Genomic DNA, 72,089 nt, shown 5'->3' with positions numbered 1-72,089 from the left:
TAAGATAATATAATATATATAATGTTATGTTAAATTTGAAAACATAGTTTTAAACATTTGTTGATAAGACAAACAAAGGTTTAGCTTCTTCATACCTCAATCTTTGTAAATGCTGTACTATGAAGATTTACGCCATAAGAGGACTGTTTCTGCTTAACGTGAGAGACGCTGATGTGGTCTCCCACGTTGAAGTTGTTAGCAGCTGCCTCCCTCCAGAGGCAGATTGTCATCGTAAAACCATCCTGAAATCACAAACATGACAGAATTAAAGATTCATTAATTAATTAAATAATAACAAGTCCAGTAACTAGAAAAAAAGGCTCACAGCCTCATACATTCTGTACCAGCAATGTCAAATTTGTCACATTAGTTTAACCATTTTCAATATAAAACTTAAATTCCACCATTACCTCCTTCAGCTGCAGATTTTTAAGGGGAACGTGTTGTTTTCCCGACAGCACCTTCTTTACAGCAGAAAACTGAAAAGTAAATTGAAATTTAATGTCAGTAATAGTCAGTGTAGTTATCTGTGATAGGTTTTTATTTCTTCAGTAATCTGTTTAGATTATGTTATGGTTGTTGTTAAGTATTCTGCACATGTCATTTATCTTATCAGAAGCAGTTTTATCTGTATCGGTTATTAGGATGTTTTTCATATACTGTGATTATGAAACAGGTTGTAGGAAATCCTTCTATAAACAATACATTTTGCAACTTAGTTTAAGTGACAGCAACATAAATGAAAAGTTTGCCAGTTTCAGGTATACAAAATCTATTTGTTTTCCATTATGCCCAATTCAGGGTACTTTCTGACCATTTCTGTTGTATCTGCTTTTATTTTTATTATAAAGGATATATTTAGATGAAGACTTTTGTGTGAATTTGTATACAGAAGTGTATAAAATAATTATTCTGTTTGTTTTTATTATCAAGTAGAGACTGTTCATTAAAATCTTGCCCTTACAACACAAATGTACGTAGGCACAATGCAAATTGGCTGCAAAAAATACCAGAAATGGTCTGAGGAAAATATTTTTTAAAAATTGTGCTTAACAATCTTAACAGAATTTAGTCTCTGCTTGACAGCAAAAACCCAAATTATTTTAACTGTAAAAACTACCAGCAATAATGGGTTATTTGGAAACCTAAATCCATATAAATTCTTATGGAACCACAAATACTTACCTCCACCACCTCCCCTTGAACTGTCATCAGTCCCTCATTTGTCGAGCTCATCTTGAGTGCGGTGAGAGGAGCAAGAGGATCCAGAAGATCCTCTGCTTCTTTTACAAGACCTTCCCTCACACTTAGGGTCGGTGCCTTAAAAAATTGTGTCCTGGCTGTGACAGTGATGTTGTAAGGGGGGCCTGTGCCCCTGAGTTCGTGGCCTCTCATAACATATGACCCCCCCTCCTGGACCTTAGAGGCATATTCTTCAAACATTGTGATCTTTGTCACAGTTTGGCCATCGGTGATTGCTGCAATGGTGTTCTTCTTTGTTATCAGGGGTGTTGGCGTTCCATCCTTGAAGTTCCAGCTAATGACTTTTAGCTGGTCACAGGACTTTAAAATTTTCATGTGCAGTGGGGGCGGCCGGAAATACGGCATGTCAGGGCGGTTGTTCAGAAGCTTTGTCAAAGCCATTCTGAAAAAAAAAGCAACACAAAAAATATTAAGGGGTTAATACATTTCTGTTATAGCAAGGGTCATATAATATGGTAACACGTGTAGCTTTTGTCTTTTTACTTTCTGATGTCAAACAAAACTCATAAATACCTTTCTGAGGTTCCTGCTTAAAAGTGACAGGCCAAAAACACAGGCCTGTCTAAAAGTATTTTTTTGATATTATACAATGTTGGTTTTAAAATAAAGCTAACAGTTCTAAGACTTCTATGAATTAATCTGAATATTACAGCAGAGACAAGTTGGTGAAAGTAACTTAGGACTGAACTCAAACTCAATGTTTTTTTCTCACCAAATTGTTATTCATTTATTTTTTGTATTTTCTAGCATATAATCTCCTTTGAAAATACTGACAATAAACAAGAAATCATCATATGAAGATTATCTATGCAAAGATTGATGCTGCTGAAGTGAAACAGTGAAATTACAGTTCTATTCACAATTCATAATTTGGTCTGTGGCTTTGAATTTCTAAAGAGCAGAGATGATTTAACTTTATTGAAATGCCTAAATTGTTTGTTGTTTCAGTATACTTTAACCCCCCCATTAGATACTCACAGCTCAAACTTAACATCTTAAAGTTTATAAAACTGTTATAGATCTTGAAGATTTGTCAAATTCGTTAAGATCTTAATATTTCATACAAAAAATTAGGACTGAAATTATTTTTCATTAATACATTTAGATCTTTTTTCAATTAAATACCCATGAGACAATAAGTTCATCAACTATGACACCCACGAATACATTACTGTCAATAGTAAATGTGAATTTATCGATAATGAATTTCTCTGCAATAGAAACGTAACATAGGAAAAAGAAAGAAAAGTCAGATTAAATTTTGGTACTTTGACAGTCTTTATATTGACAGCAAGTTAAATGGCAAGATCTTGTGTCTTGCCCTATATTGTATTATACATATTATAAAGGTAGTAAAAGAAAAAAACCCTCAAAATCCAATACTTACGTTATCCGAAGTTGTTAAGAACAGTAGTCCCTCGAAGTCTCTTAGAAAAATCAAGAAACATCAAATAAGGTTCCCGCCGGTCTTTAAATTGCAACTTGTGACGTAATCTGTTGTCACCCGCCCTGATTGGCTAACTACGATTGTGTTTCGTGATTGGACTGCCTTGTGTTGATTTTATGTTATCACTGTTTTTTTTTTTTTTTTGTTTGTTATTGTTTAACTCGTCTAATTTTAATCATGGAATTATCATTACTATTTTATAAGTCTCAAACGTAAAATTTGAGATTTATAAAATCAGTTATAGGGCTTTGGAGTTGACGTCACGCCGCAATGCATTGTGGGAGCATGCCACCATTTTATCAGGCCATGAATCAAAACAAACACACTCGTTTGGAAGGAAGATACAAACCGTACTTAAAAGCAGCTCAAAACAAAAAGAACTTTATAGACTCAGATTGTGTCGGATGCGAAGAGACGGTACCTGCAAAAAATAGCGTGCATTGGAAACGTGGACCCGTATGAAAAAACGGCAGTGGAGCAGAAACCCCGAAGCCTGATATATTTCCGTACCTGTGGAGTCAGCGCATACACAGCGAACCAGTTTTGCAATTATAAATGTCTGGAGGCGCATATCCGATTAACCAATGGTTGGTTACAAGATTTGGCTATTTTTAGACTCCACGTTGTGAATACGTCGTCATTCAAACAAAGGTAAGTCAGCTTGAGTACTGCCAGTAAAATGTGTTTGATTTCCCTCCGAACATTCAGATTAGTGCAGCATAAATTCATTCATGAGGGGAAATTACAGTGAGAACATGTTGAGGCTCTGTTAGAATAGAATAGAATAATCCTTTAATTGTCCCACAAATTTGGAAATTTGGTTGTAACAGCAGCCAAAAAGACAAATATACAAACAAACAGTACACAGGACACGGAACAGAAACCTACACAATTTTTCTTACATATTTACATTAAGGACAATGGTTACTATAAACAGAGAGTACTGTACAGTTATTAAATTAAATTAAAATAATTACAGGTAAGAGGCAAACCAGGTTGTAGTGCGAATTGGTTAATTAACTAACTTATTGCAGTTACAGCATCTATGTTTGTTGGGAGTTTGAGTGCCATCATCTAGCCCTCTTTGTACCTGGTGGATGTCACAGGCCTCTGCCTCTGAATTATTGTATAGCCATTGTGTGTAAGACTGCCTCTCTATGTGCTTTAGTGCAGACAGAGCAGAGGTTCGGGACCCTGTTGTCTTTATTTCTGATCGGTGTTGGTGTGTAGCTGGCAATGTGTTGTCTGGGCTTACACTGTGCGATTTTTTTTTTTATTATTATTATTATTTTTTGCCCATTTTGAGCCGATTTTTGAGTCGTGCGACCGTTTTGGCGATGGCCCGATTTTGGCCTTCATCGTGCGTCGTGTAGTATACGTGGGGTAACGAGAAGCGATTAACACCTCACGACCAGCTCCCGATCATCCATCGCTTGGTCCTGAGGATTTCAAACCTGTTTGTAAAACTTTGGAAAGCTCATCCGAGCCTTTTCGATGTGGCCTCACAAAATTATCACGACCACAACAACCGTGAAAATAGTTGGATAGACATTGCTGCTCAATCACAGCTGCCTGATCAATGTTTTTCATTAGCAATTTAGCAAAGTTGATGGCGGTGGTGTGCGTGTCTGTGTGAGTGAAAGACAGAGGGAGAGCGAGCGACAGAATTTCTGTTATAACCTTCATTTTATGGACGCACAGTGTGAGCACTCAGGTCGCATCAGAGCATCGGGCCGTATAGTGTGAGACCTGCATCGTGACCTACGAACTTATAACCCCTGCGAGTCAATCGTACAGTTTGAGCAGGAGCTGAATCGCGCGACTGACAAAATCGCAGTGTGAGCCTTGCTCTTTCAATCAGAAATGAAGCTGCAGGTTGTCTCTTGACACCTACACCGAGACAGAGCAACAGTGGGACAAACCCAAACAGCACTGAGATTCATATTCAGGCCTGACCCTTTAATGTTCTTTTCTAACCTGCAATAAATAATATGTTATATGCTTGTTTGAGAAGTATTTAAAAAAAAAATGTTATTGCTTTTTTTCAGGGGTTGGAACCAGGGCCAGATATTAAAATAGTCATCACCAGACCAAGGCTCAATCGAGTCATGGAAGGAGGAATCAGGTGAGATAGTAAGCTGCTGTTATATACAATATTAGTGTACAACAGTCAGGTAACATGCTCCAAGCACAATAGAAAGTGCAATGTTTAAATATAATTAATATAATTATATATACATCCTATAGCAGCTATTCACAAAAGTAAAGACAAACAAACATAAACAGTAAAACTTGTAAACAGACCAAAAACTGTCAGATGTTGACAATCCAGTTAAAAGTGATGAATAAAGTGCTCTAACTTTAAGTGCTCAGGTGAAAAACTATTGTGTGTGGGGTAGTTTTTAAGTGTATATATTGTTGTTGTTATTATTATTGATATTATTATTATTGTCATTATTGCACAGATGACTTTAACAGTACCTCATTTTACCCTCATATTATTATGTGCTATGTGAAATTTCAGCTAACAGAAATAAACTGTACAACAACTTGGCTGGTGACCCACTTCACATCTCCTTGCTAAACACTGGAGAATCATGCAAAGACTTTGATGTAACAGATTGACCTCTAACAGCAACCATGGGCATCAGTGATGAGAAAACCTGTGTTGAGACAGCATTGGTGAGTGTGCTTTCTTACCAGCAGCCCAAATTAGCCACAACATCTGTAAACATTTCCCAAGATTCTCCTCTTTACCTGCCACTGCTACTCTACACTGTGAGTACAGGCTGGACCCCACAGAGTGTGTGCATGTCTGCAGTGAGGATGAACTCTTCCACCTTGAAAGCACAGACGACATGGCAAATAAGATTGAGACAGCAACAGGAGAACAGGCAGCTGACCAGGAGTGGCATCAGCTCCACAGGCCAAGATTACATCTTCATGTTTAAGAGGTTTGTTATATGAGGGGTGAAACTGTGCAGAGAGAATCCTCAAAGGAACAAGACAGACTGCAGACGTGAGCACAGGGACAGACATGGAGTTTAACGCAGCTGGAGAAAACTGCAAATTGAAAAACTTTAACTATAGGCCTCATGGCCTCGTTGTCCACCCTGACACTCCCTGGCTTGGTTCCTCACCAGATGGGTTGATCTTTGATCCATCTGCACAGCCACCGTTTGGACTGCTTGAGATAAAGTGTCTTTATGTGAGGAATTATGTTCACTTCAGATACCTTCAACTAAGAATGGCACCTTGTCTCTCTGTAAAAGTCACTTGTATCGACTATGTTGACACAAAGTTAACAGCAGCATCAGAGAGAGCGTGGACTGGTGTTACTTTCATGTTCACACACTGATGCACTTCTCTCTTAAAAATAATTTGATTTCTATTGTGTGGTCTTAAAAGAGTACAGGTGATTTAAAGATGCCAAGTTAAATGTTCAGTATGTTGGTCACACCACACACATGCACTCTACAGTTTCTTCTTCTCATCTAATGCAATCTTAATGGTAAATCAACAGGGTGCTTGGTTGCATAATTAGCTGTGCATATGTTGAAATAAATGTAGGTTTTCTTTATTCTTGGCAGGAAAAACATATATCCAAGTGTAAATCAGTGCAATTCATAAATGTGATTATGTAAACATTACTAAAATAGCCAAAGCATAGTTTCAATATTTACATTTGAGGGGCTACAATCACTAAAATCTGAATTTTATTAAAACCATTTTTTACATTTCCTTGTTAAATATTGTTGTTTGTTATCAATAATTAGAGCTCTAATCATTTACATCATATATATAATCTACCTGAACCAATATAAAAAAAAAATAGTGCAGTTACAAGCACTGGTCTGAGCGGTGCAGCTTTTTAAAACATTTTGTTGAATTCAATCAGTGGAATGAATACAAGACTACAGCTGCTACAGAGGTCTCGTAGCTTTAGTATATGAGGTGCCCTATCTACCAGATGAGCAATCTAAATGCCAAGTGAACTGTGCAACTTCACTGACAGTGACATCTTTAGCCAAAGTTTTAACCAGGGGTTTGTTTTGATAATACTTAGGAAGCAGACGTGTGCACTGCCAGCACCGTTCAGAGGGATATTGGTGTCAAATATTTTGATCGCCTTGATGCTTCTAATTGCTCTCTCCACATGTATCATTAGACATGAAATCTTCTAAGTGAATAGTGTGTGGTAATAAATCCTATCATTCGATTCAGGGTAGTGTGGGATTTGTACTGATGAAAACATTTTATCCCGGTATTCAGACATGGGTGTCAGAACACTGAAAATACACTTGGAATCATGGTTCCAATCATCTCAGGAGAAATGCATATCCCAATTGCATTGAGTAAGGTGCACCAATTTCATTATGATTTTTTTTTTAAGAAAATAAATGTGTTGACATGGTTTTTCTGCCAATTTTTAGTAATGTAGTATTTATGCTTAATCATACTATTTCTATATATTACTGCCAGGTCCCCAGGCAGCCAATCCTCTGTGAGGACTGAGACATTCAAATTTACAAATCAGAGCCTGCACGGCTTCCCAGCCAGCCAATCATATCTGAGGTCTGCCGTTTCTTCTCTTGTCATATCTCCGCGACGGTTGTACAAAGAGCAATGAAAATCGCAGTCAAAGTACACCAAAGTCCGCTGATTCACCCAGTACAAGAATTATGCTTCTAGTCCACCTAGTTTTTGAGTTACACGATGTTTTGTAACTCCAAAAAACTGCGTTTTTTGCCTCTCACCGCGATCTAATTCTGACTGCTCATCACCCTGTTTTTCCAGGCGTTTGCTCTCTTTCCCAGTGGCGCAGTTGGTAGTGACACGGGTCTGCAAGCCAAAGGTCGTGGGTTCAATCCCACATTGGTCAACATGTTTTTTTCCCTACAAATTAATACACTATCACAGACCAGTAATTCATATTCATCATTTATTACAATTCTGCAAACTTTTATCATTTTACCAGCTTTTCTAATATGGACCTCACATTCTTGTTAACACTCCATGGCACAAATACTGTTCCCTTTAGGCTCTGTGTATGTGTGTGTGTATCAATATTTCTCCCATTTTAAAGTATTACTCCTCCATAATTGTATTTCTGTTAAATCAAAGTACTTTTACTACATCTTAGTACTTCTGCTCAATCATAGTATTTCTGCTAAATCATAGTATTTTTGCCAAATCATGGTTTTTGTGCCAAATCATAACATTTGTGTTATGTTATAGTATTACTACTAAGTGGAGGAATTTCTGTCATGTTACAGTATATGTGCTGATTACAGTATTTCTGCTAAATCATATTATTTCTACTATATTATATTTTTCTTTCTAAATATAGCATTTCTGCTATATAATTGTATTTCTGCTATGTTATAATATTTGTGCTAAACCAGAGTATTTGTGCTGAAACATAGTATTTCTGCCAAATGATAGTATTTCTGTCAAATTATAGTATTTGTGCTAAAACATAGTATTAATTTAAAATTACAATATTCATAGTTGCATCACAGTGTCTCTGGTAAATCACAGTATTTCTGCTATGTTGTACTATTTTTCTAAATCATAGTGTTTCTGTAATGTTTAAGTATTTTTGGCTAAATATATTCTTTCTGTTATCTTATACTATTTCTCCTAAATTCTTGTATATTTGAGAAGTTATCATGTTTCTGGTAAGTTACAATATTTCTGCCAAGTTCTGCTATGCTATTGTATTTCTGCCAAGTATTATGTTTCCTCTAAGATATTGCAGTTCTGCTAAGTTATTACTTTTTAGCAAAGTTCCTTTGCTTCTGCAAAGTTTTTACAATTTCTGCAACTTTTCAGCTTTTTCAGCTAGTTTTTGCAGACAGCTTCAGCTTTAAAGCATCCACACTGCATTTTCGCAGGAAATGCAAATTTTTCTAGTTGTGTGGATGCTTTAAGGCATCCACACTATTGTTTTCCTGTTTCTCTTTATTCTTTATTATTGTGTGGATGCTTTAAGGCATCCACACTATTGTTTTCCTGTTTCTCTTTATTCTTTATTATTATTATTCTAGTTGCGTTCCGTACGTTTTTTGCCGTTGAACTACTTCCACAATTTTTGTGCTATTTTCACCATTCAAATTTTAAACTATTCTGCTATTTCTGCTAATGTGTGCTATATCTTTTGGTATTTTTAACTATTATACTTTTTAAAATATTAAGCTTTTTTCCTTTAATTTGTCCCATTGAAATGAATGGGAAACTTCCGCAATTCTGCTAAAATTTGCTTGTTTTTGAAACTTAACTACTTCCTCATATTTTCACTTAGAACAACCATTCAAACTTTAAAATGTTCTCAAATTATTGGGCTATTCAGGTATAAATCAGCTTTTTCAAATCTTTTACCGTTTTATTTTTATACCCCTTAAAGTGTTGAGTTGCAAAATTGTGATTTTTCACAAAATACATGGGTTGTTATGGTTGCTATGCAGTTGGTTCTAAGTGAGGCACTGAAGGTTTCGCAGTCTTCTCTTCATGTCCGAACAACTTCTTGCTACTTGCTCAATTTTCACTCAACTTCCACAAATTATACATCAAAACGTAGGTATTTTTGCTGGCTTTCAGAAAATGTCATTATCATTGTTGTGGGATTTATAGAATTTTGGCAAATCTCCTCAGACCAACACAAAGTCTCAAAACTCTCCATAGAAAGTCAATGGAGAGTTTGTTCAAAATCACCGCTTGATTTCTGTAATGAGAGGCATATTCGAATCGTCATATCTCCCTAACGAAGCGACGTTAAGACATGAGGCTTGTCCCAGTATATCTTCAGACACTCCTGACGCTCACAATTCAAGAATTATTTTCTCACCTATTACCGTTCTGAGATGAGTTAGACTTGTTTGAGGGTAGGAAATTCGTCCTTCGCTCAGATTTCTTCAGATTTCAAACTCTGGAAATGAGCCACTTTTTTCTCTCGTCATATCTTTTTGATAGATTTCCACAAAGACCTGAAAATTTCCATGGTTGTTCACCAAAGCCTGCTGTCTCTTACGGTGAAAGAATGATATCGATACTCCAAATAGATTTAGAGTTAGAAAGCGTTGTTTGAGGGCAAGTCAAGGCAGTTTTTGCTTCGCCTCTACTCAGTTATGGTGCATTAGAAGTCAAATATCTTTAATAATTCATATTTTAATGATAAATTGTCAACACTTGAAGATTCCCCCATCTCTTCTGAACAAAACGGTGTAAGAATGACCATTCTAGCCCCTACGGTTAGGAAATTATGGCCATTTGTTTGAGGTTAGTCCTCACTATGAGAAATAGACTGCAAAAATCCTGCCTCTCTGCTGCGTGTGTAAAAACGGCTGCACCTGTTTTGGCGGGAAAAAGTACACAGCCTCTCTGATTGGTGGATTCAAATTTTGCAGCTCCCAGGCTGCTTGACTGACCTAAAAACTTGCTTCTCTCTCTTTCTGTGTATATGTGTGTTATAGTATTTCTGCTAAATTATAGTATTTCTGCTTTTTATAGTATTTCTGCTTAATATAGTATTTCTGCTAAATTATAGTATTTCTGCTAAATTATAGTATTTCTGCTAAATTATAGTATTTCTGCTTTTTATAGGATTTGTGCTTAATATACGATTTGTGCTTAATATAGGATTTCTGCTAAATTATAGGATTTCTACTTTTCATAGGACTTCTGCTAGATTATAGTATTTCTGCTTTTTATAGGATTTGTGCTTAATATAGTATTTGTGCTTAATATAGTATTTCTGCTAAATTATAGTATTTCTACTTTTTATAGGACTTCTGCTAAATTATAGTATTTCTGCTTTTTATAGGATTTGTGCTTAATATAGTATTTGTGCTAATGATAGTATTTCTGCTTTTTATAGTATTTCTGCTAAATTATAGTATTTCTGCTTTTTATAGTATTTCTGCTTTTTATAGTATTTCTGCTTTTTATAGGATTTGTGCTTAATATAGTATTTCTGCTACATTATAGTATTTCTGCTTTCTATAGGATTTCTGCTTTTTATAGGATTTCTGCTTTTTATAGAATTTGTGCTTAATATAGTATTTCTGCTAAATTGTAGTATTTCTGCTTTTTATAGTATTTCTGCTAAATTATAGTATTTCTGCTTTTTATAATATTTGAGCTTAATATAGTATTTCTGCTAAATTATAGTATTTGTTCTTAATATATTATTTCTGCAAAATTACAGTATTTCTGCTAAATTATAGTACTTTTGCTTTTTATACTATTTCTGCTTAATATAGTTTTTCTGCTAAATTATAGTATTTCTGCTTTTTATAGTATTTCTGCTAAATTATAGTATATCTGCTTAATATAGTATTTCTGCTTTTTATACTATTTCTGCTTAATATAGTATTTGTGCTTAATATAGTATTTCTGCTAAATTAAAGTATTTCTGCTTTTTATAGTATTTCTGCTAAATTATAGTATTTGTGCTTAATATAGTATTTGGGCTTAATATAGTATTTCTGCTAAATTATAGTATTTCTGCTTTTTATAGGATTTCTGCTTTTTATAGGATTTGTGCTTAATATAGTATTTCTGCTAAATTATAGTATTTCTGCTAAATTATAGTATTTCTGCTTTTTATAGGATTTGTGCTTAATATAGTATTTCTGCTAAATTATAGTATTTCTGCTAAATTATAGTATTTCTGCTTTTTATAGTATTTCTGCTTTTTATAGTATTTCTGCTTTTAATAGTATTTGTGCTTTTTATAGTATTTCTGCTTAATATAGTATTTCTGCTTTTTATAGGATTTGTGCTTAATATATGTCAGGGTTCTGGGTCTGAGCAACCCAGGATACCTGAGCAGTTATGGACTAGTTATATCTTATGTATTTTTGGTGTTACTTCCCCTTTTGCTCTATGCTTGTACATATGTGGAGACACTTGTTAAATTCCCCTGGCTGGTGGACTCCCTCAATCCAGTTGTCCTGGACTTCCTGCTTTCCACCCTCCACCTCCACTCTCCTCCTCAGGCTGCTCACCGGCCCGGACCGCTGGTGGATTCACAGCCTGAGATGCCGGCCCCGACGTCTACACGGAAACGACGTTCGCGCCGCCGGCTTTCCTCACCGCAGCCTAATCCACGAACTTCTCAAGAGTCGGCTGTGGTGAGTAGTACGGACAATTTTCCATTTCCCTCCCCATCTGTGTTTGTGTCTGCAGTGGACGAGCCGACAGCGCAGGTAACATCACCTCGGTCAGAGGTCTCCACACCACTCGCTGCTTCAACATCTGCAGCTGTGGCACCGCCGTCATCTCATCCGCCTGCAGTCACCCTTCTGCCATCTTCTTCACCGGCTGCTACGTCGCCACCCGGACCTGCCCTGCCCGAGCAGGAGCTTGGCGAGCCGGAGGAGCTCGCACTGCCCGAGCAGGAGCTCGGCGAGCAGGAGGAGCTCGCACTGCCCGAGCAGGAGCTCGGCGAGCCGGTGGAGCTCGCACTGCCCGAGCAGAAGCTCGGCGAGCCAGTGGAGCTCGCATGCCCGAGCAGTTGCTCGGCGAGCCGGTGGAGCCAGCGCCGCTGCCGGAGGAGCTCAGCGAGCCGGTGGAGCCAGCGCTGCTGCCGGAGGAGCTCAGCGAGCCGGTGGAGCCAGCGCCGCTGCCCGGCGAGCAGGAGAAGCCAGCGCCGCTGCCAAAGGAGCCCGCGCCGCTGCTCGGCGAGCAGGAGAAGCCAGCGCCGCTGCTCGGCGAGCAGGTGGAGCCCGCGCCGGAGCTCGGCGAGCAGGTGGAGCCCGCGCCGGAGCTCGGCGAGCGAGTGGAGCCCGCGCCGCAGCCGGGGGACCTCGGCGAGCGGGAGGAGCCCGCGCCGCAGCCGGGGGAGATCGGCGAGCGGGATGCGCCGCTGCGGGATGCGCGGTCTGACTTTGGGACTGTGAAAACACTGGGAGGGTTTGTTGTTTGTTGTTTTTGCTTGTTTTGGTTCTGGCTACTTAAGAGAGTCTTGGAGCTCCCACCGACGCGGCATCATTGCGTGAGACTCCACGTCAGTCATCCAGTTGTGCTTGGTTAGTGTGTGTGTATATGCCCGCGATTGTATGTGTCCTGACGGCTGCTTCTATTGTGTCCAGAGGAGAGGGGTGGAGTGCCAGACAGCAGCCAGCACGGGGAGTGCTGAGACACGGGAGCGGAGAGCACAAACAGTGGGAGAAGACACAACACGGGAGTCTGGGGAAAGCACGGGAATTTGTTGTTATTTCCACACACTGTAAATAAACGCACTGTTTATACACAGAGCACTGCGCCTGGGTCCTCCTTCCCCACACCCCCGTGACAATATAGTATTTGTGCTAAATTATAGTATTTCTGTAAAATTATAGTATTTCTGCTTTTTATAGTATTTCTGCTTAATCATACTATTTCTATATATTACTGCCAGGTCCCCAGGCAGCCAATCCTCTGTGAGGACTGAGACACTTAGCCCTGAAATTTACATATCAGGGCCTGCACGGCTTCCCAGCCAGCCAATCATATCTGAGGTCTGCCGTTTCTTCTCTCGTCATATCTCAGCAACGGTTGTACAAAGAGCAATAAAAATCGCAGTCAAAGTACACCAAAGTCCGCTGATTCACCCAGTACAAGAATTATGTTTCTAGTCCACCTAGTTTTTGAGTTACACGACGTTTTGTAACTCAGCGCGCCCTCTCACCGCGATCTAATTCTGACTGCTCATGACCCTGTCTTCCAGGCGCCCGCTCTCTTTCCCAGTGGCGCAGTTGGTAATGACACGGGTCTTTAACCAAAAGGTCGTGGGTTCAAGTCCCACATTGGTCAACATGTTTTTTTCCCTACAAATTAATACACTATCACAGACCAGTAATTCATATTCATCATTTATTACAATTCTGCAAACTTTTTTATGATTTTACCAGCTTTTCTAATATGGACCTCACATTCTTGTTAACACTCCATGGCACAAATACTGTTCCCTTTAGGCTCTGTGTATGTGTGTGTGTATCAATATTTCTCCCATTTTAAAGTATTACTCCTCCATAATTGTATTTCTGTTAAATCAAAGTACTTTTACTACATCTTAGTACTTAGTACTGGTAGTAGTACTGCTCAATCAGAGTATTTCTGCTAAATCATAGTATTTTTGCCAAATCATGGTTTTTGTGCCAAATCATAACATTTGTGTTATGTTATAGTATTACTACTAAGTGGAGGAATTTCTGTCATGTTACAGTATATGTGCTGATTACAGTATTTCTGCTAAATCATATTATTTCTACTATATTATATTTCTCTTTCTAAATATAGCATTTCTGCTATATAATTGTATTTCTGCTATGTTATAATATTTGTGCTAAACCAGAGTATTTGTGCTGAAACATAGTATTTCTGCCAAATGATAGTATTTCTGCTTTTTATAGTATTTGTGCTAAAACATAGTATTAATTTAAAATTACAATATTCATATTTGATCACAGTTTCTCTGGTAAATCACAGTATTTCTGCTATGTTGTACTATTTTTCTAAATCATAGTGTTTCTGTAATGTTTAAGTATTTTTGGCTAAATATATTCTTTCTGTTATCTTATACTATTTCTCCTAAATTCTTGTATATTTGAGAAGTTATCGTGTTTCTGGTAAGTTACAATATTTCTGCCAAGTTCTGCTATGCTATTGTATTTCTGCCAAGTATTATGTTTCCTCTAAGATATTGCAGTTCTGCTAAGTTATTACTTTTTAGCAAAGTTCCTTTGCTTCTGCAAAGTTTTTACAATTTCTGCAACTTTTCAGCTTTTTCAGCTAGTTTTTGCAGACAGCTTCAGCTTTAAAGCATCCACACTGCATTTTCGCAGGAAATGCAAATTTTTCTAGTTATTATTCTAGTTGCGTTCCGTACGTTTTTCGCCGTTGAACTACTTCCACAATTTTTGTGCTATTTTCACCATTCAAATTTTAAACTATTCTGCTATTTCTGCTAATGTGTGCTATATCTTTTGGTATTTTTACTATTATACTTTTTAAAATATTAAGCTTTTTTCCTTTAATTTGTCCCATTGAAATGAATGGGAAACTTCCGCAATTCTGCTAAAATTTGCTTGTTTTTGAAACTTAACTACTTCCTCATACTTTTCACTTAGAACAACCATTCAAACTTTAAAATGTTCTACAAATTATTGGGCTATTCAGGTATAATTCAGCTTTTTCAAATCTTTTACCGTTTTATTTTATACCCTCTTAAAGTGTTGAGTTGCAAAATTGTGATTTTTCACAAAATACATGGGTTGTTATGGTTGCTATGCAGTTGGTTCTAAGTGAGGCACTGAAGGTTTCGCAGTCTTCTCTTCATGTCCGAACAACTTCTTGCTACTTGCTCAATTTTCACTCAACTTCCACAAATTATACATCAAAACGTAGGTATTTTTGCTGGCTTTCAGAAAATGTCATTATCATTGTTGTGGGATTTATAGAATTTTGGCAAATCTCCTCAGACCAACACAAAGTCTGAAAACTCTCCATAGAAAGTCAATGGAGAGTTTGTTCAAAATCACCGCTTGATTTCTGTAATGAGAGGCATATTCGAATCGTCATATCTCCCTAACGAAGCGAAGTTCAAGACATGAGGCTTGTCCCAGTATATCTTCAGACACTCCTGACGCTCACAATTCAAGAATTATTTTCTCACCTATTACCAGTTCTGAGCATGAGTTAGACTTGTTTGAGGGTAGGAAATTCGTCCTTCGCTCAGATTTCTTCAGATTTCAAACTCTGGAAATGAGCCACTTTTTTCTCTCGTCATATCTTTTTGATAGATTTCCACAAAGACCTGAAAATTTCCATGGTTGTTCACCAAAGCCTGCTGTCTCTTACGGTGAAAGAATGATATCGATACTCCAAATAGATTTAGAGTTAGAAAGCGTTGTTTGAGGGCAAGTCAAGGCAGTTTTTGCTTCGCCTCTACTCAGTTATGGTGCATTAGAAGTCAAATATCTTTAATAATTCATATTTTAATGATAAATTGTCAACACTTGAAGATTCCCCCATCTCTGCTGAACAAAACGGTGTAAGAATGATCGTTCTAGCCCCTACGGTTAGGAAATTATGGTCATTTGTTTGAGTTTAGTCCTCACTATGAGAAATAGACTGCAAAAATCCTGCCTCTCTGCTGCGTGTGTAAAAACGGCTGCACCTGTTTTGGCGGGAAAAAAGTACACAGCCTCTCTGATTGGTGGATTCAAATTTAGCAGCTCCCAGGCTGCTTGACTGACCTAAAAACTGGCTTCTCTCTCTTTCTGTGTGTGTTATAGTATTTCTAAATGATAGTATTTCTGCTTTTTATAGTATTTCTGCTAAATGATAGTATTTCTGCTTTTTATAGGATTTGTGCTTAATATAGTAGTTCTGCTTTTTATAGTATTTGTGCTTAATATAGTATTTCTGCTTAATTATAGTATTTCTGCTACATTATACTATTTCTGCTTTTTATAGTGTTTCTGCTAAATTATAGTATTTCTGCTTTTTATAGTATTTCTGCTTTTTATACGAATTGTGCTTAATATAGGATTTGTGCTTAATATAGTATTTCTGCTAAATTATAGTATTTCTGCTTTTTAAGGTATTTCTGCTTTTTATAGTATTTCTGGTTAATATAGTATTTCTGCTAAATTATAGTATTTCTGCTACATTATACTATTTCTGCTTTTTATAGTGTTTCTGCTAAATTATAGTATTTCTGCTTTTTATAGTATTTCTGCTTTTTATACGAATTGTGCTTAATATAGGATTTGTGCTTAATATAGTATTTCTGCTAAATTATAGTATTTCTGCTTTTTATAGGATTTGTGCTTAATATATGTCAGGGTTCTGGGTCTGAGCAACCCAGGATCCCTGAGCAGTTATGGACTAGTTATATGTATTACTATATATTTTTGGTGTTGCTTCCCCGTTTGCTCTATGCTTGTACATATGTGGAGACACTTGTTAAATTCCCCTGGCTGGTGGACTCCCTCAATCCAGTTGTCCTGGACTTCCTGCTTTCCACCCTCCACCTCCACTCTCCTCCTCAGGCTGCTCACCGGCCCGGACCGCTGGTGGATTCACAGCCTGAGATGCCGGCCCCGACGTCTACACGGAAACGACGTTCGCTCCACCGGCTTTCCTCACCGCAGCCTAATCCACGAACTTCTCAAGAGTCGGCTGTGGTGAGTAGTACGGACAATTTTCCATTTCCCTCCCCATCTGGTTTTGTGTCTGCAGTGGACGAGCCGACAGCGCAGGTAACATCACCTCGGTCAGAGGTCTCCACACCACTCGCTGCTTCAACATCTGCAGCTGTGGCACCGCCGTCATCTCATCCGCCTGCAGTCACCCTTCTGCCATCTTCTTCACCGGCTGCTACGTCGCCACCCGGACCTGCCCTGCCCGAGCAGGAGCTTGGCGAGCCGGAGGAGCTCGCACTGCCCGAGCAGGAGCTCGGCGAGCAGGAGGAGCTCGCACTGCCCGAGCAGGAGCTCGGCGAGCCGGTGGAGCTCGCACTGCCCGAGCAGAAGCTCGGCGAGCCAGTGGAGCTCGCATGCCCGAGCAGTTGCTCGGCGAGCCGGTGGAGCCAGCGCCGCTGCCGGAGGAGCTCAGCGAGCCGGTGGAGCCAGCGCTGCTGCCGGAGGAGCTCAGCGAGCCGGTGGAGCCAGCGCCGCTGCCCGGCGAGCAGGAGAAGCCAGCGCCGCTGCCAAAGGAGCCCGCGCCGCTGCTCGGCGAGCAGGAGAAGCCAGCGCCGCTGCTCGGCGAGCAGGTGGAGCCCGCGCCGGAGCTCGGCGAGCAGGTGGAGCCCGCGCCGGAGCTCGGCGAGCGAGTGGAGCCCGCGCCGCAGCCGGGGGACCTCGGCGAGCGGGAGGAGCCCGCGCCGCAGCCGGGGGAGATCGGCGAGCGGGATGCGCCGCTGCGGGATGCGCGGTCTGACTTTGGGACTGTGACCTGGGAGGGTTTGTTGTTTGTTGTTTTTGCTTGTTTTGGTTCTGGCTACTTAAGAGAGTCTTGGAGCTCCCACCGACGCGGGATCATTGCGTGAGACTCCACGTCAGTCATCCAGTTGTGCTTGGTTAGTGTGTGTGTATATGCCCGCGATTGTATGTGTCCTGACGGCTGCTTCTATTGTGTCCAGAGGAGAGGGGTGGAGTGCCAGACAGCAGCCAGCACGGGGAGTGCTGAGACACGGGAGCGGAGAGCACAAACAGTGGGAGAAGACACAACACGGGAGTCTGGGGAAAGCACGGGAATTTGTTGTTATTTCCACACACTGTAAATAAACGCACTGTTTATACACAGAGCACTGCGCCTGGGTCCTCCTTCCCCACACCCCCGTGACAATATAGTATTTGTGCTAAATTATAGTATTTCTGTAAAATTATAGTATTTCTGCTTTTTATAGTATTTCTGCTTAATCATACTATTTCTATATATTACTGCCAGGTCCCCAGGCAGCCAATCCTCTGTGAGGACTGAGACACTTAGCCCTGAAATTTACATATCAGGGCCTGCACGGCTTCCCAGCCAGCCAATCATATCTGAGGTCTGCCGTTTCTTCTCTCGTCATATCTCAGCAACGGTTGTACAAAGAGCAATAAAAATCGCAGTCAAAGTACACCAAAGTCCGCTGATTGACCCAGTACAAGAATTATGTTTCTAGTCCACCTAGTTTTTGAGTTACACGACGTTTTGTAACTCAGCGCGCCTCTCACCGCGATCTAATTCTGACTGCTCATGACCCTGTCTTCCAGGCGCCCGCTCTCTTTCCCAGTGGCGCAGTTGGTAATGACACGGGTCTTTAACCAAAAGGTCGTGGGTTCAATCCCACATTGGTCAACATGTTTTTTTCCCTACAAATTAATACACTATCACAGACCAGTAATTCATATTCATCATTTATTACAATTCTGCAAACTTTTTTATGATTTTACCAGCTTTTCTAATATGGACCTCACATTCTTGTTAACACTCCATGGCACAAATACTGTTCCCTTTAGGCTCTGTGTATGTGTGTGTGTATCAATATTTCTCCCATTTTAAAGTATTACTCCTCCATAATTGTATTTCTGTTAAATCAAAGTACTTTTACTACATCTTAGTACTTAGTACTGGTAGTAGTACTGCTCAATCATAGTATTTCTGCTAAATCATAGTATTTTTGCCAAATCATGGTTTTTGTGCCAAATCATAACATTTGTGTTATGTTATAGTATTACTACTAAGTGGAGGAATTTCTGTCATGTTACAGTATATGTGCTGATTACAGTATTTCTGCTAAATCATATTATTTCTACTATATTATATTTCTCTTTCTAAATATAGCATTTCTGCTATATAATTGTATTTCTGCTATGTTATAATATTTGTGCTAAACCAGAGTATTTGTGCTGAAACATAGTATTTCTGCCAAATGATAGTATTTCTGTCAAATTATAGTATTTGTGCTAAAACATAGTATTAATTTAAAATTACAATATTCATATTTGATCACAGTTTCTCTGGTAAATCACAGTATTTCTGCTATGTTGTACTATTTTTCTAAATCATAGTGTTTCTGTAATGTTTAAGTATTTTTGGCTAAATATATTCTTTCTGTTATCTTATACTATTTCTCCTAAATTCTTGTATATTTGAGAAGTTATCGTGTTTCTGGTAAGTTACAATATTTCTGCCAAGTTCTGCTATGCTATTGTATTTCTGCCAAGTATTATGTTTCCTCTAAGATATTGCAGTTCTGCTAAGTTATTACTTTTTAGCAAAGTTCCTTTGCTTCTGCAAAGTTTTTACAATTTCTGCAACTTTTCAGCTTTTTCAGCTAGTTTTTGCAGACAGCTTCAGCTTTAAAGCATCCACACTGCATTTTCGCAGGAAATGCAAATTTTTCTAGTTTACATATGTTGTAGCGTTGGTCAGCTAGGTGTGGGGCATCAAATCAGTTTGCAACATTTCCTTGTAGGGCCACAAAATGTCTGCAGTGAACCTTTGTGCATTTTACAGTTTGAGATGTGGACTTTCTTTGTAAAATAACATCTAAAAATACAACAATTGCAACAATGTTTAAACTTGGGCTGGGCGGTCGACTCCATAGGCTAATGCTAGATGACTGATACTGTTACTGCCACCAATGACAGTCACCAGTCAGCAGACTGGGTGACCGAATAGATTCATGTATAACCATTAGAGTAGCACTTTCACTCTCCTCCACCACAAATGTAAGCACACTGCACACAGTGATGACTGATTTACTGTTTCCATGATTACTTAACACAAGTTGACAAATATCATCCAACAGCTAATATAATAATAATAATAATAAGTTATAACAATTACGTGTTCTTTATTGTATTGTAATTGTGCTCACTTATTAAGTCTTTTTTTTTTTTTTAATTCACTCCAACCAGCCAGCTACTGTATACATGGTGTTTTTCAGCCTGTCCATCTCTAAGTGCACTGTACCCCTGTTCTTCAAACAGTCTATTATTAAACAAAGAAGAGAAATGGCACTGGCCAAGTTACCTGCACCTCTCCACCCTCATCCCCAACAGTCTGAAGAAAGGTTTGATACTCTGCTCCTCCAGACCACATAGGCCAGATACTGAACTTCACATTGCCCCATCAAGGTGTGAGTTTGTTGGTAACAGCTAGAAAGCATTTAAGCAAAAAATAAAGCACTGTGACACTGTTACTCTCACAGCGGGGGGCTGTGCTACATGAACACAGCCCCACCATCCTTTTGTTAAGTATAATTTCTCTGGGGGAATTCAAAATTGTGAGTTTGGTGTCAGTTACATCTTTTTTGTAACCCACTGTATCTGGGGTAGTGCAGATGACTCATAATTATGGACATCTCAAACCTGTGGTCTCCATGTTATGAGCTCCCTCATTTCTCAGAGCTGCCTTCCTGTGTTCTCTCCCTTCAGGTACAGAGCTCTCACCTTCATCCTAACCTTCTTGCTCTACACCAGTTTCCACCTGTCCAGGAAACCAATTAGTATTGTCAAGGTAAGATATGGTATTCCAGAAACAGTACATGGCATCAATGATTGTACTAATAGGTGCTGCACTGTTGTGCGATGTTTGTACACTGCTCCAAAAAATTAAAAGAACACTTTGAAGAAATAGCAAATCTCAGATGTTTGTAGCAATTATTTATATGTCAAGACCTACGTATACATATACACACGGCCAAAATAAACTCATCATTCCAGTCTGTGCTCCATCACAGCTTGTTTACAGCCATCGCTGGTTACGACCAGCTGGTGTACATTGTCCTAATAAACACCCGCAGCCTTGGGCTCTGTCCAAATCTCCCCCAAAGAATAGAACAGGAGAAAGCTAAAAGAGGTAGCAAAGGAGCTTGATTTGTAATCCCAGTAAGAAAGAACACTGAACTGGAATGGATGCAGTCTGGACCCGGGACAAATTTGTGAAAGAACTCAATGCAGAAAATCAACGGAGGTGGGACAAAGACGGAGTAGACGCTGAGTGGTGTGCTCTACAGCAGCGGTCCCCAACCTTCTTGGCACCACCGACTGGTTTAATGTCAGACAATATATTCACGGACCGGCCTTTAAGGTGTTGCAGATAAATACAACAAAATAAAATGATACGACCGAGACACAAACGGTGGTATTCTGTAAATATAATAATAAGCGTGAATTCACTGTGTAATAACTTTATTAGCAGCGTCCTCCTGAAATGCACCAACAACATTGAGAGTAACATCCTCCTCTCTGCCCCTTAATGCGCTCTGGTCGCTATGGTAACGCATAAATATTTCTTTCTCTACTGTGACCATCATGGAGTCAGGGAGAAAAGGCTTCGTGAGAAGAAAGATCTTTCAGATTTTTTAGTGAAGGGCAGGAAAGACTATGCCAGTGGAACAGGGAAGACTATATTCAATTAAACAATCAAGCTGCCAGAGAAGTGAGCAGGATGGTTTCCACATCAGGAAAGTGATGCTAAACACACCTCAGAAGAGCAGTGTGTGGCTCCGTGTGTCCAAGAACCTCAGAAAACTGGAGACCTTTAACTGGCAGACTGAGTCTAGATAAACTGAAAAACTCTCAGCTGCTACTTTTTTTATTTTGAATCTTGAAACTGTTAGATGCTTGATTTGAGATATTCATTAACATTTTTGTTTTTGAAATTCTCACCTCTTAAACAGTTACCTAATCACAGTAAAGACCCCTGTTTCTTCTTCCTGTGTTTTCTGTGTGGCTTAATGGTTTTGTGCTTACAGAGTGAGCTTCATAAGAACTGCTCAGCTGTCAGTGAAGCAGCCATCATTGCATCCAGCAGCAGCCAGCAGCCCTCCCTGCTATCTCTCCACACAGATGTCGACTGCGGCTGGAAACCTTTTGGTCTGTGTTATCTTGAGATTTTTTCATCTTTTTCGAATGTTTATAATGTTAGAAGTTTACACTAAAGGCCACAGCATCATCAGCAGCAGGTTTCTTAATACTCATGCATGCAAAACATAGATGAATGTGTCGAGCAATTAGTAAAAACCTCGCAGATAAACAAAACCTGATGTGCTGTCCTGAATTAAACACCTGTTCCCCATATTTACAGATAAAAGCAATTACAAACAGCTGCTGGGAGCCATGGACTACTCCTTTCTGTGTGCTTACGCAATTGGAATGTACTTGAGGTAAGATGGCAAGGTGTGGAGGAGGAAATGATTTTACACAGTAAATGTGAACTGGTGATGAAGAGGGAAGGCCGCAGCTGGCCAGTGGATTTGAATAAGGCACCTTCTTGCTATGAGGCAGCAATACTAACCATCTGCCACCCACCGTTATTAGTCGGATTATTAAAAATTCTCTGGTCTGTTTGTGTCAATAATTCCTACATATTCCTCCATCATTATATGTGCTGTGGTTTCACTGAAGTCCAGCATGTTTTCCATTTTTCCATCGATCTAACAATTCCCAGTCTGTCCTTCCGCAGCCCCTTGACATATACCGCTGGAGTGAGTGAGTATGTTATGACCACTAATTTAGCAAGTTGCCAGAATAAAATGATAATTGTTGATTCGGTGTATTTATCCTCTTTATCCAACCCCAAAAACCACAACAGAACTTTTTTTTCTCAGTAACTCTCAAATATTTAAACTACTTTATGTGCTGAAATGTGTGATGGTTAATATGACGTCATCACTGTGCATCCATCTAGCGGCATTATCGGGGAGCGCCTGCCCATTCGTCTGAACCTCACAGTGGGCATGCTGGCCAGCGGTGTGTTCACTTGTCTATTTGGGCTTGGCTACATCTACAACATCCACAACCTGAGCTTCTATATATTTGTCCAGGTGAGGTGCAGGATGATCATTTTATAGGATGATATGTTCATTTACACCGCTCAAAAAATTAAAGTAACACGTTAACACACATCAGAGCTCAATAGTAAAGAAAAAGAACATCAGATATGTCTGTACTGATATAGACTGGGTATGAATAGGAATTAAAAGACTTCGTTTGATGAAAATGACAATTATAAACCTACAGAGGGATAAATTTAAAGAAACAATGAAAGTGAAAAAAGTGTAAAAATAACATGGCAGGCTAGTCCACATCAAGGCCTGCTCCTAATGAAGCAGTGGGTGATATCCTGGGGATCTCATCCCAGATATGGACCTCACTGTCAGCAGCACTGAGCTGCTGGACGGTGAGGTACAACCTCACATGACACTGACTTGGCTCAGAGACATTACTACGACTCCTACTTATACAAGGACTCTCCAGTACACATAGGAGTGTAAGTGGATATGCACACAAAAATGCACAATGACAAGTTTATGTAGCAATAAACTTGCCATTGTGTATGTTTATACAGAGGAAGTGCACATGTGACCCTGTAAGGAATGCATAACAACAAACTGTTCTGTACAGTGATTCACCTTCTTGTCATTTTGCAGTTGGCCAATGGCTTGGTTCAGACCACTGGTTGGCCTAGTGTGGTGACCTGTATCGGCAACTGGTTTGGAAAGGGAAGGTAATGTCTAAGAATTCCTGGCTGTATAATGCACACTGGCTGTTAGCAGAACAAAAGAAATAAAAAGTTGGACTTTATGACCGAACAAGATCCATCCATCTATTTTCTTCCACTTAGCCAGGGGAACTCAAATTAGCATGTCAGTGAAGAGATATAATCTCTCCAGCATGTCCTGGGTATACCCTGAGGCCTCTTCCCAGTATGACATGCCTGGAACCCCTAACTCAGCAGGCATCCCAGTCAGATGCCCAAACTACATCAACTTTTCATGTGGAGGAGAGCAGCTCTACTCTGAGCCCCTTGAACTGCTGCGCTCTTCACCCTGTCTCTAAGGGAGAAGCCAGCCACCCTTCAGCGAAAGCTCATTTCTTCTCGTCTGCACAGCTGAAAAGAGCAGAAATATCTGTCCACAGGAGTTAAATAGCAATTGATCTTTGAATACATGTCCTTACTTTAGTCATGTCTTAACTGCTTCAACTGTGGGGGCATACGGAGGGTAAAACTCTTTCCAAATATCCTAGGATTTCCTTACCTGGAAAGTTCAGCATGCATCAAAAAAACCCAAACAACTGCCCAAATACTTGTGGAGCAGACTGTATCTCTGTCAGCGTCAGCACTGTATGAACCGAAGGTCTCTGTTTCTGGGTCAGGCGTGGACTCATCATGGGACTGTGGAACTCTCACACTTCAGTGGGAAACATCTTGGGCTCTCTGATTGCCGGCTACTGGGTCTCCTCCAACTGGGGCATGTCCTTCATCGTACCAGGGCTCATCATCATGGGCGTGGTTTGCTTTCTCTTTCTCATTGAGCGTAAGTACAGCTTCATCATGTTTTTCTGATGAGTGTTATAAGGAGTTTCTTGTTTTTCTAAGCACACACATTCATTGCTCAAAGAATGCTTGCTATCAAATGAAATGAATGCATTTAGATTCAGTTAGCTGAGGCAGTCTGCTTCCTGTGATTGTCTTTTCAGTACGTTGGCTCTTTGAAGAATGGACTTTATAGCTGTAAATGGATTATGTTGTATTAACCTGATGGTACTGTTTTCATTCTTCAGATCCTAATGACCTAAAAACCATCTATACACAAAATTCATCTCTAGGCAAGACTGTAAGTACACAATTTTTGTTTGTTTTAATTTCTTATATTGAAGACTAGTTTGGTTCATTAAGCATGAATAATATTTCAGTGTAATATTAACTCATTCATTTTCATTTTCACTCATTCTCAGTCATTTATAATTAAATGTGGAAATGAAGGAAAAAGTATTTTATTTTTATTTGCATTTGAATTATCAATCAGCAGCCCTGTTTAGCTGTGAATGTCTCTCTTTGATTAGGTCCCAAGCAAGAGTTGGAATGGAGTGAACGGACACACAGAGGTGTATCTACAGTACAAGGACAACAAAAATCAGGTGTGTCTCACAGTTTAACTTAAAACTGAGATTATTTACTGTACTTACTGTAAGGCCACGCCTTATTCCATCACACATCACATGGTCATGATGGATAACCAATCCTACGCACGCACCACTGAACTAATCACCAAGTATGTTGTGTGTGTGGACTGCATGTACTGTATTTCCAAACATCTATCATCGATCAGACTAGAAGATTACAAGATTATAAGCTTGTAATCTTTTTGCTTTACTCTAGAACAAAATCAGCCTTCTGTTTATGTTCAAATAAAACTTTAAAAGTTTCTAAGTGGCACATTTCAGACTGTTGAACAATAAACTGTACAGGCCACATTTTGGAAGCAAGAAATGAATTTGTGCATCTAATAAGACCGATTGTCATGCAGCACCACAGAAACATGTTCTATTATGTCATTGTAATCCATTCAGGTCTGCTATTATTACAAGGATAGTATTCAAAACAGGAAGGTCAGTTCTTCAGAGATCTCTGCTGGTGGTCAGAGCTTTGGATGCTGGGTGAAATCACTGCTAGGCTGAATCCAAATGTCTGGACATGAGGAATGACTGGAGCGCTGAAGAATGCTTAGGGTGAACTTGTGTTTTAACCACTCTACTAAGGAGGCAGAAAGGGTCAGCATTAAAGGTGATGGGGGGTTGCAGTCAAGCACACTCTGACTGCAACAAGGAGCTCTGACTGATGACCATGATTTTTTTTTAGTATTAATGTAAGGAGATGTTTGAATTTAAATATAGTACTTATCCACATCTGTACAGTGTCATCAATGCGAGTCCTACCCTGCAGAGCACAGTGTGTCTGCACAGACTTAGTTTTAGAAAGCAAGTTTGCAAATAAGAGAAAAATCAGGACATTCGGATTCAGCCGCAGGGTTTCTATTTTTCTCCTTTTTTTCTCCTTGTTTGGAAGGTAGTTGGGCGAGGTTTTCCAGCTCCTGTTCTTTCAAAACTTATCAGTGGGAGTTTTATCCTCAGGTCCTTTACATGAATGCACTGCTGGCAAACCGTGCTCATCTACACCAAACTGCTGACATAATCGTACAGTTATACTTCACATACACACAACGTGTGTTGGTCTGTACCATCTGAAGGGGAGAAATATTCCTTGTTTATTTAATTAGAAAGGAGAATCTTTCAATAATTGGTCTTAAATTGCAGGTTGACTAAGTTCACTCTTTTCCATTTATTTATTTGTTTTTGTAATTTTATTTATGAAACAAAAGTCCAGTCTAAGTACTGTCAGTGCTGACCCCTCGGGGTCCCCTTTGTTCTTCAGCTGTCCGGTGGTCTGGGTATGGGTACAGATCTTTGCTCTGCTCTCTCCCTCAGAGCTACGACACAGAGCTCCTGTTGCCTAGAGAGAGCGAGCGCATCCCCATGCAGCCGGTTGTGGTGGTGAAGAGTGAGTCGGAGCCGTCTGCCATCAGCTTCATGGGAGTGCTACGGATACCCGTAAGTCACACATGCAAACCTGTGTCCATCACCTGCGTCACTCTGATGCTTTCACTGCAACAAATCTGACCAAGTCTCCTATCAGGCAAAAGTCTTTTGATGTTGTTTTAAGAGTGATGCTCTAAGTAAGAGCAGGATGTGTAAGATTGTTGTGTAAGTGCTTTAAGATAGAAAATCAATTCAGAAGAATCATCTTGTTTAGTTGCTCTGGTTTTTAGATCTTTTCTCTCAAAGTGAGAAAGAAACAACACTGAAAGGCTTATATTTGGACAGCTTTTGGAGTGATTAGCTTGCAGTTATCTGAGTTGCAAGCTGAGGCAGATCTAACGTAACTTATGAAGTAAGTCTGATTACTGTGTGCGTTTGTTTGTCTGCAGGGAGTGGTGGAGTTCTCTCTGTGTCTGCTGTTTGCTAAGCTGGTCAGCTATACTTTCCTCTTCTGGCTGCCGCTGTACATCACCAAAGCAGGTGAGGAGCACATAGAAACCCCTCAGGCACGACTTCATGCATAGATTTTGACTGTGGATTAAAAAAACAGATTACATTGACAGACGTCCAATATGTCTAAATTTATACGTTGGCTATCTGAAGCAGGACACTGAATTATGGATAAATTGGCAAAAGAAAATCTGCAAAAATATTGGCCAACTGAGAGACTGGAGTAGTGTTTACAGCAGTATTTATCCTGTCAAAAAACATGACATCAGTCAATAGAAACATTTGAACTTCTTTTATTGTCATTGTGCAGTGAAATTAGCTAACAAGACCACATAGGTGCAAGAAAGTGACAAGTTTAAAAACAACAATATAAAAAAAACCACTACTTACACAATGTATAAGTTACAAGAACATTGTGAGGGCGTAGATAAGGCATCATTTAATAAGTAAGGGTGAAGGAGCTCTAGTCATTAAGGATGGTGAAACCATAAGTTCAAAGTTTGGCTACTGTGCTGCAATTTAATACATACTAGATGTGTTGTTAAAAACAATAGGTAATACTGATAATGTCCTGTAGGTGTGAGAGCAGACAGTCAGCCAGGTCCTTACATAAACTGAACAGTTTTTATGAGCCTGGTTTGGTCAACAAAGGCCAGTTCACACTGGAAAAAGAGAAATCTATAGGACTGTGTGAAGATGGATTCATTTTGGTTTCTTTGGGTGCTGCATGAAACTTGTTTTTGTTACTCAACGACCAATGAGCTTATGAATGGGCAAGGCATTAAAGCCGTCCACAGCTGTTAAGACCTGTCCCAGAGTGTTGGTCAGTGAAACAAGATTAAGTTGTTCTGAATATGAATGCAAGCCCCCTTGACTTCTCATTGTTTGTGCAGTACAGCCAGCAGTGACAACAAAACGTTCTTTCAGTCCTTAAACATGTAAACTGTGGTAGACCTTGAGCTTCATGAGTTACTGTGACCTTCTGGTTTCATTTGTAATTAATCCACAGAAACATTGTCAGCATGTAATATAACACAGTTAAAGACTTTTCTATTGTCTGTTTGTAATGTAGTAACTGGGTTATGTAGATATAAAACCAGTATGTTAAACTGAAAGAGGCTGATACAGAGTGTGGCAGAGTTGGACAGGCTTCTCACAGATCACGGAGCAGATGTTTTGTCCTCAGGATATTCTACAGTGAGCAGTCCACTCATGTGTCAGACTGTCAGCAGACTGCTGAAGAAGGAGAACTGACATAATAGACTCTGTGTTTGTGTGTTTCAGCTCACCTGGATGCCAAAAAGGCTGGAGATCTGTCCACACTGTTTGATGTGGGAGGAATTGTGGGTATGTGCTGTTTGTGTGTGTCTGTGTTTAATGCTCGTCTGTCCCAGTGGACCTTCAGCCTCACTGTTTAGCAATGCTTGGGGACAAAATTGATGTCCCAAAGTTAGAGACTGTGTTTGTTTTTAATTATATTTTCATTGTTTTAACCCTTTAAATACCAGTTTGGGTACATGAGCGCCCTGCTTTTTAACAGAAAAAAAATAAAAACTTAAATATTTTTCATAAAATACATTTGAAGTAATATTTGATTGTTATTATAATTAGGCCTTTAGATGGTCCAAACATTGGCACCAACATTCATTTTGATCCATTATTATTTTTTGTGCAGGAGCACACTAAATGTCATATAGTGCCATATCAGGTTTATCATTTTTTTGCATACACCAAATGCTTATTACCTTGTTTTGTTCTAAAATAAAATAGAAATTGTCTAAATAACAATACAAGATCACATCAGAAAAACATTTATTTTAGAAGGATGAACATGAACATTTATGTTATTGGGAATCAGAGAAAGTTGTGTGTCCAGGGGGCGTTGTGAACAGCTCCAGCGGCCCACCAGCAGCACCTTTGCCCGCCACGAGCAGCACCATTGCCCGCTGCCAGGAGATGGGGTTTGGGTCTTGGTGTCAGTGTCCCTAGCGCGACACGTCTGACACCACATGAAAACAAATATTTTTTTTTTTTTTGTCGTAGCCCTCAAACTAAATGTAACGATACAAATTTTTCACTCTTTTTGCTTCTTGCGAAACAAAGACACTTCTTCGCGCAGCCTAAACCTGTGCCGTCTAATTTGGCAGGACATAGCACATGTGAATAGTAAGATTCAAGATTCTTTTTTTGTCAAATGCATAGTTCAACATGTTCAATTCAATTCAATTTTATTTATATAGCGCCAAATCACAACAAAAGTCGCCTCAAGGCGCTTCATAGATACAGAGAAAAACCCAACAATCATATGACCCCCTATGAGCAAGCACTTTGGCGACAGTGGGAAGGAAAAACTCCCTTTTAACAGGAAGAAACCTCCGGCAGAACCAGGCTCAGGGAGGGGCGGCCATCTGCTGCGACCGGTTGGGGTGAGAGAAGGAAGACAGGATAAAAGACATGCTGTGGAAGAGAGACAGAGGTTAATAACAGATATGATTCAACACAGAGAGGTCTGTTAATACATAGAGAGCGAGAAAGGTGACTGGAAAGGAAAAACTCAATGCATCATGGGAATCCCCCGGCAGCCTACATCTATTGCAGCATAACTAAGGGAGGATTCAGGGTCACCTGGTCCAGCCCTAACTATATGCTTTAGCAAAAAGAAAAGTTTTAAGCCTAATCTTAAAAGTAGAGATAGTGTCTGTCTCCCGAATCCAAACTGGAAGCTGGTTCCACAGAAGAGGGGCCTGAAAACTGAAGGCTCTCCCTCCCATTCTACTTTTAAATACTCTAGGAACAACAAGTAGGCCTGCAGAGCGGGAGCGAAGTGCTCTAATAGGGTAATATGGTACTACAAGGTCATTAAGATAAGATGGGGCCTGATTATTTAAGACCTTGTATGTGAGGAGCAGGATTTTGAATTCAATTCTGTATTTAACAGGAAGCCAATGAAGGGAAGCCAAAACAGGAGAAATATGCTCTCTCTTTCTAGTCCCTGTCAGTATTCTTGCTGCAGCATTTTGGATTAACTGAAGGCTTTTCAGTGAGTTTTTTGGACATCCTGATAATAATGAATTGCAGTAGTCCAGCCTGGAAGTAATAAATGCATGAACTAGTTTTTCAGCGTCACTCTGAGACAGGATATTTCTAATTTCAGAGATGTTGCGCAAATGGAAGAACGCAGTCTTACATATTTGTTTAATATGTGCGTTGAAGGACATATCCTGGTCAAAAATGACTCCAAGGTTCCTCACAGTGTTACTGGAGGCCAAGATAATGCCATCCAGAGTAAGAATCTGGTTAGATACCATATTTCTAAGCTTTTCAGCGCCGAGTACAATGACCTCAGTTTTATCTGAGTTAAGAAGCAGAAAGTTAGTGGCCATCCAAGTCTTTATGTCTTTAAGACATTCCTGCAGTTTAACTAATTGGTGTGTGTTATCTGGCTTCATGGACAGATAGAGCCGGGTGTCATCTGCATAGCAGTGAAAATGTATGCTATGTCTTCTAATGATGCTGCCTAGGGGAAGCATGTATAATGTAAACAGAATTGGTCCTAGCACTGAACCCTGTGGAACTCCATAATTAACCTCAGTGTGTGAAGAGGACTCTCCATTTACATGCACAAATTGGAGTCTATTAGATAGATATGATACAAACCACTGCAGTGCAATACCTGTAATACCTACAGCATGTTCTAATCGCTCTAATAGGATATTATGGTCAACAGTATCGAATGCTGCACTAAGGTCAAGAAGGACAAGCACAGAGATGAGTCCACTGTCAGAGGCCATAAGAAGATCATTTGTAACCTTCACTAAAGCTGTTTCTGTGCTGTGATGAACTCTGAAACTTGACTGAAACTCTTCAAATAAACCATTCCTCTGCAGATGATCTGTTAGCTGTTTGACAACTACTCTTTCAAGGATTTTTGATATGAAAGGAAGGTTGGAGATTGGCCTATAATTAGCTAAGACTGCTGGGTCTAGAGATGGCTTTTTGAGTAAAGGTTTAACTGCAGCCACCTTTAAGGCCTGTGGTACATAGCCGATTATTAGAGATAGGTTAATCATATATAAGATCGAAGAATTAATCAATGGCAGGACTTCTTTGAGCAGTTTTGTAGGAATGGGGTCTAAAAGACACGTTGATGGTTTGGAGGAAGTAATTATTGAAGTTAACTCAGAAAGATCGATTGGAGAAAAAGAGTCTAACTTAACATCAATGGTACTAAGAGTAGCTGTAGATAATATTACATCTGTGGGATGATTATTGGTAATTTTTTCTCTAATGATAAAAATTTTATTCGTGAAGAAGTTCATGAAGTCATTACTAGTTAACGTTAAAGGGATGGTTGGCTCAAAAGAGCTCTGACTTTTTGTCAGCCTGGCTACAGTGCTGAAGAGAAACCTGGGGTTGTTCTTATTTTCTTCAATCAGTGATGAGTAGTAAGCTGTTCTGGCTTTGCGGAGGGCTTTCTTATAAAGCAACAAACTATTTCTCCAGGCTAAATGATGATCCTCTAAATTTGTGACACGCCATTTCCTCTCCAGATTACGAGTCATCTGCTTTAGGGTACGTGTTTGAGAATTTTACCACGGGGTCAGGTACTTCTGATTAGAGACCTTAGTTTTCACTGGAGCTACAGTATCCAGAGTCGTACGTAGTGAGGAGGTGAAATTATTAACAAGATAATCGACCTCTGTTGGGGTAGCGTTCAGATAGCTGCTCTGCTCTATGTTGGTACAGGGCATTGACGATGATAACAGTGGCTGGATTATATTCTTAAACTTAGTTACAGCGCTTTCAGAAAGACATCTACAACATGTAGTGTACAACACGCAGTGAAATGTGTCAAAAAAGTTCCTTACGCTTCCCCCCGGATGGCGCTTCTCTGTTATGCGGCCACGTCGAGTAGCGGCCTGAGCGCGCTGCGCGCCCGCGCCGTGGGGACTACACGGCGTACGGGCAGCCGGTCGGGTGTCCAAGATTACACGCGCAGCCTTATCACCAACGTTTACGGTGTGTTCACACCGAACGCAATGGACGCGAACAAAAACGCCCCAAACGCCCCTAATTTGACGCGTGCACATTCACGCCTCAACGCGTGTCCAAGAAAAATCCATCGCGCGTCAAAATATCGGAAATGTGGGAGGAATGTGGGAGGAAGTTGTGCCAGACGGTATCTTTGCAAGATGGCAGCTGTCGAGCTAGTGCTTGAAGAGAGAGTCTCCCTTCTCTATGTACTGTGGAGAGCAGAGCAGCGGCGTAAAAGATGTCCTCGCGTACCTGGGTCCATCAGGTCCTCCAGAGGCGTGAGCAGTTTGGTGAGTTTCACCATTTGCTCCAGGAGCTGCGCCTGGATGACGGCCGATTCCAGCGATATCACCGTCTTTCACTCGGCCAGTTTGAGGACCTGCTTTCCCACGTCGGTCCCAGAATCGCCCGCCTAGACACCAATTACAGGCGCTCAATCCCACCTGCAGAGCACCTGTCCATCTGCCTGAGGTTAGTAAAAGTATTTAATACAGTAGTCCTTTATTGATACCTGTGCTAATATATGCTAAACCATCCATTTATACACTGCTAACATGGATGTGCTATGCTAACAGTGAATGCTCTCGGTGTTTACTGATAGCAAACTGTAGCATTAGGACCACTGTGATACTCACTCCTTTTTATTTAGACCTGGTTTAATTCTGGGATAGTTGAATATTTGTATATAATCCCCACAGACTGTTTTAGAATATATCTAATATATATCATGTAATTATCCTTATAATTACTAAATGTTTTATGTAAGATTTATGTTTTCTAATTTGTAATTTTGTAATTTCAATAATGTATTTTGTAACTGCAGTACACATAATACTCATTTTAAACAATTTTGTCCAGGTTCCTTGCCAGCAAACAACTCCTCCAGGGAGGCTGTCCTGGTGAGGGAGAAATTCATGGCTCACTTCTCGGCGGAGGGAGCTGTGTCTTGGCAACCAAAGGAGTAGCCTGTTTGAAGTCCAAGTGACTTCCCCACAACGGCTCTTTTAACGGCTCCACCCACAAACCTCTAAAGAGTGTTCCTGTCTTTTTAAATTTTTCTTAATAAATGGAGCTTTTTTCTACTCCAAAATAACTTAATAAACTAACCTCTTTTTACTCTCTTAAGTAACTTGTCTTCACTATGTTCCTATATACAGTGTGGTGCAAAAGTTTAGGCAACCTTATTAATAGTCATTATTTTCCTGTATGAATCGCTGTTACAATGAAAAATGTCACTTACATATATCATATAGGAGACACACACATTGATATACACTAAATATTTATTTCATTTCTCTTTTTTTGTGTTGCCAATTTATGCACCTGCTTGATTTAGTTTAAACAGTTATTGCACACTTTCTGTAAATCCAGTGAACTGCATTTCACTTCTCAAATATCACTGTGTCTCCTATATGATATATTTAACTGACAATTTTTATTGTGACAACCAATGATTTGTACAGGAAAATAATTACTTTTCACAATGTTGCCCAAACTTTTGCATCCCACTGTATTAGTATGTTTTGTCATTAGTATAATATGAAATAAATTCTACTTGTGTCAAGTCGGGTGCCAATATTTGCTGTGTAGTAGAACAGAGACATTTGTCATTGTAAATGTTTATTTGAAAAAATATATAAATTCAGTAACAAAAACATTAAACATAAATATATGAAATTTAACTATTTACAGAGAGACAGGAATAAAAAGGACCCAGCTTGGAGTGGAAGAGCCTCAGGGAGAAGGAGGAGAAAAATAAGAACATTGTTTCTGCCCCGGAGAGCTGCTGCCTCATCAGAAAACTACTGATCATTACGGTCCAATGTTTCCAAATTTAACACAGCTATGCTGTTTTCAAAAGCTAATTTATAAATTTGAAATTTCATGAATTCTCGTGTCTGAGGCGGCATGCTCTCCAGAACAGGAACAAGTCCGAGGAGGAAATGTTCTGTTGGAGATGGGCGTGGCCTCTTTAGGGACTCCAGGATGGCCAGCTCCACCGCCGATGGACCGTCCTGGGACCCGTCCCCCTCTGTGGGCCTGTAAAACACAGCACAAAACAACACAAAGTAATGAGAAGGCTGCTACTAGATTTTCATTTTCAAAATTGAAAAAAACATGATATAAACAGATTGGTTGTAGATATTTAGTAAAGGTGATCACAAGGGAATTCAAGCAAGTAAAAAGCTATCAGTGCTTGATGTTCATACCTGTGGGTGCAGCAGCAGGAGCTGAGGGACCAGGGACTGGGGAGCCAGGAGAAGAGACAGGGGAGGACTCTGCTGCATGATTACTTGACTCTATCAAGACAATAATAAATGTTAACAGGTTGAAGACAATAGTCATAGAGAATATTATATACTTTTATATACAGTGGTCTCTCATTTATTGCAGCACATGAGCAGTAGTCCCAGTTCTCACAAGTTGATTCTCAAAGTGCAAACTTTTGTCGATTTTAAAACGTAAAAGTATTATGCCGCGCTTTTTCTCTGTCTGGGGCGCCACTTTTGTGCGCCTTTTTTGCTCCCGGTGTTCCAGATCTACTGGCGTTTAGATCAACTGGCGTTGATCGAACAGATGTGTGGCAGTCTTGCGTTTCAGGAGCTGCTACCGACAAACCAGCAAAAAAATGCCAAATGTGTCACCTGTGACACTTGTGAGGTTATCTCAAACACACTCCGTCAGTCTGGATGCTGTTGAACAACAAAATGTTTAAAAATGTGGCGAGTTTACCTGGTGATATTGTCATGCGCGACGCGATCGCGAAAACAGCAAACAATTAACACCACGCAGGTGTTGTTCACAGGACAGCAAGAGTAAACGATCGGGAGACTCTTGTCGTCGTTATCGTTCCCCTCGCATGTTTTATTACTCCGGTTTCAGCGTTTTTGCTTCACAACTAAAGCGAGCAGTTTACTTTGTGCACTAACATGGACTCGAGTCAACCAGCGCCACCTCTGGCCAAGTGCCACAGCCTACAGCCAGATCAACCTGTGACACACATCTGCAGCACGTTTGAATTCGTTTCATGCACAACACATTTGTACCTTTCAATCGTGTCTGTTTGTGCGTCATGCAAATAAACCTTTGAAAAGAGTGAAATGACACTAATATTTCACTAGTGTTGTAACATCACATGTCGTTAGCGTAGTCTGTCTGTGTCTTTTCTCTGCGAACAAAGATTTTAGAGTTGGTTGTTATATACAGTCTGTATAAGTATGGTTAATCTAATAAACATTTGTAAGGAGATGGCAGTTACTGTGAATGTACAGCAGGTGATTAGTAATAAACAGTCAGACAATGACCCCAACAATCTCATCCAATCTTTCAGATTGAATGCACCTTCTGTGGAAAGTGGTACCACACAGTGTGTGTGGACTTCCCCTGTGCAGAAGGCGACTACAAATGTTGTGCATTCTAAATAAACAGAAAAAAATTATCCCTGTTGTCTTTGCTTACTGATTGTTTTTAGTGTTGACAATCCACATTGCTGGGATTGCATCTGTCAACATGTTTGTGGGTAGATCTGAATGTACCAGGGATAAGTGCAGCCACTCAGCCTCTACTCAATGTGATCATAGCAGCAGGTGCAGATGTGTCACAAGTTAATCTAGTAGTAGGCTGTGGTACGTCCATTGGAGACTGCTTCTGCTATGTGATTGTCGATCTGCTACAAATTGAAGATTATAAGCAAGTTATGGAAATTAACCCTTGTATTATGTTGAAGAACAAACAATTGACATTGATTTTGTTGCGGGTCATTTAGATCTGTACTGTGTAAATCCACTCAGAATTATCAAAAAACTGCAATAAAACAATAGCAACTTTATTTTCCATGAGATAAACATGTAGAACACAGACATACAACAGTTAGACTTTCCATAACTATTTTAGGAACAATTTGGTTTTTCGCTCTTACAAACACATTTCTTTTGAACTGGCCCAACGTTCTCAGTTTTTCAATGTTCAACATTTTCAGTTTTGTCCACATGATGGACAGAATGTAACTGTGTGCTTTCTGCAGATGTACTTCTTGCATTTCTCACAAAAAGTGCTTGTTTTCAAACAGGAATCTTCCTAACTTAGATTTAAAACAAAAGATTTCTACGTCTCCTCCAGTCCCAAAAACAGATGACAAACCAATCGCCACACCTGAGTCACTGACTTTCTTAAATCCACTCACTCTCACTGGCTGTTTATTACTAATCACTGTGTAACTGCTGTAAATTCACAGTAACTGCCATCTCCTTACAAATGTTCATTAGATTAACCGAACTTATACAGACGGTATATAACTACCAACTCCCCAGCCATGTTGATGGATTGCCTATATTGTCTGGAAATATTCATTTCCAGAGAAAAGACACAGACAGACTCTGCTTACAGGATGTGATGTGACAACACTAATGAAATATTGATGTGTCATATTTGTCCAAGGCGTATTTCATTGTTATGGAAAAAGAGAATATTAAAATCATGATGAACAGGGGTGGTGATTTCTATGACTTTGTGTATATAATTTGGAATTTTGTACAAATGTAGGCCAATAAGGAATATATGATATCATTTCATTCTTTTCAAAGGTGTATTTGCATGAAAGTACAAATGTATTGTGCATGAAACGAATTCAAACGTGCTGCAGATGTGTGTCATAAGTTGATCTGGCTGTAGGCTGTGGCACTTGGCCAGAGGTGGCGCTGGTTGATTCGACTCCATGTTAGTGCACAAAGGAAACTGCTCGCTTTAGTTGTGAAGCAAAAACGCTGAAACCAGAAAAATAAAACATGCGAGGGGAACGATAACGACGACAAGAGTCTCCCGATCGTTTACTCTTGCTGTCCTGTGAACAACACCGGCGTGGTGTTAATTGTTTGCTGTTTTCACGATCGCGTCGCGCATGAGGATATCACCAGGTAAACTCGCCACATTTTTAAACATTTTGTTGTTCAAAAGCATCCAGACTGACGGAGTGTGTTTGAGATAACCTCACAAGTGTCACAGATGACACATTTGGCGTTTTTTTTACTGGTTTGTCGGTAGCAGTTCCTGAAACGCAAGACTGCCACACATCTGTTCGACCAACGCCAGTAGATCTAAACGCCAGTAGATCTAAACGCCAGTAGATCTAAACGCCAGTAGATCTGGAACACCGGTGCAGGTGTCTATTTTCGAATGAGGGTCATAGTTATGAGTGTTTTTGTGCTGTTTTTTTCTATTGGACGTGATGGTTATCAAAACCAAAAATGATAAGTTTGGCAAGCGCAGGAGACACGACACGGAGGAGATTTGTCATTTGGGCTGCAGAATGCAATGTGCATTGTTGAAAGCTGTACGATGCAATTAAAAAAATCTACGAAAAGGCGAGGCAGTGACGGATGAACAGCGGGACTACTGTATACTGTTTATTAATAAACAAAATATGTTCCTGTATGACAACACACATAAATTAACTGCGTACATTAATTCATTGTAAACATACCTTCTGACTGACACTCCCCTGCTGCCTCTCCGGGCTGTCCCTGGTCCTCGGGGGAGAGGTTCTCCACGGTCAGCACCATATTTCCGCTTGTCTCCCGCGGGGTGAGGAAGGGGTCCAGAAACCCCATGACCGCGAAGAACTTCCATCTTCTCCCCGATCCTGCTGCAGACCCACTCCTCTTCTCCTTCTCTGTCTTCTTCTCCTTATTATAAGTGTCCCTGAGGCTCTTCCACTTTCTCCTGCAGATGTCCTCTGAATAAACGCATTATCTTGTTAGCGGAAAGGTATTTGTACATCAGTGGGAAAATAGCGGGACAGTAGGCGGGCTTGCTAGCTTTTGCGCGGGTTCATCGGGTCAGTCTGAAAATTAAAACGAAGAAGGAATGAACTTACCAGGTTGCCCGATCTCCTCACTTATGTGTCTCCAAGCTAGGTCCTTTTTATTCCTGTCTCGGTAGAAGTAGTAGCTAGCATCATATAGCTCTGGGTGATTAGCCACGGCACTGATGAGCTTTTCCTCCATACTGAATGAAGAATCAAGGGCTTTGGCTGGATCTGCCCCTTTGACCTAGGTCAGAGCCCACGTCACCAGGCTCCTGATTGGTTGTCGCGGCGCGATTTGACGCTTGAGCTCAGATTTTTCCAACTCGAGCGGTAGACGCAAACCGCAGGTATGCACAAAATGCAACACAAAAACTCACGCGCGGTGTTTTTCGCGAGTCAAACGCGCCAGACAGTGCGTTTTGGCGTTTTCGCGACGCAAATCTGCTTCCGAATTTTCGCGTGACCTGCAATCACGTGTCATCGCGCTTTTCCATTGACTTTACATGTAAACCTGACGCTCTATTCGCGTCCATCGCGTTCGGTGTGAACACACCGTTACATTTAGAAGTAATCTGCTGCATAGACAATAAAACTAGAGGATCCACAATAAAACTAGAGGATTTTTATTTGTTTACATGCATAGTAAACAAAGAAAAAAGATAGGCAGGACGTCACGGCCATCGTAACATTTAAAAATTAATAATTTTCTGTTGTAACCTTCAAAATAATAATGTAACAATACTTACGTTTACTTTTCACGAAAACATCAGCACTTTTCGTACTCCCGACTGCGAGCGGGGTGTTTATTCCCGAGACTTCGCCACCGTTCTCGGTGCGCACAGGTCACCAAATGGCGACTTGTGCGCGAGAACGGTGGCCAGCCTCGCCATTGTCCGTAAGTTTTTCGAAATTCCACCGTGACGGTTCCCTTGGATCTCCGCTTCGCTCACAATTTGCAGATAGTTGTGTCACTACCCGATTTGTGACCGTTGAAGAGATAAAAAAAAAAAAAAAAACGCGTCCATCTCACATGCGTCTCTTCCAGGGTTTGTTTACAAACGCACCAAATGGCTTCCCGTCAGTAACTACTTCCGGGTCATAGGTGATTTAACCGCAGCAGTTTTAAAAAATTGTATTTCAAGGTAAAAAATTAATTTTTTAATTAAGTAATTTGGTTTTGGTCCACTTGAACGGCAGCAAGACTTCGAGCTCCGACCTTAACATCCTTTAAGTACGCCTAAACAGCTGTTAAAAGTCAACCTTTTAGTGGCTTCCTCTCCGACCTAAGCTTTGGTCCTGATCTAAACAGCTAGGATGCCAACTAAACATAGGTTTAAATCTAAAACAGCCGGAAAGGATGGATCAGACAACAATGCTAGCAACGAACTTGAAACCGAGAAGATGGAAGGAGCTAGTGCTAGCGCCCAACAGACCAAGGTGAGTGTTTTGGCCGCAATTCAATCGCTGAAAATACACTTCACTGCTCAACTGCAAGAAGTTATAACATCAAACCAAGAAATAAAAGACGCAATTGGAGTGTTTTCAGAGAGGCTTACCTCAGCAGAAACTCGCATTAGCAAAGTTGAAGACGACGTCTCTTCCCTCACAAGTAAAGAGGCTTCCCTTCATAAGAAACTTCAGGAACTCCAGCTAAAAGTGGACGACCTCGAAAACAGAAGCTGGAGATCCAATCTGAGACTCGTCGGATTACCCGAGAATACCGAACAAGGAGAAATCACAATATTTTTGCAAACATGGCTAGTTGACGTTTTGGGACGGGACGCGTTCCAATCCCCACCTATCATTGAGCGAGCACACAGGCTACAAGGCCGAAATACCCCAAATGGCCCACCCCGTGTGATCATCATGAAGTTCTTGAATTATCAAGACAAGATGAGGGTGATGAGAGCGGCACGTCTGAAGGGAAAAATAATACACAACGGACATCACGTGATGTTTTTCCCTGACCTGTCGACGGAGGTCCAGAAACAACGGAAACAATACAACCAGGTAAAACAACAACTCCGTGAAATGCACATAAATTTCGGACTGATCTTTCCAGCAAAAATGAGGATTTTCCACCATGACAACAGGCTCCTTTTCCACACACCAACGGAGGTGGAAGATTTCATACGAAGACTCCGCCAACAAAACGAGGGATAAATTCACGCCCACTCCGAAACACTATCTACATATCTAACATATCTAAAATGTGCAATTCTGATGAACAATTTCAGTTCGGACTTACAGCGACTGTTGGTGTACAGGTATGATATAGATGGCCTTAGATATGTTATATTTAAATCTTTTCATTCAATTTATATTATGTGGCCACTCCTTTAGTTAATACGGTCGGACCTAAGTTTGAAGCTTCGAATCAATAATAGGACGCTTTATCAGCTCCTTTTCATGGATCTGATGCATAACCAAGCTGTAATGACTTTGGGGGGGAAGGTTTTGAGATCTACACCGATGGGAGGTCTCTGGGTTGTTTTGTTTTTTTGTTTTTTTGTTTGTAAGAGTTTGTCTTTAAAGTGTAGTGTTCTTGAAATAATAATTTGTGAGTTCCGACAGGAGAGACGAGATGTAGTCAGGTTTAGGTTACTAAGGGCACAAACTGTATGAGTAGTTATTCAAATATTGAACTAATTTCCTGGAATGTAAGAGGCCTTAGGAAATGTATTAAACTGAAAAGAGTAATGGATAGAATTAAACAATATCACCCAAAGATAGTCTTTATTCAAGAAACACACTTACTTGCGAGTGAAATTGCCCGGATAAGGAGGAGATGGCCAGGTCAGGTTTTCTCTAGCCACTTCTCAACGCATGCTAGAGGAGTGGCAACACTCATTCATAAATCAGTGCCCATGTGTATTACAGTTTTTTCTGAATGCTTAAACCCTAACTGTGATTCTTATAGCACAATTCCTAAAACTATTAATACTTATAGCAAAACCACTCACTGAGTTTGCAAATCTAAAAGCACAAACACTGCTTTGCACTCAGTTTGCAATTTTGTAACACACACTTTGCAAAACTGTAGGCACAACTCACTGCTTACACTCAATTACCAAATTTCCAACACACTCCTAGCAAAACTATACACATGTATGGCTATCATTAACACTATTTTGCCAACTGTCTGGCACACTTTCACTTGTGAAAACTTTTTTAGATAATTAGTTCACTTTGCAATCAGCCTAAGCACTATAATACAGGTAAGCTCTGTGTGTGGAGTACAATGGAGGGAGCAGGAAGAGTGAGAAGTAGAGGAGGCCGAGGAAGAGGACGTGGAGGTGAAGAAGTAGGATGAAGAGGACGACAAGGACAAGGAGGAGCAAGAGGAGGATGAGAAGGGGGGAGAGGAGGACGAGGAGGGGGGAGAGGAAGGGTAAGAAGAGTAAGAAATAGAATTGCTGATGACATCAGAGCTACAATAGTGGACCATGTAATCAACCGTGGAATGACCCTGAGGGAAGCTGGCCAACGGGTTCAGCCTAACTCGAGCCACTACTCTGTAGCAAGCATCATAAGGACATTTTGAAATGAGAATCAGTTAGTACAGTCACTTTGCACTAAGATTTGTAGCACAACAATACCATAGATGTAAAAATACTGAAATTGTTACTTTACAGAATTGCTAGACGACCAGATGCTGGGGGCAGAGGAAGCATGTTCACTGCAGAACAAGAAACCCATATAGTCAATATGGCGATTGCAAATAATCCTATACTTGGAAATAAACACTTATGTTTGTTTTGATGTGTGTGAATACAGTTTTTTCTGATTGCTTAAGCACATTTTTTGTAACTATTGGCTATTTTTGCAAAACTCTACACACAAATAAGAAAACCTGTCACCCAATTATCAAAACATTGTAGTTCTCTTGCAAAAGCGAACACAGCTAGATTAACTCTTCACACCTTCATAAAAATGGTGTTTTCGTATCAAACAGTACACACAAGCCATCATCTACTAAGCACACAATGCGCCAACTGCACACTGATGGTATGAATACAAAACACATCTGGCTTTTGCTTTCTCTGTGCACAAGGTAGGCTATGTCAGTTTGAGCTCATACTTTTGTCATAGATTCGTAAGCATAGAGGGATCCAAACTTCAAGTACTGGTGTTTATTCACACACATCAAAACAAACACAAGTGTTTATTACCAAGTATAGGATTATTTGCAATCGCCATATTGACTATATGGGTTTCTTGGTCTGCAGTGAACATGCTTCCTCTGCCCCAGCATCTGGTTGTCTAGCAATTCTGTAAAGTAACAATTTCAGTATTTTTACATCTATGGTATTGTTGTGTTTCTCATCAGCATATGGCAGTGCTACAAATCTTAGTGCAAAGTGACTGTACTAACCGATTCTCATTTCAAAATATCCTTATGATACTTGCTACAGTGTAGCGGCTTGAGTTAGGCTGGACCCGTTGGCCAACTCCCCTCAGGGTCATTCCACAGTTGATTACATGGTCCACTATTGTAGCTCTGATGTCATCAGCAATTCTATTTCTTACTCTTCTTACCCTTCCTCTCCCCCCTCCTCGTCCTCCTCTCCCCCCTCCTCGTCCTCATCTTGCTCCTCCTTGTCCTTGTCGTCCTCTTCTTCCTACTTCTTCACCTCCACGTCCTCTTCCTCGGCCTCCTCTACTTCTCACTCTTCCTGCTCCCTCCATTGTACTCCACACACAGAGCTTACCTGTATTATAGTGCTTAGGCTGACTGCAAAGTGAACTAATTATCTAAAAAAGTTTTCACATGTGACAGTGTGCCAGACAGTTGGCAAAATAGTGTAAATAATGGCCTTAAATGTGTATAGTTTTGCTAGGAGTGCATTGATCATTTGGAAATTGAGTGTAAAGCAGTGAGTTGTGTTTACAGTTCTGCAAAAAGAGTGCTGTGCAGTGGATTGTAGCTACAGGTTTGCAAAGTGTGTGTTACAAAATGGCAAACTAAGTGCAAAGCAGTGTTTGTGCTTTTAGTTTTGCAAACTCAGTGAGTGGTTTTGCTATAAGTATTAATAGTTTTAGAAATTGTGCTATAAGAATCACAGTTAGGGTTTAAGCATTCAGAAAAAACTGTAATAGTACTTGAAGTTAACTGACATAGCCTACCTTGTGCACAGAGAAAGCAAAAGCCAGATGTGTTTTTTATTCATACCATCAGTGTGCAGTTAGCGCATTGTGTGCTTAGTAGATGATGGCTTGTGTGTACTGTTTGATACGAAAACACCATTTTTACGAAGGTGTGAAGAGTTAATCTAGCTGTGTTCGCTTTTGCAAGAGAACTACAATGTTTTGATAATTGGGTGACAGGTTTTCTTATTTGTGTGTAGAGTTTTGCAAAAATAGCCAATAGTTACAAAAAATGTGCTTAAGCAATCAGAAAAAACTGTAAAAAAAAACCCATCTTAGACCCTGCAGGGAGATTCATCATCCTACAATGCTCCGTGCTGAACCAAGACTTAATTTTAGTTAATTTATATGGCCCCAATATCGACGACTTCACCTTTTACAACAATCTATTCCTCTCTATTGCAGCCCTCCACGGTGAGATAATTGTTGGGGGGGACTTTAACTGTACCCTAGAACCTGAGCTTGATAGATCATCAGGTTCAGACTCTTCTCATCCAAAATCTAGACAAGCCATACAACACTTTATGTCTGAATTGAATCTTAAAGATATATGGAGATTTAAAAATCCAACAGGGAGAGAATACTCCTGCTATTCAGCCAGTCATAATAGCCGCAGTTGCATAGATTATTTTCTTATTTCAAACTGTCTTATCCCCAGAATTAACAGCTGTTCATATAAAAGTGTGCTTATATCTGACCACTCATTAACTACGCTTAACTTCTCAGTCACAACAGCTCTTAGACGTAATCCTATTTGGCGTTTAAAACCACACTGGGTGCATAATCAAAAATTCTTGGAATATGTAGGCAAAAATATTGATGACTATTTCTACTTTAATAAATCCGAAACTACAGCCTCAGTAAGATGGGAAGCCTTTAAGGTTTTTATTCGTGGGCAGATGATAAGCTACACCAAAAACAAAGCAAATAAAAATTATACTGAGATGTTGGACCTCGAAGGTCAAATAAAAGAAGTGGAACTTGAGATAAACCTAAATGACTCTAAAGAAAAACAACAAAAACTTTTAAGATTGAGAGCAAAATATGATAAATTAACTACTGAGAAAGCCTCAGCAGGACTACTTAGACTGAGACAGACCTATTATGACCAGGGAGAGAAGGCAGGAAAACTTTTGGCATGGCGCATAAAAACGCTACTGAACGAACAAACGATAAATGAAATTAGAACTGCAGACGAAAACACCACAGATCCTCACAGAATAAATGAACTCTTTGAACTCTACTACTCACAATTATATACCTCAATAAGAGATGCGACTCAAGAATCACTAGAATCCTTCTTTGACTCAATAAGCATCCCTTCACTCTTTGAAGAAGCTCGATGCGAATTAGACTCTCAGTTATCTATGAGTGAACTGTCGATTGCAATTGATAAATTAAAAATGGGAAAAACACCCGGCCCAGATGGAATCCCACTAGACCTTTTCAAAATATTTAAAGACAAATTAGTACGCCCTCTGTACGACATGCTAGTGGAAAGTTATGATTTAAAAGAGCTTCCCCCCTCCTTGCGTAATGCTCTCATAACGGTATTCCCTAAGCCTGGGAAACCACCAACAAAATGTGAATCTTATAGACCAATTTCATTAATAAACTCTGACGCCAAGATAATAAGTAAAGTACTGGCAAACAGACTTGAACGGTACCTTCATCTTCTTGCTGATACTGACCAGAATGGTTTTGTAAAAGGCCGGCAAGCGCAGCATGGTATTCGCAGAGTACTGAATGTACTTTACTCAAATTCAGAACATCCAAACATGGCTCTGCTCTCCTTGGACGCAGAAAAAGCTTTTGATAGGGTCGAACATAACTACCTCTATAAGGTACTGTCTCAATTTGGCTTTGGCAGTTATTTCATGACCTGGGTCAAAATATTATATGATAAACCTATAGCCTCAGTTAGAACTAACAATATCATATCTAGACCATTCTATCTAGGCAGAGGTACACGTCAAGGCTGTCCCCTTTCGCCTCTTCTTTTCGTCCTAGCAATAGAACCATTGGCTATTGCGATAAGGAGCAATCAAAATATCTCTGGCATTAGAACAAATAATATTGAGTCCAAAATTGGATTATTCGCGGATGACATTATCTTAATGCTATCTAAATTAAAGAGCTCAATTCCCCAGTTACTCAAAACAATTAATCTCTTTGGCAATATCTCCGGTTATAAAATTAATGAATCTAAGTCGGCCATCCTCTTCTTTAAACATTCTGAAAGAATTAAACCACCTATTCAAACAATGTTTCAAGTTGCCAGAGACAGTCTTACCTATCTAGGTATAAAAATCACACCAAAAATTAACGATTTGGTACATGCAAATTACACTCCCACTATCAACTCTGTTGTTGACTTAATCAATAGATGGTCTATGCTGCCAATCTCTTTGATTGGACGTGTAAATATTCTCAAGATGAACGTTCTTCCAAAATTTTTATATCTCTTCCAAGTCATTCCTCTCAGCCCTCCAGATGACTTCTTCACAAAGGCAAAAACAATATTCATTAAATTCATTTGGAATAACAGACGAGCCAGACTGCGCCTCTCGCTACTATATCTCCCGTATGACAGGGGAGGTCTGTGTGTTCCAAACCTCAAATGGTACTACTGGGCTGCCCAGCTTTCTGCGGCCTCATGCTGGTTTTCAACAACAACCTTACCCTGGGTAAATCTAGAAAGGACAAGCACTACCCCCTTACCGCTCAGCACTTACTTGTACTCCGCAAAGTATAAAGATCTGATGAAAGATACACCAAACCTCTTTGTTAAAAATACTATCCGTGTCTGGTTCGACGCACTCAAGTTTAAAGATGAAACGCCAGCACTATCCCAATTCTCACCTATCTGGGGCAATAGGGCCTTTAAACCCGGCTGGAAAGATTTGGGCTTTAAAATGTGGGCCGTCAGAGGCCTGTGCAAAGTTGCAGACCTATTTGACAAGGACACCCTGCTATGTTTTAATGGCTTGACAGAGAAATTTGGCATTCCAACTAAACACTTTTTCAAATTTCTTCAAATCAGAAGCTTCATTTCAAAAACTCAAAAATCCTTAACATTGCCCACTCTAAACTCATTAGAGGACATAGCAATAAACCATCAGCTGAAGAAGGGTTTAATATCCCGTTTTTACAGCAACCTCAGAGACGGCTCTCAAACATCCTCAGAAAAAGAAAGACTTGCATGGTGTCAAGACTTAGAGTGTAGAATAACTACAGAGGAATGGCAAAAAGCCTGCTTGAAAGCCCAAACACAATCTATAAACACCCAATTTAAACTAATTCAGTCTAAATGGTTAATGAGAACATATATCACCCCAACATTATTAAACAAATTTGACCCCAAAACCCCAGACATATGTGTTAAATGTGGGGAAAAAGGCACACTGATGCATTGCCTATGGGAATGCTCAAAAATCCAAAAGTTTTGGAAAGAAGTTTTAGATGTAATTGCGCATATTACAAGTGTCAAGCTGAAACTGTGTCCTAAACTATGCATTCTAGGAATTTTCCCCGCTGAAATCCAGCTGAGTAAGGTTAACCAAAAAACCACAATCTTCTGCCTGTTACAGGCGAAATATAGCATAGCCAAATCATGGAGATCCATTAGTAGACCACACCTGAGAACTTGGTTATCGACACTGTCAAAATCCCTTGCTTTGGAGAAACTTACGTCTATGATAAAGGGTAAACATGCTTCCTTTAAAAAAATGTGGGGAAATTTTTTGTTATTTTTGGAAAGTGAGGAGACGATCGATAGTGAATAGAAATGACTATATCCATTCAACCTGTATGGGAGAAGTAGTGTTGCAGCTATTAAAGAGAACCTGGGGGGCCTGCGAGTGCTGGACTGCTCAATAGGACAGGAGAAGAGAAGTGAAATTAAATGGACTGGAACTGAAGAGGACACAGTTTATCACTGCAACCGTTAGTTCAGATGCCTCTCTAATTAATTTGACACCCTTGGACTAAACTTCAGCCTGAAGTCCTGGAATAATGCACTTAAACCTATGTCTCACTATGTTATACTTGTTTTATACTTTTCTGGAGCACTATCTGTTAACCCTTGTGGTTTTTTTTTTTTTTGTTTTTTTGTTTGTTTGTTTTTTTTTGTTGTTGTTGTTGTTTGTGTGTTTTTTTTTGTTTTTTGTTTTTTGTTTTTTTTTGGGGGGGGGAGGTTTGTTTTGTTTTGTTCTATTTATCTGTATACATGTACATATATATGTGTGCATATGTATATATATGTATATATGTGTGTGTGTGTGTATATGTGTGTGTGTATAGATATATATGTATATATATATATATATATATATATATATATATATATATATATATATATATATATATATATTTTTTTTTTTTTCTTCCTGTAATAATATTTGACTGATCTACATGGGAGAGTATGAATAACTATATCTATATGTTCCCCTAACACTATTCATATATAATGTACATACATTACTATTATACACTCAAATTATTTTTTAAATTTGTTTTATTAATTTTCTCCTTTATTTTATTTGAACTCTCTCTTCCTGTTGGTTAAAATGTTGTTGGGGAAAAGCAATAAATAAATCTTTGAGAAAAAAAAAATTTGGTTTTGGTCCTTGATTTTATTTAATTTGTTTATATTGCAGTGTGGCCGTCTGAGAGAAAATACTTTTGAAAGAAAAAGTGTGTTTGTGTCTTTTTTTCTTTTTTTTTTTAGACATAAAGGCCTTTATATTTTTAAAAAAAGCACAGTTACACTTTTTATTGCAGAACGACACGCTCAAAATCTTTAATTTTGGCTGAAGTTCGTTCATTGCTTGAAATATGAAAAAATGGCGCCATCTGATGGACAAATGGAAAAATTACAGGTTTAAGGTCCGGACTCCAAAATGGCACCATAACTGAGACAATCACATTAACCGTTGTAAAAATAATGGTGGTATGAAAAATAGCATTTATAATGGGTTTCAATGGGGCAGAAATCGGCCACGAGGTTCGATAGTGGATGTATGCCTTTAGCTCAGCCATTTAAGCTCATTTAAGAAACTCAGACTGAAATTTTAAAATAAAATGAAAAAAAAAATACATGTTTGAAAATTTGGCTATGTTCCATTAAACACAGTGGAAATGGCGTGGAATTAAAAAACGCAAAGGCCACGAAATGGTCCCAGGTTCTACTAATATTCAGATTTGTGATCTAGAAAATTAAGCCATGCAGTTTACAGAGCAAAAGAACAGAGGGACATTTTCCCATAGACATGCACACTGTGCATACACAGAAAGAGTCTCTCCCTGCTGGCCTTCAGACAGAATGCAGGTTTAAAATCTATTCAGCTTCACTTTTCAGACCTGGAAGCTTCGTGCATGTTTTGCATGTCTGTGGTTTTAGGTTTGTGATAATTAACCCCGATAGAGACCAGCTGTCAGGGTTTATGAAGCAATGTACAATATGATTACCATGAAGTATTATGATGATTAACGACTGAATGTGTCTTTCTGTCGTATAGAGGGCGTCTTAGCAGGCGTGATCTCTGATAAATTGGGGAAGCGAGCCACCACCTGTGCAGTCATGTTACTGCTAGCTGCTCCTACAGTAAGTGTTCACTGTACTGCAACAGTCAGGAAACATCTTCCACTGTGTGCTGCAAGACTGTGAGAACACTCTTTGATTATGAAGCCTGCACAGGGGAGATTAGACCAGGTTTTTGGCTCCCCCTGCTGTGCAGCACTTGACACAGTCCCTTCATTAGGTGGTGCAGGTTGGCTCCGTTTTGCCTTCAGAACTACCGCGATTCTTCATTTCATAGATCGATAGGTCCTCAAAACATTCTTCAGTTGTTGGCTGATTGTCTAGAAAGTATATTTTCTGTTCCAGTACATCCTGAAGGCACACTGTCAGGTGGAGATCTGGTGACTGCAGAGACCCTTTGAGCACAGTGAACTCACTTCACATGTGAAAAAACTAGCAGACAGAAACTGTCTCAAAATACCAAATCTGTGCAGTTTTTTGTTGTCCAAATTTTGGACAGTAAATGTAGCCTCAGTTTACTGCTGAGAGGAGTGACCCCCATCTGACATCAGCCATCATCAGCGCCGACCAGCCAACAACCACGCCATGTTCACAGACACTTATATCACCTCTTTTCCCTTTCTGATGCTCAGTTTAAACATCAGCATCTTGACCTTGTCTACATCCCTAAATTGAGTTACTGCCATGTGATTGGCTGTGTATTTGCGTTAACAACTTGTTGAACAAGTGTCCCCTATAAAGTGTCCAGTGAGTATAATTGCTGAGGAGCAAAGATTACAACACATTTCATGCTATTTTTATAGTAAAAGGCTTACATGTAAGAGTATGAGGTGATATTAGACATGTGAGCGTTAACTGTCCTGTTTTATTCTTTTCCTGCAGCTTTACGGCTTCTCCATGATCAGTGAGTTTGGTTTGGGGCCAATGATTGGTAAGAACATGCTACCACTGAATGATAGTTAATCAGTAGGTCTGGAACAATTTTCTGTTCCTTAATTGTAATACATGTAAATGAAAGGATAAAGGCATGTTAGCATATGCTTCAGTAGTATGGCTCTGCAGTAAAAGGTTCAAAAGCGGCCTGCAGTCCAGACCTGTCATGTGTTGTTTGTTCAAACAGAAGCCAATCAAATTCCTCTCATACTGCAGGCTTACTCCTGGTTCCCAGGTTACTTAAAGTAGAATGGGAGGCAGAGCCTGCAGCTTTCTGGCCGCCTTCTGTGGAACCAGCACCCACTTTGATTCACGAGACGGACAATAAATAAATTCATATCAGCACTAGAGTTATCTCGCCCTTTGTCTCCAGGTGCTGAGGTCCGTACAAATTTAGTCACATGAGCTGGTTGCATTTATTACAGTAGGTTATCAGTCAGCGATTGAATGTCCAATCAAATCTAAATAAACACAAGTGACTTGTTTACTGTGGCATAAATGACGACTCTTGGTTATTCCCTCTGAGCTGCTGATGGTCAAGGGAAGTTGGCATTATGGGATACAATGTAGTGCCTTCAGAGCAATATCAGCTCACGTTTACTGTAATTACATGAACACCCATTCTAATGAAGAGAAGTGCACATGCTAGTAAGACACTACCGGCAGGTTTGTGGAGGACACAAACACCTCAGCCTGCATGCATTTGTTTCCAGCAGTAAGATTTCAGTGGCTGCAGAATTTCCATTCCTTACAACCAGGATAAAACTTCCTTAATCTGTGTGCTTCAGGGATGCTGTTAGTGTGCGGAGGTCTAGTGAATGGACCATATGCGCTCATCACAACTGCAGTGTCTGCTGATTTGGTAAGGATGTTTAACACTACTGTAATTCGAGTTTGATTGTGTTTGTAAATCATCATTTATTTCATTTTAAAATCACATTCTCCCCTTGTCGTCTTTTCTCTGCCCCCCTTTCTTCTATTTGGCTGTAGGGCACCCACAAGAGCCTGAAAGGCAACGCCAGAGCACTGTCTACAGTCACAGCCATCATTGATGGCACAGGATCTGTAGGTCAGTACTGCTGCTCAGCTTATGTTTACGGCTTGTTTGGATGAGAATGAGGGGTCTTATTAGGGTCCTATTAGTGATATGTATGATAGTAATAATTGTTAATAATTACATTTAACAAGTGCATGAATCCTCAGCCAAGAATTGATTTTAAATTTGTGTACAATTGCGTGTTCAGGGTAATGAGGGCTCATTGGCTCAGGCTAAACAACGAAGCTCTGGCTTTGTTGGATTTGATGATAATAAATGATACAAATATCACTTTAGTTACCATTTAATGATGATTATGTTAGCATGCCTTGTGTTATTTTTGCTCATTTATAATCATCCCATGTAGAAATGTGAAGAGAGGATTCATGTACACGAATAATCTTGTTCATGTTTGGGATGTCAGGCGCAGCACTTGGCCCGCTGTTAGCTGGACTTCTGTCTGCAGGCGGCTGGGATCAGGTCTTCTACATGCTGATGACTGCTGACTTTCTTGCTCTGTTGGTAAGGCCTTTAACTTGCATCATATAAGATTACAAAATGACAAAACGAAAGCAAAAAATTGGCACCTATGTGCACATTAGCACAGAATACTGGCCTCTTTGAACACACTGATAGTTTTCCAGCTCTTTGGTTCAGTCACTGCTGCTGTAAAGGTTTTTTGTAACAACAAGCAGTTGTTTTCAGAAAATCCATCAGTCACTACCTGCTCAGGAGCAAAGAGCAGACAGATGCAGAGACCAGCTGGTGAACCAGTGAAAAGTCAGATATTTAGCTCAGGAGCTAGAGATGAGAAAAATAAGACAATGTTGTGTTTTTACCCTTGTTTCTGATGCCCAATAAAATGCTCACAGATGAGCAAACAGATGCTCATACTAATGTGTAACCTTGCAGCTTTTGCTACGGCTCGTGACAAAGGAGCTGGCCTCATTTAAATCCCATCCTATCTCCACTGTAGAGTAAGTCCTCCTGTTATCTCGATCATGATTATACTCAGCCTGACTGCTGCTTTTGGTGCTGTACTGTAATTCTTGTGTATCTGCATTAATTTGATGTTCAAATGTTGGGCTGCTGTTTTTTTTTTTTTTTTTTTTTTTTTATAACAAAACAGTTATAATACACTGAGAAGTACTTCAATGTTTATATTATCAAAAGAAATGCAGAACTTTCAAACATGCAGATAATAAAATTGAATTCTACTCATATGGATTAAATACAACATGATGAGTGTGAACACTGGCTTTGCCCCCCAAAATAAATAGGCTTAAGCACTATGATCTATAGCCCTGGTGGTGGCAGCCTTTTAATAAAAACGCTCAGGAAATTATTGCATATATCAGGAGAAGCTTAAACAGACATTCTGTGGAGCATTAAGGACAGAGTCAGTAGTGTTAAATGACACATGTGAGTTATGGCCTTTGGAGGAAATGATATTTGCAAAATATTTCTTTTTTGGCTTTTTGATAGTGTTGCAATAATGACGCCGGCAGTCTTTTAAAATGTAAAGCGACACCTGTAGTTTAATCTTTCCTATCTGCGTTGTGCTCTGCGACATTTCCTCCTGACAGCATGAGTCATTAAACCAAGGCTCAGGTTTAGCTTTAGGCTGTCTGGTTTTTAAATGGGGCCGCAGGGTCCACGATGGTTTGACAGCAAGAATAAAACCAGGAACTAAACTCCTTTCAGTCAGAATGGCCACAGAGCTGATTGAAAGCAGCAGAAAACAAAAAAGGGAGATAATAACCTGAAGGCCGAACAGGAGCATGTCTTCAGTTAGACATGCCGAATATACAGTTGTGGCCAAAAGTTTTGAGAATGACGCAGCTGTTGGGTTTCACAAAGTTTGCTGGGATGAGATTGAGTTCAGTCTAATAACAGATAAAATGATGCGTTTCAGCTGTCGTTGTCATTATCTACATGCATGTTAGAGTCACCCACAATAATCATTTTAAAATTATTTGAAACTCTGAGTAAGAACCAGGTGGACGATGGATTACAGCAAATAAAACTGTTTTTTTGAATTTTCTGGCTAAGATGCAAGCTAAGTGTCAGGCTTTCAAAAGATTTAAAACTAACCAACCAACCAAACCAACCAAACACACAGAGTGTTTGGTTGGTTTGGGCTGGCTGTAGTTCAGAAGGTTTACACAAGAACTGCACATCTGAAATAACTCAGACATAATTTAAAATTATGTTGCTGATGTCTCTGTGCCAAATTCTTCTATGGTCTTGTAAGTTTATGGAAGACCAGCACCAGACATGTTACACATTAAAGATCTTATTCTCTTTATTTTTCTTATTTTTTGTATGTGAGTTTGGTTGAGCTTATACTTGAGTTTCTTAAAAAACAGTCCAAACTTGGTTCATGACTCGAATATTCTTGTCCTTGTACGACTACAGTCAGTGATCGACTATGTGTTCTCGGGGACTGAATGTGAACATAACATGTGTTCACATGTGATTTATTTCCTAAAAACAAACCAACTGTAATGTTCTCTCGTGGGCAGGAAGTTCACTGGTGTTGACTGTAAAGCTTAATGACTCAACTTATCAACACAGCGTTAATGTTTGTCTCTTGTTCACAGGTTGAAGGAACACTGAGCACTTTGATTGCACTGCGTACACACATACACGCAGAGTGCAATGAAACCACTTAAGGCTGATATGGATTGTGACTGGACTGTCCTGACAGATGAAACTGATTGTTAATAAACCAGCGTATATGCTTGTGTGCGCCTACAATCATGCTGCAGTGCTTTACTGATGAAGACCTATGACTGAAGTTGCAGCTGCTGCGCTGAGCAAGCAGCGCGGCACACAGTTTCAAAGTCTCATGTGCACTTACTGTACTTGCATAACTTCCCAATGTCCCTCTTAGCCCTTGAATTCAGTTTGAACTTGATGACTGGTATGTCTTGCTGCTCACTTGTATGTTGGAACTTTTTCAACCTTACCTGTCCAATTAATTTAAGGGGCTATTTGTAATTTTGTGCCTTTTACAGTGGTACCTAGCTTTGATAGTTGTTTTTTAAAGCTATCAATCACAGAATTAAGAGCTTCATCAAAGCTGGGGTCGTTGCCAGGACTAAAATAACGTCAGACCTGCTACAAAAACAGCAAGCATGCATACTTTACTTCCTGTGTAGTTCTGTAGCAAATATACAGAAAACATACATGATAGAGTCTCAGGTAACACTGTACTCGCCCAGGACTTCATGATAAATAGCACTTTAACGATTGTAGTTCTGCCAATTAGAACCACTAAAACTGGAAACACCACAGGTTGCTAGGTCTTTGTGTCCTTACTGTCTTTTTTGTATGAATAGTGTTTTATATTGTTGGTGTTTGTATTGGCAAAATTTTCATACAGTTCATTTATTTGGTGCCATGTGAGCTGTCTGTCAAAGTTTGAGGCTTATGAGGAGGACTCTATGCCCATACTGACATTTTTATTTTTATTGTTGTACTGGGATAAATTCATATACCTCTACCCAAAACCTGGACAGAACCACTTCTTAATATCGTGCCTAGAGCTGTTAACTTTTTTGAAACATGAACTTAATCTGATAGCAGTCATCTGGAAAAAGTGATGCAGAACTAATTCCATCATATCTGTTGAAGAGAAGAAGGAACACAAAGACCAGCTCATTGAACCAAAGAGATGATGGGATTGGTTTCGTTTACATGTGTATTTATTTTGAAAATCATTTTTGTTTCCTTTTCCATTGTCCTGTGGTAGTTTGTGATTTAGTAATAACTTGAATGTAGCTGATCTCTCTCTTTCTCTCTCTATACACACACACACACACACACACGTGTGTGTATCTGTGTGGCGATGGGGGGGATTATTTATGTCAGATTAATAAGACTGTTTCTGTTTTACAGTGGAAAGAATATTTAAAGAATATTTATTGAGAAGGACTAAACACTACATTTAATTCTTGTTCTCGTGATCTTATACACATTAAAAATTCACAAACTGTATATCATGAATTAAAACATTGATTTATTTTTCTGCAGATTTATGTTTTAATCATTAAGAGTGATATATTGTATGTATTTAAAAGATGTGAAATAGGTTTATGTAACAGTATTTTAAAGGGGATCTTGGTTGTACTCTTAAGACAATATCCTTGGAACAAGACCACATGTAAATGTTATGTGTCAGTGATAAGATTAATACTTGAGACCTTGTGTGCCTTTCTTGGTTTTTGCAGGGCAATTTTTTTAAGTTTCCATGGAAATGAACTTGGTTTGAAGTTGATTTATGTAGAGAAAACAAATAAATCATGTGCTTTTTTCACTGGTTGAACCTTGTGTTTCCTGATGCCTGTTTTGTAGTATGCTACTGCAAGCCAGCTTTTACTTTAATTTGTACATGATGTGGACTCACCTGGAAGTGGCAAGTGTTGTGGAAATGGTAAGCTGACAAGGAGAATCCCACTCAGTGGGACAGACTCTAAGTTGCACAGAAGCACATGAACAATAGAGAAAAGCCAAAGCTACATGTTGATCTTTGAAATTAGCTAATAACACATTTATTCCATTAGGTCCACCTTTCAGGCTTTGATTTCACTTTTCTGCCTAAAAGTTTAAAGTTGATGGTTACTACAAAGATGGGTACACACAAACATTGGTGTGGTAATATTGGTAATATATGAAGGAAACTTTGTAACGGGGCGGCCTTTTGCGACTGGATTTACAGTGAGGAAGACTAAAATACAGTATGGTGGAAGCAAGAGGCGTTTATCTGCCCACATATCTCTAAGGCCATTTCAAGCCTCACAGCACAAACAATCAGGCCTAAATACTCTCAGCTAAACCATTATTTTATTGTCAGGCAAGGTTTCCCAATTCTAACCTTCCCCCAACATTGTACAATAGACCATTTGAATAAATAAATAGACATTTTATCATTTTGATTAATGTTTTGTTTCCTTTACAATATTATACTTTAATGTATAATATTGTAAAGGAAACAAAACAGGAAAGAAAACATCAATCAAAAAATTGCTCTTTTTTTATTCGGGCTCTGATTCTGATTGTTTCAGGATGACCTGCCATTATCCAATGACACGTCTGCTTACCTCTATCTTTTGCTCATTTCTCTTCCTTTTCTTTTCTCTTTTTTCTAAACTGAGCACCTGATGGCTTTGAACTTTTCTTGTCCATCTTCCATTGGTTTTAATTTTGCACTCCAGTATGAACACCCATCCCTCAACTCGAGGATCACCACAACATGATCTAACATACCTACACCTTAGTTCACAGATTCACTTTGTCTAGGGTGCATTTCTGAGATTTCACCCAGGATTCAAATCATAATTAGATAATGGGATTTACAACATTATAAATGAAATACGCTCTATTTGGAAGCAGCCGGCCCCCCTCCCCTTTCGACGGCTTGTGTGTGAGACTTTAAATCATGACCTCAACCAGCAGCACAGGCCCTGGTGTGGTGAATATGGCCTCACAGGGAGCAGTTGCCCTGGTGCAATGTGGATGTCATCAGCCAGAAGCGCAGACCTTTGTGTATTGTGGATGGCATCAGCCATGAACACAGGCCCTTTTGAAATCTAGTTGGCCCAATCCAGAAGCACGGGCACTGGTGTGGTACATGGCCTCAGAGGTAGCACTGGCCCTGATGTAATGTGGATGGTATCAGCTAGCATCACAGGCCCTGGTGTAATGTGGATGGCCACAGCCAACACCACTGGCACTGGTGTGGTGAAGATGGCCTCACAGGGAGCACTGGCCCTGCTGCAATGTGGATGTCATCAGCCATCATCACAGGCCCTGGTGAAATATGGATGGTATTGGTCAGCACCACAGGCCCTGGTGTAATGTGGATGGTAGAAGCAGGCACCACAGGCCCTGGTGTAATGTGAATGTCCTCACCCAACACCACTGGCCCGGGTGTAATGTGGATGGCCTAGGCAGAATCACAGGACATGGTGAAATATGGATGGTATTGTCAAGCAGCACAGGGCCTGGTGTAATGTGGATGGCCTCAGCCAACAACACTGGCACTGGTGAAATGTGGATGGCATCAACGGGCAGCAGAGGCCCTGGTGGGGTGAAGATGGCCTCACAGGAAGCACTGTCCCTGGTGTAATGTGGATGGCCTCAGCCAACAACAACACTGGCACTGGTGTAATGTGGATGGCATCAGCCAGTATCACAGGCCCTTGTGTATTGTGGATGGTTTCGGACAGCACCACATGCCCTGGTGTAATGTGGATGCCATCAACGAGTAGCACAGGCCCTGGTGAAATATAGATGGTATTGATCCGCACCACACACACTGGTGTAATGTGAATGGACTTAACAACACCACTGGCCCTGGTTAAATGAGCATGATATCGGTCAGCACCACAGGAAGCACAGGCCCTTGTGTATTGTGGATCACATCAACCAGCAACACAAGCCCTGGTGAAATGTGGATGGTATCAACGAGTAGCACAGGCCCTGGTGAAATGTGGATGCATCAGCAACTAGCAGAGGCCCTTGTTCATTGTGGCTGGCTTTAGCCAGCAACATACGCCCTGGTGAAATTTAGCTGGCCTCAGCCAGTAGCACGGGCCCTGTTGTAATGTAGATGGCCTCATCTAACACCGCTGTCCCTGGTGAAATGAGCATGATATCGGTAAGCACCACAGGCCCAGGTGTAATGTGAATTGCATCAACGGGCATCGCACTCCCTGGTGTAATGTGGATGGCATGAGCCAACAACAGTGGCCCTGGTGAAATGTGGATGTTATTGGCCAGCACCACAGGCCCTGGTGTAATCTGAATGTCCTCAGCCAGTAGCACAGTGTGTATGTGTATTGTGGATCGCATCAGCTAGCAACACAAGCCCTGGTGAAATGTGGATAGCATGAGCCAGCAACGCAGGGCCTGGTGAAATGAGGATGATATCGGTCAGCACCACAGGCCCAGGTGTAATGTGAATTGCATCAACGGGCATCGCACTCCTTGGTGTAATGTGGATGGCCTCAGACAGAAGCAAATGCCCTGGTGAAATGTGGATGGTATTGGCCAGTAGCACAGGCCCTGGAGTAATGTGGATGGCATGAGCCAGCAACGCAGGCCCTGGTGAAATGAGGATGATATCAGCCAGCAGCACAGCCCCTGGTGTGGTGAATATGGCCTCACAGGGAGCAGTGGCCCTGGTGCAATGAGGACGGCCTCAGCCAGCAACGCAGGCCCTGGTGTGGTGAAGATAGCTTCACAGGGAGCACTGGCCCTGGTGTAATGTGGATGGCATCAGCTAGCAACACAAGCCCTGGTGAAATGTGGATGGCATCAGCCAATAGCACAGGCCCTGGTGAAATGTAGTTGGCCTCAGCCAGTAGCACAGGCCCCGTTGTAATGTGGATGGCCTCAGCCAGTAGCACAGGCCCTGGTGTAATGTGGATGGCATGAGCCAACAACAGTGGCCCTGGTGTAATCTGAAAGTCCTCAGCCAGTAGCACAGTGTGTATGTGTATTGTGGATCGCATCAGCTAGCAACACAAGCCCTGGTGAAATGTGGATGGTATTGGCCAGTACCACAGGCCCTGGTGTAATGTGGATGGCATGAGCCAGCAACGCAGGGCCTGGTGAAATGAGGATGATATCGGTCAGCACCACAGGCCCAGGTGTAATGTGAATGGCATCAACGGGCAGCAGAGGCCCTGGTGGGGTGAAGATGGCCTCACAGGAAGCACTGTCCCTGGTGTAATGTGGATGGCCTCAGCCAACAACAACAGTGGCACTGGTGTAATGTGGATGGCATCAGCCAGTATCACAGGCCCTTGTGTATTGTGGATGGTTTCGGACAGCACCACATGCCCTGGTGTAATGTGGATGCCATCAACGAGTAGCACAGGCCCTGGTGAAATGTGGATGGCCTCATCTAACAACAGTGGCCCTGGTGAAATATAGATGGTATTGATCAGCACCACACACACTGGTGTAATGTGAATGGACTTAACAACACCACTGGCCCTGGTTAAATGAGCATGATATCGGTCAGCACCACAGGAAGCACAGGCCCTTGTGTATTGTGGATCGTATCAACCAGCAACACAAGCCCTGGTGAAATGTGGATGGTATCAACGAGTAGCATAGGCCCTGGTGAAATGTGGATGCATCAGCAACTAGCAGAGGCCCTTGTTCATTGTGGCTGGCTTTAGCCAGCAACATACGCCCTGGTGAAATTTAGCTGGCCTCAGCCAGTAGCACGGGCCCTGTTGTAATGTGGATGGCCTCATCTAACAACACTGGCCCTGGTGAAATATGTATGATATCGAGCACCACGTGTATGATATCGAGCACCACAGGCCCTAATGTGGATGGCATCAACAAGCAGCAGAGGCCCTGGTGGGGTGAAGATGGCCTCACAGGAAGCACTGTACCCGGTGTAATGCGGATGGTAGAAGCCGGCATCCCAGTCCCTGTTGTAATGTGGATGGCCTCAGACAGCAGCACAGGTCCTGGTGAAATGTGGATGGTATTGGCCGTGCTGCGAGGCGTGAATGTCGTAGGGCTGAGCGGAGATGGAAAAAAGATAACTTACAGGTCTCTTTACAAAGTTTAAGAGAGTGCTGGGCCTTATATCAGCTTACAATAAAAGAAGCAAAGCGGAAACACTTTGTAAACATTATTATGGTGAATTATCAGAAACCACATATATTGTTTAAGTCAATTGAGACTATTTTAAGCCCTCCCTCTGCTCTTAGATTTGAGCCTTCACTTGAAATGTGTGAAAAGTTTCTGCACTTCTTTATAAACAAGGTAGCCTCGGCTAGGGCGCGGATTATTTATCCCACATCTGACTCCTCTGATCTTCCAATTTGCTCAGCTGTCTTTCAACAGTTTGAGTCGGTTACTCTTGCTCAGCTACAGGAGGTGGTGGATCATTTAAAGCCTGTAGGCTCACCTTATGATCCTATCCCATCCCTTTTTCTGAAAGAAGTTTTTTTTCTACCATAGGTCCAACCATTTTAACCATTTTAAATAGCAGCCTTACTTCAGGTATAGTTCCAAAGAATTTCAAAGATGCAATTGTGCAATTCTAGCCCAGGTTTCTTAAGAAACCTTGGCTAGATAAAAACGCTGTTGAAAACTTTAGACCAATATCTAAGCTGCCCTTTTTAGCTAAAGTCTTGGAAAAAATTGTATATGACCAATTGATCTCATACTTGAATGCACAAAATGTTCAGGAGATTTTTCAATCTGGTTTTAAAGCAATGCATAGCACTGAATCAGCACTTTTAAGAATTTTTAATGATATATTTTTATCATGTGATTCTGGTGAAAGTGTCATTCTTATTTTACTCGATTTAACTGCTGCATTTGACACTGTAGACCAAGAAATTTTAATCTCGAGTTTGGAGCAGTGTGTCGGTATAACAGGTGTGGCTCTGAAATGGTTCAGGTCTTACTTAACAAATCGAACCTTTTCAGTTCGCTTAGGAAACTGTGAGTCCTTCCGTGCTCCGTTGTCTCATGGAGTACCACAGTTCCATTCTGGGCCCTATCCTGTTTTCACTTTATTTACTTCCATTGGGATCAATTCTTAGAAAGCACAGACTCTCGTTTCACTGTTATGCAGCTGACTGCCAGATTTATGTTCCTCTTAAAAAGAAACATGGGTCTTCTGTAAATCGTTTACAAACATGTTTGGAAGACGTCAAGTCGTGGTTGGCGCTAAACTTTCTTTGTTTTAATGATTCTAAAACTGAAGTAATGGTGTTCAGACCTGCCTCCACTGCTGTTCCGTGTGTTGATTTGCAATCCCTGAAATCATTCTGTAAACCAGAGATTGTTAATCTGGGTTTTAAAATGGATCCTGAGCTTAAGATTGAAAGCCAGATCGGGTTAGTTGTAAGGTCTAGTTTCTTTCATCTGAGGAAACTGGCTAAAATTAAGCAGACAGCAATTTGAAACAGTAATCCACGCTTTTGCAACCTTTCGGTTGGATTACTGTCCTCAGCCAGTAGCACAGGCCCTGTTATAACGTGGATGGCCTCATCTAACAACACTGGCCCTGGTGAAATGTGCATGATATCGGCGCATGTAACAGCAAGAAACGCACTGTCTTGATGAAAGAAAGCGTTTTTTTACAACTTCATATAAATAGCTGTAACTTTTGATAGAAGACTCAGACACACGTATTTATGGCTTTATCTTATAGAATTCAATATCCCCGAGCTGGGCTAATAGGTTTTGATTTTTCACAAAAAAAAGAGTATAAGTTTTCATCTCTTGAATAACAAATATGAAATAACAAATGAAATTATACTTATACTCTTTTTTTCGTGCGAGAAAAGCACTGGCCCCGGTGTAATGTTAATGGAATCAGCCAGCAACGCAGGCCCTGGTGAAATGTAGTTGGCCTCAGCCAGTAGCACAGGCCTTGGTGTAATGTGGATTGCATGAGCCAGCAACGCAGGCCTTGGTGAAATGTGGATGGTATCAGCCAGCAAAGTAGGCTCTGGTCAAATGTAGATGGCCTCAGCTGGCAACATACACCCTGGTGAAATGTAGTTGGCCTCACCCAGTAGCACAGGCCCTGGTGCAATGTGGATTTCCTCAGCCAGCAACACAGGCCCTGGTGTGGTGAAGATGGCCTCACAAGGAGCGCTGGCCGTGGTGTAATGTGGAAGGCATCCGGCAGTAGCCCAGACCTTTGTGTAATGTGGATGGCATCAACGAGTAGCACAGGCCCTTTTTTGTGGATGGCATCAGGCAGCAACACTGGCCCTTGTTTAATGTGGATGGTATTGGTCAGCACCACACACCCTTGTGTAATGTGGATGGCATCAACGAACAGCACAAGCCCTGGTGAAATTCAATATCCCCGTGCTGGGCAAACAGGTTTTGCAGCTGTTTGAGCTAAGATTTTTCAAGTTATTCACATAATGAAAACCTATACTTTGTTTCGGGCGAGGTCCCCATTCAAATGCATGTAATCGTAAGAAACGCACTGGCTTGACGAAATAAAGCGTTTTTGTACAACTTCATATAAATAGCTGTAACTTTTGATAGAAGACTCAGAAACACATATTTATGGCTTTATCGTATCAGATTCAGTATCCCCGTGCTGGGCAAACAGGTTTTGCAGCTGTTTGAGCTAAGTTTTTTCAAGTTATTCACATAATGAAAACCTATACTTTGTTTCGGGCGAGGTCCCCATTCAAATGCATGTAATCGTAAGAAACGCTCTGGCTTGACGAAATAAAGCGTTTTTGTACAACTTCATATAAATAGCTGTAACTTTTGATAGAAGACTCAGACACACATATTTATGGCTTTATCGTATCAGATTCAATATCCCCGTGCTGGGCAAACAGGTTTTGCAGCTGTTCGAGCAAAGATTTTCAAGTTATTCAAATAATGAAAACCTATACTTTGTTTCGGGCGAGGTCCCCATTCAAATGCATGTAATCGTAAGAAACGCTCTGGCTTGACGAAATAAAGCGTTTTTGTACAACTTCATATAAATAGCTGTAACTTTTGATAGAAGACTCAGACACACATATTTATGGCTTTATCGTATCAGATTCAATATCCCCGTGCTGGGCAAACAGGTTTTGCAGCTGTTCGAGCAAAGATTTTCAAGTTATTCAAATAATGAAAACCTATACTTTGTTTCGGGCGAGGTCCCCATTCAAATGCATGTAATCGTAAGAAACGCTCTGGCTTGACGAAATAAAGCGTTTTTGTACAACTTCATATAAATAGCTGTAACTTTTGATAGAAGACTCAGACACACATATTTATGGCTTTATCGTATCAGATTCAATATCCCCGTGCTGGGCAAACAGGTTTTGCAGCTGTTTGAGCTAAGATTTTCAAGTTATTCACATAATGAAAACCTATACTTTGTTTCGGGCGAGGTCCCCATTCAAATGCATGTAATCGTAAGAAACGCACTGGCTTTGAGGAAATAAAGCGTTTTTGTACAACTTCATATAAATAGCTGTAACTTTTGATAGAAGACTCAGACACACATATTTATGGCTTTATCTCATAGAATTCAATATCCCTGTGCTGGACAAACAGGTTTTTCAGCTGTTTGAGCAAAGATTTTTCAAGTTATTCACATAATGAAAACCTATACTTTGTATTGGGCGAGGTCCCCATTCAAATGCATGTAATCGTAAGAAACGCACTGGCTTTGAGGAAATAAAGCGTTTTTGTACAACTTCATATAAATAGCTGTAACTTTTGATAGAAGACTCAGACACACGTATTTATGGCTTTATCTTATAGAATTCAATATCCCCGTGCTGGGCAAACAGGTTTTGCAGCTGTTTGAGCTAAGATTTTTCAAGTTATTCACATAATGAAAACCTATACTTTGTTTCGGGCGAGGTCCCCATTCAAATGCATGTAATCGTAAGAAACGCTCTGGCTTGACGAAATAAAGCGTTTTTGTACAACTTCATATAAATAGCTGTAACTTTTGATAGAAGACTCAGACACACATATTTATGGCTTTATCGTATCAGATTCAATATCCCCGTGCTGGGCAAACAGGTTTTGCAGCTGTTTGAGCTAAGATTTTCAAGTTATTCACATAATGAAAACCTATACTTTGTTTCGGGCGAGGTCCCCATTCAAATGCATGTAATCGTAAGAAACGCACTGGCTTTGAGGAAATAAAGCGTTTTTGTACAACTTCATATAAATAGCTGTAACTTTTGATAGAAGACTCAGACACACATATTTATGGCTTTATCTCATAGAATTCAATATCCCTGTGCTGGACAAACAGGTTTTTCAGCTGTTTGAGCAAAGATTTTTCAAGTTATTCACATAATGAAAACCTATACTTTGTATTGGGCGAGGTCCCCATTCAAATGCATGTAATCGTAAGAAACGCACTGGCTTTGAGGAAATAAAGCGTTTTTGTACAACTTCATATAAATAGCTGTAACTTTTGATAGAAGACTCAGACACACGTATTTATGGCTTTATCTTATAGAATTCAATATCCCCGTGCTGGGCAAACAGGTTTTGCAGCTGTTTGAGCAAAGATTTTCAAGTTATTCACATAATGAAAACCTATACTTTGTTTCGGGCGAGCTCCCCATTCAAATGCATGTAATCGTAAGAAACGCACTGGCTTGACGAAATAAAGCGTTTTTGTACAACTTCATATAAATAGCTGTAAACTTTTGATAGAAGACTCAGACACACATATTTATGGCTTTATCTCATAGAATTCAATATCTCTGTGCTGGGCAAACAGGTTTTTCAGCTGTTTGAGCTAAGATTTTTCAAGTTATTCACATAATGAAAACCTATACTTTGTTTCGGGCGAGCTCCCCATTCAAATGCATGTAATCGTAAGAAACGCACTGGCTTGACGAAATAAAGCGTTTTTGTACAACTTCATATAAATAGCTGTAAACTTTTGATAGAAGACTCAGACACACATGTTTATGGCTTTATCTCATAGAATTCAATATCCCTGTGCTGGGCAAACAGGTTTTTCAGCTGTTTGAGCTAAGATTTTTCAAGTTATTCACATAATGAAAACCTATACTTTGTTTCGGGCGAGCTCCCAATTCAAATGCATGTAATCGTAAGAAACGCACTGGCTTTGAGGAAATAAAGCGTTTTTGTACAACTTCATATAAATAGCTGTAACTTTTGATAGAAGACTCAGACACACATAATATGGCTTTATCTTATAGAATTCAATATCCCCGTGCTGGGCAAACAGGTTTTGCAGCTGTTTGAGCTAAGATTTTTCAAGTTATTCACATAATGAAAACCTATACTTTGTTTCGGGCGAGGTCCCCATTCAAATGCATGTAATCGTAAGAAACGCACTGGCTTGACGAAATAAAGCGTTTTTGTACAACTTCATATAAATAGCTGTAACTTTTGATAGAAGACTCAGAAACACATATTTATGGCTTTATCGTATCAGATTCAGTATCCCCGTGCTGGGCAAACAGGTTTTGCAGCTGTTTGAGCTAAGATTTTTCAAGTTATTCACATAATGAAAACCTATACTTTGTTTCGGGCGAGGTCCCCATTCAAATGCATGTAATCGTAAGAAACGCTCTGGCTTGACGAAATAAAGCGTTTTTGTACAACTTCATATAAATAGCTGTAACTTTTGATAGAAGACTCAGACACACATATTTATGGCTTTATTGTATCAGATTCAATATCCCCGTGCTGGGCAAACAGGTTTTGCAGCTGTTCGAGCAAAGATTTTCAAGTTATTCAAATAATGAAAACCTATACTTTGTTTCGGGCGAGGTCCCCATTCAAATGCATGTAATCGTAAGAAACGCTCTGGCTTGACGAAATAAAGCGTTTTTGTACAACTTCATATAAATAGCTGTAACTTTTGATAGAAGACTCAGACACACATATTTATGGCTTTATCGTATCAGATTCAATATCCCCGTGCTGGGCAAACAGGTTTTGCAGCTGTTTGAGCAAAGATTTTCAAGTTATTCACATAATGAAAACCTATACTTTGTTTCGGGCGAGCTCCCCATTCAAATGCATGTAATCGTAAGAAACGCACTGGCTTGACGAAATAAAGCGTTTTTGTACAACTTCATATAAATACCTGTAAACTTTTGATAGAAGACTCAGACACACATATTTATGGCTTTATCGTATCAGATTCAATATCCCCGTGGTGGGCAAACAGGTTTTGCAGCTGTTTGAGCTAAGATTTTCAAGTTATTCACATAATGAAAACCTATACTTTGTTTCGGGCGAGCTCCCCATTCAAATGCATGTAATCGTAAGAAACGCTCTGGCTTGACGAAATAAAGCGTTTTTGTACAACTTCATATAAATAGCTGTAACTTTTGATAGAAGACTCAGACACACATATTTATGGCTTTATCGTATCAGATTCAATATCCCCGTGCTGGGCAAACAGGTTTTTCAGCTGTTTGAGCTAAGATTTTTCAAGTTATTCACATAATGAAAACCTATACTTTGTTTCGGGCGAGCTCCCCATTCAAATGCATGTAATCGTAAGAAACGCACTGTCTTTGACGAAATAAAGCGTTTTTGTACAACTTCATATAAATAGCTGTAACTTTTGATAGAAGACTCAGACACACGTATTTATGGCTTTATCTTATAGAATTCAATATCCCCGTGCTGGGCAAACAGGTTTTGCAGCTGTTTGAGCTAAGATTTTTCAAGTTATTCACATAATGAAAACCTATACTTTGTTTCGGGCGAGGTCCCCATTCAAATGCATGTAATCGTAAGAAAAGCTCTGGCTTGACGAAATAAAGCGTTTTTGTACAACTTCATATAAATAGCTGTAACTTTTGATAGAAGACTCAGACACACATATTTATGGCTTTATCGTATCAGATTCAATATCCCCGTGCTGGGCAAACAGGTTTTGCAGCTGTTCGAGCAAAGATTTTCAAGTTATTCACATAATGAAAACCTATACTTTGTATTGGGCGAGCTCCCCATTTAAATGCATGTAATCGTAAGAAACGCACTGGCTTTGACGAAATAAAGCGTTTTTGTACAACTTCATATAAATAGCTGTAACTTTTGATAGAAGACTCAGACACACATATTTATGGCTTTATCGTATCAGATTCAATATCCCCGTGCTGGGCAAACAGGTTTTGCAGCTGTTCGAGCAAAGATTTTCAAATTATTCACATAATGAAAATCTATACTTTGTTTCGGGCGAGCTCCCAATTCAAATGCATGTAATCGTAAGAAACGCACTGGCTTGACGAAATAAAGCGTTTTTGTACAACTTCATATAAATAGCTGTAAACTTTTGATAGAAGACTCAGACACACATATTTATGGCTTTATCTCATAGAATTCAATATCCCTGTGCTGGGCAAACAGGTTTTTCAGCTGTTTGAGCTAAGATTTTTCAAGTTATTCACATAATGAAAACCTATACTTTGTTTCGGGCGAGCTCCCCATTCAAATGCATGTAATGTAAGAAACGCACTGTCTTTGACGAAATAAAGCGTTTTTGTACAACTTCATATAAATAGTTGTAACTTTTGATAGAAGACTCAGACACACGTATTTATGGCTTTATCTTATAGAATTCAATATCCCCGTGCTGGGCAAACAGGTTTTGCAGCTGTTTGAGCTAAGATTTTTCAAGTTATTCACATAATGAAAACCTATACTTTGTTTCGGGCGAGCTCCCCCATTCAAATGCATGTAATCGTAGGAAACGCACTGGCTTGACGAAATAAAGCGTTTTTGTACAACTTCATATAAATAGCTGTAAACTTTTGATAGAAGACTCAGACACACATATTTATGGCTTTATCTTATCAGATTCAATATCCCTGTGCTGGGCAAACAGGTTTTTCAGCTGTTTGAGCTAAGATTTTTCAAGTTATTCACATAATGAAAACCTATACTTTGTTTCGGGCGAGCTCCCCATTCAAATGCATGTAATCGTAAGAAACGCACTGGCTTGACGAAATAAAGCGTTTTTGTACAACTTCATATAAATAGCTGTAACTTTTGATAGAAGACTCAGACACACATATTTATGGCTTTATCGTATCAGATTCAATATCCCCGTGGTGGGCAAACAGGTTTTGCAGCTGTTCGAGCAAAGATTTTCAAGTTATTCACATAATGAAAACCTATACTTTGTATTGGGCGAGCTCCCCATTTAAATGCATGTAATCGTAAGTAACGCACTGGCTTTGACGAAATAAAGCGTTTTTGTACAACTTCATATAAATAGCTGTAAACTTTTGATAGAAGACTCAGACACACATGTTTATGGCTTTATCTCATAGAATTCAATATCCCTGTGCTGGGCAAACAGGTTTTGCAGCTGTTTGAGCTAAGATTTTCAAGTTATTCACATAATGAAAACCTATACTTTGTTTCGGGCGAGCTCCCCATTCAAATGCATGTAATCGTAAGAAACGCTCTGGCTTGACGAAATAAAGCGTTTTTGTACAACTTCATATAAATAGCTGTAACTTTTGATAGAAGACTCAGACACACATATTTATGGCTTTATCGTATCAGATTCAATATCCCCGTGGTGGGCAAACAGGTTTTGCAGCTGTTCGAGCAAAGATTTTCAAGTTATTCACATAATGAAAACCTATACTTTGTATTGGGCGAGCTCCCCATTTAAATGCATGTAATCGTAAGAAACGCACTGGCTTTGACGAAATAAAGCGTTTTTGTACAACTTCATATAAATAGCTGTAACTTTTGATAGAAGACTCAGACACACATATTTATGGCTTTATCGTATCAGATTCAATATCCCCGTGCTGGGCAAACAGGTTTTGCAGCTGTTTGAGCTAAGATTTTTCAAGTTATTCACATAATGAAAACCTATACTTTGTTTCGGGCGAGCTCCCCATTCAAATGCATGTAATCGTAAGAAACGCACTGTCTTTGACGAAATAAAGCGTTTTTGTACAACTTCATATAAATAGCTGTAACTTTTGATAGAAGACTCAGACACACGTATTTATGGCTTTATCTTATAGAATTCAATATCCCCGTGCTGGGCAAACAGGTTTTTCAGCTGTTTGAGCTAAGATTTTTCAAGTTATTCACATAATGAAAACCTATACTTTGTTTCGGGCGAGGTCACCATTCAAATGCATGTAATCGTAAGAAACGCTCTGGCTTGACGAAATAAAGCGTTTTTGTACAACTTCATATAAATAGCTGTAACTTTTGATAGAAGACTCAGACACACATAATATGACTTTATCTTATAGAATTCAATATCCCTGTGCTGGGCAAACAGGTTTTGCAGCTGTTTGAGCTAAGATTTTCAAGTTATTCACATAATGAAAACCTATACTTTGTTTCGGGCGAGCTCCCCATTCAAATGCATGTAATCGTAAGAAACACACTGGCTTGACGAAATAAAGCGTTTTTGTACAACTTCATATAAATAGCTGTAACCTTTGATAGAAGACTCAGACACACGTATTTATGACTTTAGCTTATAGAATTCAATATCCCTGTGCTGGGCAAACAGGTTTTGCAGCTGTTTGAGCTAAGATTTTCAAGTTATTCACATAATGAAAACCTATACTTTGTTTCGGGCGAGCTCCCCATTCAAATGCATGTAATCGTAAGAAACGCTCTGGCTTGACGAAATAAAGCGTTTTTGTACAACTTCATATAAATAGCTGTAACTTTTGATAGAAGACTCAGACACACATATTTATGGCTTTATCGTATCAGATTCAATATCCCCGTGCTGGGCAAACAGGTTTTGCAGCTGTTCGAGCAAAGATTTTCAAGTTATTCACATAATGAAAACCTATACTTTGTATTGGGCGAGCTCCCCATTTAAATGCATGTAATCGTAAGAAACGCACTGGCTTTGACGAAATAAAGCGTTTTTGTACAACTTCATATAAATAGCTGTAACTTTTGATAGAAGACTCAGACACACATATTTATGGCTTTATCGTATCAGATTCAATATCCCCGTGCTGGGCAAACAGGTTTTGCAGCTGTTCGAGCAAAGATTTTCAAATTATTCACATAATGAAAATCTATACTTTGTTTCGGGCGAGCTCCCAATTCAAATGCATGTAATCGTAAGAAACGCACTGGCTTGACGAAATAAAGCGTTTTTGTACAACTTCATATAAATAGCTGTAAACTTTTGATAGAAGACTCAGACACACATATTTATGGCTTTATCTCATAGAATTCAATATCCCTGTGCTGGGCAAACAGGTTTTTCAGCTGTTTGAGCTAAGATTTTTCAAGTTATTCACATAATGAAAACCTATACTTTGTTTCGGGCGAGCTCCCCATTCAAATGCATGTAATCGTAAGAAACGCACTGTCTTTGACGAAATTAAGCGTTTTTGTACAACTTCATATAAATAGTTGTAACTTTTGATAGAAGACTCAGACACACGTATTTATGGCTTTATCTTATAGAATTCAATATCCCCGTGCTGGGCAAACAGGTTTTGCAGCTGTTTGAGCTAAGATTTTTCAAGTTATTCACATAATGAAAACCTATACTTTGTTTCGGGCGAGGTCCCCATTCAAATGCATGTAATCGTAAGAAACGCACTGGCTTTGACGAAATAAAGCGTTTTTGTACAACTTCATATAAATAGCTGTAACTTTTGATAGAAGACTCAGACACACATATTTATGGCTTTATCTTATAGAATTCAATATCCCCGTGCTGGGCAAATAGGTTTTGCAGCTGTTTGAGCTAAGATTTTCAAGTTATTCACATAATGAAAATTTATACTTTGTTTCGGGCGAGCTCCCCATTCAAATGCATGTAATCGTAGGAAACGCACTGGCTTGACGAAATAAAGCGTTTTTGTACAACTTCATATAAATAGCTGTAACTTTTGATAGAAGACTCAGACACACGTATTTATGGCTTTATCTTATAGAATTCAATATTTCCGTGCTGGGCAAATAGGTTTTGCAGCTGTTTGAGCTAAGATTTTAAAATAATTCACATAATGAAAACATATACTTTGATTCGGGCGAGGTCCCCCTTCAAAAGCATGTAATCGTAAGAAACGCACTGGCTTGACGAAATAAAGCGTTTTTGTACAATTTCATATAAATAGCTGTAACTTTTGATAGAAGACTCAGACACACATATTTATGGCTTTATCGTAACAGATTCAATATCCCCGTGCTGGGCACACAGGTTTTGCAGCTGTTTGACCTAAGATTTTCAAGTTATTCACATAATGAAAACCTATACTTTGTATTGGGCAAGCTCCCCATTCAAATGCATGTAATCGTAAGAAACGCACTGGCTTGACGAAATAAAGCGTTTTTGTACAACTTCATATAAATAGCTGTAACTTTTGATAGAAGACTCAGACACACGTATTTATGGCTTTATCTTATAGAATTCAATATCCCCGTGCTGGGCAAATAGGTTTTGCAGCTGTTTGAGCAAAGATTTTCAAGTTATTCACATAATGAAAACCTTTACTTTGTTTCGGGCGAGCTCCCCATTCCAATGCATGTAATTGTAACCGACCCAGAGTTTGGGCCGGTAAAACAGATTAAATGTTCCTGCAAAACCTGAAATAAGTGGAAAAAGGAAACCAAAATGGCGCCCGCGGCTGGCTAGGCTTTAGCATTTTTCCAGTCCTTCTACTTCATAAAACGTAACAAATAACAGGGTTTACTTATATATTTATAAATATGTGTGTATGCTTCTTCTATCAAGACTTACAGCTATTTATATGAAGTTGTACAAAAACGCTTTATTTCGTCAAGACAGTGCGTTTCCTACGATTACATGCATTTGAATGGGGAACTCGCCCGAAACAAAGTATAGGTTTTCATTATGTGAATAACTTGAAAATCTTAGCTCAAACAGCTTCAAAACCTGTTTGTCCAGCACGGGGATCTTGAATTCTATAAGATAAAGCCATAAATATGTGTGTATGCTTCTTCTATCAAGACTTACAGCTATTTATATGAAGTTGTATAAACGCTTTATTTCGTCAAGACAGTGCGTTTCCTACGATTACATGCATTTGAATGGGGAACTCGCCCGAAACAAAGTATAGGTTTTCATTATGTGAATAACTTGAAAATCTTAGCTCAAACAGCTTCAAAACCTGTTTGCCCAGCACGGGGATCTTGAACTGTATAAGATAACGCCTTAAATATGTGTGTATGCTTCTTCTATCAAGACTTACAGCTATTTATATGAAGTTGTATAAACGCTTTATTTCGTCAAGACAGTGCGTTTCCTACGATTACATGCATTTGAATGGGGAACTCGTCCGAAACAAAGTATAGGTTTTCATTATGTGAATAACTTGAAAATCTTAGCTCAAACAGCTTCAAAACCTGTTTGCCCAGCACGGGGATCTTGAACTGTATAAGATAACGCCTTAAATATGTGTGTATGCTTCTTCTATCAAGACTTACAGCTATTTATATGAAGTTGTACAAAAACGCTTTATTTCGTCAAGACAGTGCGTTTCCTACGATTACATGCATTTGAATGGGGAACTCGCCCGAAACAAAGTATAGGTTTTCATTATGTGAATAACTTGAAAATCTTAGCTCAAACAGCTTCAAAACCTGTTTGCCCAGCACGGGGATCTTGAACTGTATAAGATAACGCCTTAAATATGTGTGTATGCTTCTTCTATCAAGACTTACAGCTATTTATATGAGGTTGTATAAACGCTTTATTTCGTCAAGACAGTGCGTTTCCTATGATTACATGCATTTGAATGGGGAACTCGCCCGAAACAAAGTATAGGTTTTCATTATGTGAATAACTTGAAAATCTTAGCTCAAACAGCTTCAAAACCTGTTTGCCCAGCACGGGGATCTTGAACTGTATAAGATAACGCCTTAAATATGTGTGTATGCTTCTTCTATCAAGACTTACAGCTATTTATATGAAGTTGTACAAAAACGCTTTATTTCGTCAAGACAGTGCGTTTCCTACGATTACATGCATTTGAATGGGGAACACGTCCGAAACAAAGTATAGGTTTTCATTATGTGAATAACTTGAAAATCTTAGCTCAAACAGCTTCAAAACCTTTTTG

The 72,089-nt window shown here is 39.9% G+C and overlaps 3 protein-coding genes and 1 long non-coding RNA gene across 6 annotated transcripts in view; 2 read left to right on the top strand and 2 right to left on the bottom strand.

Moving 5' to 3' along the window:
- Positions 1–4,644, bottom strand: part of LOC146490303 (uncharacterized) — a 6,138-nt gene extending 1,494 nt beyond the window's left edge. The window contains exons 1-4 of the mRNA XM_085153345.1: positions 2,651–4,644; positions 1,186–1,645; positions 411–479; positions 96–242 (exon numbers count right to left, since the gene is read on the bottom strand). Coding sequence (XP_085009471.1) covers positions 96–242; positions 411–479; positions 1,186–1,644 — 675 coding nt within the window. The 5' untranslated portion in view covers position 1,645; positions 2,651–4,644. The remainder of the gene's footprint in view (positions 1–95; positions 243–410; positions 480–1,185; positions 1,646–2,650) is intronic.
- Positions 4,645–20,446: 15,802 nt separating this feature from the next.
- On the top strand, positions 20,447–54,839 carry LOC146490300 (glucose-6-phosphate exchanger SLC37A1-like). 3 transcript variants are annotated; one of them, XR_014872831.1, is made up of 20 exons: positions 20,447–20,707; positions 21,948–22,068; positions 22,280–22,358; positions 22,883–23,018; positions 23,625–23,701; positions 24,352–24,512; positions 24,760–24,812; positions 25,042–25,116; positions 25,549–25,587; positions 26,464–26,586; positions 26,964–27,054; positions 28,309–28,371; positions 48,529–48,614; positions 49,434–49,482; positions 50,273–50,346; positions 50,475–50,553; positions 50,945–51,042; positions 51,433–51,497; positions 53,124–53,891; positions 54,045–54,839. XR_014872831.1 is itself a non-coding variant. In XM_085153341.1 (19 exons), exons 1-19 carry the CDS (start codon positions 20,576–20,578, stop codon positions 53,137–53,139), a joined length of 1,617 nt encoding a protein of 538 aa, XP_085009467.1. In that variant the 5' UTR covers positions 20,447–20,575; the 3' UTR covers positions 53,140–54,839. The 3 variants fall into 3 exon arrangements, 2 of the variants coding, with proteins under 2 accessions (XP_085009467.1, XP_085009468.1); XM_085153341.1 differs by having other exon boundaries at positions 53,124–54,839; XM_085153342.1 differs by lacking the exon at positions 25,549–25,587 and having other exon boundaries at positions 20,450–20,707; positions 53,124–54,839.
- Positions 33,990–38,220, bottom strand: LOC146490302 (uncharacterized). The gene is made up of 4 exons (XM_085153343.1): positions 37,931–38,220; positions 37,538–37,789; positions 34,269–34,358; positions 33,990–34,098 (listed from the first exon to the last, which is right to left on the bottom strand). Exons 1-4 carry the CDS (start codon positions 38,058–38,060, stop codon positions 34,031–34,033), a joined length of 540 nt encoding a protein of 179 aa, XP_085009469.1. The 5' UTR covers positions 38,061–38,220; the 3' UTR covers positions 33,990–34,030.
- On the top strand, positions 39,022–46,262 carry LOC146490301 (uncharacterized). The gene is made up of 2 exons (XR_014872832.1): positions 39,022–41,924; positions 41,970–46,262. It is a non-coding gene; the product is annotated as an uncharacterized LOC146490301 (long non-coding RNA).
- Positions 54,840–72,089: the final 17,250 nt, after the last annotated feature.

The sequence above is a fragment of the Neolamprologus multifasciatus genome, unplaced genomic scaffold (genome assembly GCF_963576455.1).
Source record: "Neolamprologus multifasciatus unplaced genomic scaffold, fNeoMul1.2 scaffold_30, whole genome shotgun sequence".
Classification (NCBI taxonomy): Eukaryota; Metazoa; Chordata; class Actinopteri; order Cichliformes; family Cichlidae; genus Neolamprologus; species Neolamprologus multifasciatus.
The sequence above is the reverse complement of the archived record's forward strand: the minus strand, read 5'-3'. Positions and strand labels throughout refer to the sequence as shown.

Bases quoted from the DNA above. Each gene is read 5' to 3' on its own strand.
- LOC146490300 (XM_085153341.1), top strand. From the start codon at position 20,576: ATGAGCTCCCTCATTTCTCAGAGCTGCCTTCCTGTGTTCTCTCCCTTC. The intron at 23,019-23,624 runs GTGAGGTGCAGG...GTCATTTTGCAG, and splicing joins GCTTCTATATATTTGTCCAG to TTGGCCAATGGCTTGGTTCA. The intron at 25,588-26,463 runs GTCAGTTCTTCA...TCTCTCCCTCAG, and splicing joins ATAGTATTCAAAACAGGAAG to AGCTACGACACAGAGCTCCT.
- LOC146490302 (XM_085153343.1), bottom strand. From the start codon at position 38,060: ATGGAGGAAAAGCTCATCAGTGCCGTGGCTAATCACCCAGAGCTATAT. The intron at 37,790-37,930 runs GTAAGTTCATTC...GCGTTTATTCAG, and splicing joins TGAGGAGATCGGGCAACCTG to AGGACATCTGCAGGAGAAAG. The intron at 34,099-34,268 runs GTATGAACATCA...TGTGTTTTACAG, and splicing joins TCCTGCTGCTGCACCCACAG to GCCCACAGAGGGGGACGGGT.